Raw genomic sequence first — 71,213 nt, 5'->3', positions numbered from 1 at the left:
TGACCCCGTACTTGAGAGAAAGACAAAGAATGCTCCATTAATAAGGATTCAATAGCAGTTTTGAGAGTCAAAGAAGCAGTGTTTACAACATGCACAATACCAAGTAAACGCTCACACACTTCTCCCTTTCTATTAACATATCTCAAACAAAGAGCCAATTGTTCCTTGTCAGAAACATCAGCGGACTCATCAGCAAGGATAGAAAATAAACCACCATCAATATCTTCAAGCATTGCTTTAGTGGTCTCTTTTGCACATGCATTTATGATATCTTTTTGGACTTTAGGAGAAGTAAGTTGACAATTACTAGGAGCATTTTTTAAAACAACTTTAGAATATTCAGGATTACCTTTGGAAATAAGGGATAAAAGTGAAAGAAAGTTACCTCTTCTTAAGGAACTTTCTTTTTCATCATGACCACGGAAAGGCAACCCTTGGAGTAAAAGCCATTGGATAGATTCAATTGAAGCTTCAAGTCGCGTCCTATATGCATTTGTACTCTCAGCGGTTTGTTTTGTTAAGGCTTGTGTGATGCTTGAATTTTGTTTCTTGAACAAATCCATAGCTAAAACAGCATTATTATGTGCACTCAAGTGTTTACCGACATGTTTTCTTATTAAATCCGATCGATTCCATGATTTGAAACCATCACTAACAAAAGCATCACCTCCAAAGGCATTTTCATCCTTGAATAGATAACAAGGGAAACAATAGGCAGCATCCTTTTCCACACTATACTCAAGCCAAGTCCAAGTATCAAACCACTTAGCACAAAAGCGACGATTTTTGCCAAAAATAGAAGTTTGAGGAAATGTAAAGTCTTTGGGCTGACAAGGCTTTCTTTGAATGTAAATTCTTCTCACTAAATCTCTATCATATTTATGAAATTGACTCATTTTTCTCCTCTTTCCTGGATCTTGTGGAAGATTAGCAAATTCATGTTCACTTAATCTTTCTCCAAAGATTGGGGCATTAGGAGAACATTGGCCTTGTTCATTTTGAGGGGAATTTTGAGTTGAATAATGAGATGGAGATGAAAGTTGCTCACTTTGTTGAGGTGGAGTTATAGTTTGTTCATTTTGTGTTGGATGTGGAAGAGAAGTTGGAGTAGGATTTTTTTTAGCAAAGAAGCTAGTAATGTTTTGCATTTCATTTGGAGTATGTTTTCTCTTCATTCTGAAATTTGAATAGATATTGAACTAAATCAAGCAATATTCCCCAGAAAAATTATTTGAATAAATATTCAACTAAATGGTCTAAATCAAGCAATTTCACATAATGACATAATCACATAAACATATTACACAAAACACAATTACACAAAACAGATTTCACATAAGTAATAACTAATAAGTTTAAGAGATTTCAATTACACAAAACACAATTACACAAAACACAATTACACAAAACAGATTTCACATAAGTAATAACTAATAAGTTCAAGAGATTTCAATTACACAAAACACAATTACACAAAACACAATTACACAAAACAGATTTCACAAAAAAAATCAATTGATGATTAGTTGATTACCTACCTTGCTTGGGAGTAAGTACCGGGCAACTTTCTTGGCTTTCTCAATGGCACAAACTTTGCTCCGATAGCCAAGGCAATAGGGGGACCAAAGATAAAACCTCTTGCTTCAATGCCTAGCAAAACAAAACTTCCAGTTGAGCAACACAAGACAAAAAAGTTAACTCTAAGGTTTGTGGATAGTTGTAATAACTGTTCTGAGAAAAGACCAATTTACAGTATATATGATAAAATATGATGTAAAAAGTGCAAACATGAATCAAGACTTTACTTAAAAACCTACATACTTAAGGTCACCATCCACAAACATATTACCAGTGATATTCTAGCTATCCTGAAGCTAAATTGGTTGGGGAATCTAGATAGTAAACATTAAACTCTCTTCCCCTTTATCTCTAAAATGAATAGCATGATTTATGGCAGCTTAAATTGGCTCGAATAAGAGAAATCTCGTACAAAAATGTGGATACCAGATAATAGCAAGATCTAACCAAGAAGGCTGATAAATTGATAATTTATGATTATTTGATAAGATGATACCCACTGAGTTCTGCAGTGACATCCTCAAAGCATAAAATACAAATATGAGCAAGTAGATTGTAGATAGAAACAGGCAACATGGTTTCTCTTGATCACAGGAGCAGGACTGCAGGAGTGTAATTAACAGATAAGCAAAGAAAGAGACAGAAACTGCTGTTTATGCACATGCGACAGCAATAACCACATCAGACAACCACATTTCATCATCCAGCTTAGCAAATCAGTTGTTACAACAATAACAAAGATCAATAGTCTTTAATAGCTCGATTATGAACGGGCCGATGCAATAAAAGACAGCATAATGAATAGGAAAGAATAAAAGCAGCTAAGCCACTGAAAGATATTCAAAATAGGAGTAAGTAGATCACTCGACTTTAAGCAATTCGCCAATTCAGCATTCAGCAATCAGCAGCACAGCCAACAGTAAAATAACAAATCAACCAAATTACCAAAGTTTAAACCAAAGTTTAATAAAATTAACAAATTAGACTGAATTAATTTGAAGATTAGAAATTAAAAATAAAAATTAGAAATCAACTTACTAGCACCGACGTTTCGAGTAGCGATTTCACGAAGAGGACGGAGTCCACGAGTCACGACCACCGAGTCACCGACGTCCGACTACCAGGCGATTAGGCGAAGAGAACGGTGGCTGCCTGGCGAAGCGAAGAGGCGAAGTCACGAAGAGAAGAATGGAGATGAGCGAAGAGGCGAAGTCACGCGAAGTCACGAACAGAAGAATGGAGATGAGGCGATTAACAATGGAGGCGATTAGGCGGAGAAGGCGAAGTCACGACTCACGATTCACGAAGAGAAGAATGGAGGCGATTAGGCGGAGAAGGAGAAGTCACAATTCACGAAGAGAAGAATGAAGAGCACGAAGAGGCTAGGGCTTGAAAGCCTTGAAGTCTCCTGTAACTGATTTTAATTTTTTTTTTTTTTTTTTTTTAAATAACTTAAAATTTTTTTTTGGGCCTGGTGAGTCACTTGACCCACCAGGTCTAAGCCCAAGTCCGCCACTGATTACGGTGTACTACTTATTTTAAATCATAAAAAAGCTGTAATGACTAATGAGAGTGTTATAGTCTGTAGAAAATATTGGTAACATGGTATTTTATTTTCTTATATAATTTCTACAAATTATTTGCAATAATTATGTATAATTGCTTTGATTGAATGATAAATTTGTTTCTAATTATCAAACAAACATTTCATTATTGCCTGTAGTTTTAGGTATCACTGCGCCAGAATGCTGATTGCAGATTTTAGTATTAGGCCGTGTCAAGACACTACCAAAAAATAGATTCATAATGAATATGATCCATAAAACATGCATCAAATGACAGAATAATGATTGCAGATTTTAGTATTAGGCCCTCTAGCAATCCCTTTGATAGCATGACCGTCTGGATACAGTTTCCTGAATTACCTGTGAAATATTATGACAAGGAAGCTTTGTTTGACATTGCTAAAATGGCTGGAAGACCATTACGGGTTGATTATGCTACTGATCGCTTAACTAGGGCACGATATGCTAGGGTTTTCTTAGATATTGATCTAACAATCCCTTTGATCACAAGTGTTTGGGTGGGAAATAGTTGGCAATCCATTGAATATGAAAACATTAAATGTCTCTGTTTTTTGTGTGGAAAAATTGGTCACACGAGAGAAAAATGTAACCAAAAGAAAGTTGTTGTTGATAATGGAAAAAGCATTGTGGAAAATTCTTCACTTTCTAAAGTGGATAAAGGTTTGTTAGATACTCCATCATCCTCCACTAACCACAATTTGGGGGTTTTGGTTCCCCATACAGATTCTCAATTTGGGTCGTGGACTATAGTCACGAACAAGAAAAAGCACAACCAGAATAACTTGCAAAAAAAAATATATAATAGTGGCCTTCTACCAAAGCCCAAACAAGGCCCAGCCCACACCTCTACCACTTCTAAACCCAATCTAATAGCCAAAAAACTAAAAAATCTTCTACTCTTCCAAAAGCAAATAAACTCATCTTCCTCTTCTAATGCTTTTGCTATATTGGACTCCACTGAAAATTTACCAGCCAATGAAACAATATCCCCTAATAAAATAATCAAAAGCAATGATAAGATCCTTCTTGAAAATTACAAACAAAAACCCCCAATTTCATCTTCCCCTATTCTCCCACACGCTTCATCTTCCCCTTCCATTACCTTCTCCTCAGACCTTTCTTGCCACCTGGCAAATAGCAACTCGCCTTAAACAATGGCGGAAGCCAAACCCTCTCATAATTTAAACTCACAGCAAAAACCAAACACATAAAATTTAACCTTGAAACCTCTTACCCATGGAAAATCAACACCCAACTCCACCTCATGACCTGTCAACTCCCCATAACCGACCTCTCCACGGACTTCCCATCACCCAAGCTCAACCACTATCCATGAGAATGTCATTCTCTCCTTACCCCAATCACCACCACCATCCCATAATTTTCCATTCAACAACTCATTGACACCGTCACAAATCAGGGAGATAGTCCGGATTCCGCCACCACGATCTCCTCTTCTATGGTCATCGATCGATTCCCAGCCAACTCCGGCGAAGATCGAGATGATGTACAACACTCTCCTTTAAATAACAGATCTTATGAACAAGCAATTCACTCAATCTCCGCCTCCTCCACCACCAACAACTCCACAACCAACCCTTCGACCATGGTATCAGCAACAAGTTGCATGGCCGAATTACCAGAACCATCCCCTTACCCCTCCACCTTTCAACCCCCAAATAATCACTCTCTCTTCGGAAAACAGCGAGCAAGACCTAGAAAACCCAAAACACCTTATGAAAATCTTCAGAATCGGAAAGGGAGTGGTGGGTTTACAAATAGAAGTCAACTTTTGGGAAACAACGAACACAAATAGGGAACTACACTCCATGGTGATTCCCTTGAAGATGCACGACACTGTTCTGATGGATCGAACAATGTCATGGAAGGAATGGGATAAATTGATCCCCTGTTCTGCAATGGTAAGCCAATTCCCCCTTTTCCTGATCTTGATATGAAGATTGTTTTGTGGAATGTCTGTGGAGCTACTAGGAATGAGTTTATACCTCATGCATGGGAGGTAATCGCAGCTCACAAGCTGAGCATTTTCATCATACTTGAAACTAAAAGTGATGGATGTCGTGCAACTCAAGTTTCTAAGTTACTTGGTTTTGATGCTTTCGAGTTTGTCAAGCCTAATGGCCTTCGTGGTGAAATTTGGCTAATGTATAAGAACAGTGTTGAACTCATCCAATATCAGGAGGGTATTACCAGAAACTTTTTTCATGCTTTATTCAAGTTCACTCCTGACAGTAAGGAAGTGTTGCTTACTGTAGTGCATGCACCTTCTTCCCGTTCTGAAAGGCATAAGTTGTGGAATGATTTAAAATCTTCCCTTCCGCCAAATGACACTCCATGGTTATTCTTGGGTGACTTGAATGAAGTAACAAGTCCATCCGAAAAATTTTGAGGCCTCAAATTCAGACAATCTCAGTGTTCGGATTTGAACAAGCTTGCTGATGCTACTTGTTTGGTTGACTTGGGGTTTTCTGGAAACCCTTTCACATGGCACAATGCTAGAGAGGGCCTTAATTTAATTCAGGAACTCTTGGACAGGGAAATGGGGAATCCGAGCTGGCTAAACACTTATACAAACACTCAGGTAACTCATCTTACTCGAACTCATTCTGATCATTGCCCCCATTTCAATTTCTTTATTTGATAAATGTAAAGGGGGTCCTTACCCTTTAGATGTAAAGCTGCTTGGTTAGAACATCCTGATTTTAAAAGCTTCTTTGTGCATAATTGGGATCTTCATAATTTTGACTTTGTTAAAGGAAGAGATGAATTTTTATTAAATATTAAGCCTTGGAATCATGACATATTTGGTAATATTTACTAATAAAAAAAAAAAGAGATTGGTTGCTAGAATTGATGATATCCAAATAGCCCTAGCTAAAAAGTATTCTGCTTTTCTTTTTAATCTGAAAAAGGAACTGCTTTTTGAACTCAAACATATTTACAAAATTGAAAGAATAATTTGGGCTCAAAAATTTGGTTTAGATTGGAGGAAAAATGCTGATTGCAACACTAGGTATTTTCATTTCATTGCTAATATTAAAAAAAACTACGGGGAAAGTTTTAACTCTTCAAAACAATGAAGGCATTTGGATTACTGATTTAGATGAGTTGAAATCTATGGCTAGGGATTATTATATAAATGTTTTCAAAAGTACTTCTGTTAATTTATCCATGCTTGCTTCTTATTCTTACCCTAAGGTTCTTCCTGCTTGCTCTTACCCTAGTTTTAGTCTGCCTCCTACTATAGATGAGATCAAGTCTCTTCTTTTTCAAATGGATCCCATCAAATCCCCAGGACCTAATGGAATTCAGCCTATCTTTTTTGCAAAAACACTGGTCCTCTCTTAGCACTTCAATAACTAGTTTTATTTCTGATTGCTTTGTTAAAAGGACTATTCCTTCCTCTATTAATGATTCTTACATTTCTCTCATTCTCAAATTTGACAGTCCTTTAACTATGAAGGATTTTAGACCTATTGGTCTATGCAATTCTATTTACAAATTAATTGCTAAGTGTATCTCTAATAGGTTAAAACCTATAATGGATTATCTCATTAGTCCCTTTCAATCTAGTTTTATTCCTAATAGCTCTATAGAGGAAAATGTTATCATTATTAAAGAAGTTGCTCATCATTTTAATAAAGCTTCTAAAAAAGCCAACTTGATGTCTTTGAAGATCGATTTATCAAAAGCTTTTGATAGTTTGGAATGGAGCTTTATTAAAGACACTCTTCTTAGTACTAATATTCCTTCCAATATTATTAACCTCATCCTTAGTTGTATTTGCGCTCCTATATCTCTCCTTTGGAATGGTGAGATAACTAATTCTTTTACCCCTTCTAGAGGTATCCGACAAGGAGATCCCCTCTCTCCTTACATTTTCGTTCTTTGTTTGGAGCGATTATCTAATATGATTCAAGATAAGGTTAATATAGGATCTTGGAAACCTATGAAGATTGCCAAAGATATTAATATTTCTCATCTTCTATATGCCGATGATGTTTTTCTCTTTGGCAAAGCTACTTCTTCTAATATCCAAGTTATGATGGATGTTTTAGATCACTTTAAGGAAATTTCAGGTCCTTCTATTAACATCCTTAAATCTTCTGTCTTCTTTCCTAGGAAAATGGATTATAATGTTCGGAAATCTATTTATGAAATTTGCAATATTACCATTACCACTAACTTTGGGAAGTATCTTGGTATTATTATCTCTCATAAACGTTTGAGCAATCTTGATTATTTTCCTTTGTTAGATAAAACTTGTTCTAAGATTAGAGGTTGGTAGGCTAAGCTTTGAAATATGGCCGGAAGATGTACTCTTATTAAATCTGTCTTAAATTCTTACCCGGTCTATGCCATGCAAATTAACATTTTACCTAATAATGTCATAAATGATCTTCAGAAAAGTGTAAGCAATTTCTTTGGAATAGAGTCAATCATTCCAAATATATTCCCAGGACTAATTGGAATGTTGTTTGTTACCCTATGGCTAAAGGTGGTCTAGGAATTAGGGATTTGAAAAGATGGAACTTGTCTTTTATGGCCAAGCTAGGTTGGAAAATTTTAACTTATCCTAACAAGCTTTGGGTAAAAATCATGAAGAACAAGTACTTAAAATACTCAAACTTCTTAGACTAAAATGTTAAACAGACTGATTCTATCATTTGGAAGGATACCTTAAGTGGTAGAGATACTCTAAGGAAAGGTATTACAATAATATAAGGGATGGAAAGAATACTTCCCTTTGGTACCATCATTAGATTAGTGAATCCCCCTTATATCTTATTCCAAATATAAAAGTTTCAGACTGGCATTGGAGGGTTTTGGATATAATTCGAAATAATGATTGGTATTTAGATAGTGTTATACATATCATCCCTCCTTCTATATGTTCTTTAGTCTTAGCTTTACCCCTCCCCAAGCTTGTTCAGATTTCTGATCGTTTAAAATGGACCCTAGACAAAAGTGGCAAGTTCACTATAGAATTAGCTTACAATTCCACCATTCCTCACTTCATTATGTACACTTCCTTCCTCTCTAGTTTCTGTTGGGAAAATGTGGAAAATAAAAGTTCCATACAAGTATAAAATACTTCTATGGAATTTGATCAGAGATATCTTGCCTTGTGGTGTTGTGCTTAAAAGAAAAATGAATTTTTTTTGACCCTATACGCATGAGATGTGAGGCCCCTGTAGAAGACAATTCATATTTTTAGAGATTGCCCTAACTCTTGTGCCTTTTGGTCTTTGATTTTCAGCCATCTTAACATTGATCTTCAAAAGTTTTATAACACTGATCTCTCTGATTGGTTGCATTTTAACCTGACTAATACTTCCACTGGAAAACTTTATTTGCTGTGGCTATATGGCATATTTGAAATACCAGAAATGTTGCAATTTTTGAACAAAAAATGGTCTTTCTTCAATCTACCTATAATAAGTTCTTTGTGGATTACAATTATACCTTGGCTTTAACTCAGGGAAGGATGGATAGACCTTCATCATCTTCAGTCAACTCAGTCCCAAGGACCTGGGCTCCACCTCAGAAAGGCTTTTACAAGCTTAACACCGATGGTTCCTGGATGGACATTGATAATGCAGGTGGAGGAGGTGTCATCAGGTGTGACAAGGGATGTGGGTTGTTGGCTTTGCAATAAGGTTCAATGCCATGTCTGCAGCAACTGCTGAGCTTCTTGCCATTAGGGAGGGCCTGATAACTGCTTGGAGCAAAGAAATCAAACAGCTGGAGTTAGAAACAAATGCTGAGGCTCTTTCTAAGATGCTCAAAGACCCTAAATCATGTGAAGATCATGACCTTGGAAATGTTATCAGGGATGTTGCCTCCTTGCTGGAAAGGAACTGGACAGTTTCGATCTTCCATGCTAACAGGTCTTGTAATTTTGTTGCTGACATATTAGCAACCATTGGCAGGACCAAGATCAAGGTTGGTGAGAGGGTTCCTTATAACTACCCTCCAGCTGCAACCTTCGAAGCTTATGCATCCGAGATCCCTAATATGCTAGCAGCCTAGCTTGGTGTTTAGTTCTCTTCCAGCAGCACCTTTTGATCAGCTTGTGTTGTTTGCTATTAGTTATGCTTGCTTAGTATATATTACTAGTGCTTTTACTTTTTATTTTCAAACTCTAAACTATGCCTATAAGGTAATTTTAGGTAATTCTGGGTTGCTACACATGTGCTCGAATTATCTTTCTTTTGCTAGATGGCTTCATGCCATCCTTATCTAATATAGTTTCCCTTTTGTGTTAAAAAAAAATTGATTCATAGTTAAATTTATATTAAACAAAATAAGAATTACAAACCTACGTAATATGAAGCCAGCCATCCCCAACCCTCTTTCTACTGCCCTGCAAGCCTGCCTGCCTGCATCACAACCACCTGATCCACCGGCCACCACATTCTCTCACCGCATTCATTTTCTCTCTTCCCCATCCCAAACCTAACAATGTACCTCAAATGTCTCTTCATTCTCAGTATGATATGGGGTTTCAGACAACCAGCTTCACTTAAAAAAAATTAAAAAAAAAAAAAAAAAAAAAAAAAAAAGAGAGAGAGAGAGAGAGAATTGAATGATGATTCCTTTGTATTAAAGAACTATTCTCTCAATCACAAATCTCAAGATTCAGCATGGGACTTGAATTGCTTCATAAACATAGATTCCTAAACTAACATGAATCAACTAACAAAACTTGTAGCCGAAACAAATGCCAAAAACCTAAAAGATGTTATTCACTAGAAATCATTTTAATGAACATAATTTTTATACTTCTTTCTTGGCATTTCAGGTTCAGAATATTTTCCAAATAAAGTGAGATTCATAGTCATGTACAAGTGCTGAAGATGTGCCTGGTAGCTTAAAGATAATAATTGCTACAAAAAATTTCAATCTTAACCTGGTAGCTTAATTAAAGATACACTGATAGTTGAGAACATTTGTTTGAGCATGTTCGATTTACATAGTAAACTTGCACTCTCCACAAAGCACTAAACTGACACAGGCAAACATTTGAATACCTGTAGAAGCTCATATTCTACTCAAGTTGCTCTTGATTTTTGAAAATGTGCCTGTTTCAGAAAAATATGTACTCTGAGTTCCACTACCAAGTTGATGTGCATGAGCCTGTGGATTTGAAAGTTCAATGCCCTGCAAGAAAAACGTACAACAGAAATTCAACATCAGCGGCAAAATTTTAATCAAATCGCACAAGGGGCGTTTTCCATGAGAATTTCCCAATGGTAGATAAAACGTCACAACAAAAATAATTTTTACACTGTAGGTAAAACTGAAGCTGTAAAACAATCTCTGCATAGACTACAGTAAGGGAAAGACAAAGTTCAGTATTATGGGTCTACAATACATGAACGTTCTATGTTGCCCAGAGAAGCAGACACTGAAGTGGAAGAAAATACCAGCTGCACACAATTTATTGCCTGAATAAGTGCCAAAACCTACAAAACAAATAGACTAACCTCTTCCTTTCCACATACAAAGTATAACTCAAGGGTGCTATGGATTTTTGTGGAGTGTCATAGTATGGGAGCATTGCATTAGCAATTTCCAGTTACAGTGCTACTAAAATCTATAAATAGCACCCAAAGAAAAGCAGATGGGAGGTGATCTGGAATTATCCCTATCACATCATCCAACAATTCGTTTTAACCATGTAAGCACATAGGAACACCCCTCTTGCATTAGAAAACATAGGAATACCCCTCTTAAAAAGTAAAAGATTTTAGTATGTGTTGACACGAGACAAGACCAGTGTCTATAATCAATTTCATCCTAGGGTGTGCCCAATGCCAGTCATGTTAATTTACAATAATCACAAGGGAGATTCCAAAAACAATTCACCCCCCCTCCTCTCTTGCGAGACAGATATATTATAACAAATCTAGAATGGCAGTTGGACAACAAGAGCTATTGTTCATATAAAAGGGGCTATTAGGCCTATTACAGGCAACGCGTACATATCCCCAATATAAGTACCAATAAAGTCTTAAGTTGAGCCCCATTCGCTTGACTAAAGAGAAACACCTATCACTTCAAGCAAAACCAAATAAAGATAGCACAGCAACCAATACGAGATGTGAAGCACAAAAACTATTAGATAAGTCTTTATGCTAAACTAACTCCAACCAGGAAAAGCATAGTGATTCCCCTATAATGGAAAAATTCTAAAGTCATATAATTGTCACTGTTCCTAACGTTCCCAGCATCATCTTGCAAACTTGAAATTATGGAGACCTAGATTAGGATAAAACAACACAAAACCATAATCCGCATTTTGATTAGCCTCCAAATTGGAGGACATCCAACAGTAAAGATGTACGTGTAGTTGAGGAGTAGAAAAATAATTATAATAATAAAAAGGCCGCTCATGCCATATATAAAATAGTACTATAGTGCCAGAGGACTCATGCAAAGGCTATCTACAAAGAATCAGAAGCCTAAAAGAAAGACTAAGCAAATTATCAAATATTCAGAGTATCTAGAAACAACCTACAAAATGGTCCATTATCAAAGAAAATATTGAATGTCAGATGAAAGATGCTATTAGCAAACTTCGACTATTGAAACAGTAGAGTGACTGGGCAAGACTAGGAAATTAAGGAATCTAAGATGTTGCAGTGCAGAATAACCCAAACTCTAGTGTTCCTCGCTTATTTAAGATGTTACAGTGCAGAAAATAACCCAAACATTACAGATGTACTAGATATAAGGGCAAGTGCACAATATTTTATGGCTAAAGGAATAGAAACAATGTGCAATCACCAGAATACTTGCAACTATTGAGCAACCAAGTTCACAAAAACCGAATCATTGGCATTACTTTCTATTCCCTTCATCCCATAGTGTCCCGTGCTATTTGACTTTTGAACAAATATTAAGGAGTCTATATAACTTCTAGGGAATAGAGTGCAGGGAATTTTACTTCGACCAAGATTTTAGTAAACAGGGGAAGATGGAATCAGGCTAAGGTCGACTAGAAAAACTCTAGCACACTAGAATAAGATTAAGTAGAATAAGAGAAAGGGAGTTGCATGAATAAACAATATACGTAATGTTGGGCTTCTAAGAAGTAGTACATTAAAAAGATAGAGGTTACGGAAATGCGCATGTTAAGATGGATGTGCGGGAATACTCTCAGAGATAGAATCAAAAATGAAGTTATTCGCAAAATAGAATCAAAAATGAAGTTATTCGCAAAAAAGTGGATGTTGCAGGCATTGCAGACAAAGTAAGGGAAAATTGTCTGCGTTGGTTTGGGCATGTAAGACGGAGACCCCAGGTGCACCGGTACAAAGAGTGAAATAGTGGGATCATGGAGAACTTAAACGAGGTAGAGGGAGACTGAAAATGACTTTGTTGGAAGGAGTTAGGAAGGATATGAAACATATGGATTTGCATGAAAATAAGGTATTTGATCGTAAAGGATGGAGGAGGAAGATTTTTGTGGATAACTATACGGAAAAAAATTACTTTTGGTTTATGTAGCCGACCCCACTTATGGGATTAAAGCTTTGACTGATTCATTAAATAATATCCAGTGAGACAAACTAAAACAAGGACAATAATTGTGAGACAAAGGGAATTCTTGTAGTTATAAATCAGATGAAAGAGAAACTCAAGCACGCGTTAAACGCGGGAAAAACATACACACACACACCAAGGACAATAATTGTGGAGAAAGAGATTATTTTAAGTTATAAATCAAACAAAAGGTCAAATAAGTTACAGACCTGCACAGGGGTAAATGCCAAACTTGAAGTTAACCCTGAGGTAGCACCACTGCTTCCGTAGCGCTTTTCCTTGAATCTGGTTTCAAAAAAGCAACAATGAGATGTCAGAACAGGATATGTCAACCACCCCAACACAATCTCAAAAACCAACCTCCAAGCAAAAATTAACTAGAAGAAAACTTACTTCTTAGCAACTTTTGCTGCAAGCTTGCTTGGACCAGCAGACATACGTAGCTTCCCACTTCCAGCTTGACCAAGCATACCATATCCTTCTCCCAGACCATCACCTTAGCAAAAACAAATTGAATTGTAAGATATGCTATGATTCTAAGAAAGGAAACTACTTGACTGACTAAAAAGATAAATTAATAATAATAACAAACTCACATCAGAATATTAAATTTCAAACTTGATTTGCAACAGAATAAAGTGACAAAGGTAACTTTAGAGATTCTTATCTAATATGAATATGTACCCTCATTAGCTTGCCTAGATTATCAGCATTCTATTCAAATTATATACCTGGATTTCCTGAATTCTACACAAGAATGCAAATCAAAAAGATTTAGGCTTTGTTACACTAAAGTGAAGAATTTTACCTAGAGAACTCTCTTCAGGCACACCGAACTGCATCCTGTTAGCCAATTTCCTCATATCTGTGACAGCATATCTGCAAAACAGGACAAAAACACACTAAGAAAATAAAGTATGGAAAGAAAACACCCTGATACTTTAAGCCAATGACAGGTCTACCTTTCCTTCATCTTCCTTAGCCTTCGCCCACCTCTTTTCTTTTTAGGTTCTGAATCAGGCACAGGAAGAGGTTTTGGGATCTTAGGCGGTGGAGGCTCTTGCCACTTCTCAATCTTTTTACGGATATCTTCTCGTAATGTCCTACCAGTCTTTCCAGTTGAATCTCCTCTCGTTGAATCTACTCGAGCTGCAAGGGTTGACTTTGCAGCCAAAAGACGACATGCACGCATTCTCAAAGGAGGGGGCGTACTCTGAAATACCTCTGTCTGCTCAATATAGCCAACACGAAACTGAGATGTCGCAGTCGAAAATCCCGCCAAATTCTTCCTTTTGGCCCCAAGAAGCTGAACATTACAAGCTGGCATCTTAGCTAATGCAGCCAAACCTCCAGCAGTCCCCATAAGTTTTGCTGCAACAGCACTTCCAACAATAGCTGAAAGATTAGGTGCAATATATAACATCCTACTTTCAACAAAATCAAGGACTTTTTTCCTTGCTGAATCAAGCTCAATTGCACGATCACATGCCTCAACAGTCTTCTGTAAAACATCCTCTGGAAGTGGCTTACCACTGGTGGTTGAAGCAGTGACTGAAACAACCATAATGATGGCAGAAGGAAGCAGCCCTTCCAGATCAACTAGGGTCAAATCCACTTCATTGCCAATCTTCTTCACAACACGAGCATAGTCAACAGGGTGATGTACGAGAGATTCAAGCTCAGGAAACTTTAGACGGTACTTGTCACGGATAAAATTATGGATAATAATAATCTCATTCTCAATATCCACTGACAAAGCATTGCAGTCAACAATCAGCTGATATTCGGGATCATCTTCCAAAACTATTCCATGTTCAGGAATCTCTGAACCTTTTAGCAATGCATCTTCAACTTTCTGCAATTTCAAGAACAAGTAATTGATGACCATACAGCCAAATAAAGCTCAGAAATCAGTACATTTGAACATCCAATTGGCAACACCTCCCCCCCCCCCCCACCTCCCTCTTTCTCACCCTGGAAAAATTATTAAGCATCGAAACAAGATAAGCAGACAAGGGGCCCAGCGCAATAAGGGAGAATGAAGGAGAGCCCTCAGCAGTAAGGGTCAGCACTTTCAACAAACCAAACAAGAGGCACAAGATGAAAATCATGCAAATGAAGAGAAAGCCGTCTTTCACAACAGAGAAAAAAAACTATGATTGCATCTGGAGATATAATAAGACCTATATACATAACTGCTGAAAAATTCTTAATAATTTGGAAACTGATTAGCATAATGACGTCAAAAGAACTCCTACAGCGAGTCAAAAACCAATTGTAACATGTAATGTTCATCATCTTACCTGCATTATGTCAGTGTAACGTTGAGATTTCAGTAGTTTGGAAACGCTATCAAGATCATCATAATTCAGAGATTCTATGTCAGCTAACTCTCCGTCTATATCCTCCTCCATGTTATCAGCATCAGCATCTTCTTCCACCTGCAAAAGAAACAAACAAAAGCTATTTAAGACGTACAAACTATCAACATAATTTCTCCCTGTAATTACTCTCATTACAACCTTGACATCAAAATTCAATTATTTAACATACACGACCAATTATTTGACATACTCTTCACACACTGAACTTAAACATCAAAAACAGAAAGATAAGATTAAGACTAAAAGTAATGAACTCACCACGACATCAGCTTCATTGTCTGATAAATCATCCAGATCGGCCAAGAAAGAATCGGCAAGTGTTGCCTGGAACAAAAGTTTAAAATTCAGCCAATACACAAAAGAGGCAATATGAATATGCAGTTGAGAAGGTTCATAAGAGCAAACTAAAATGTTCAATAAATTGATTTAATATATCATCATATAACTAAAATATACTATATTGAGGCAATCAACATCCTAAACAATCATCAATAATCCTAAAACCTCCAGCATATCCAAATTCCAGAAATAAACCTCCTGATACAAACTCTTGAAATCAAATTGTTTTAAGTGCACGAGAGAGTTGAACACAAACCAATTCAGCTAGTCAAATCATCATCTTGGGTTATATCGAATATAAAATTTCCAAGAAGTAAAATATGGATATTCATTACTTCAAAATAGCCCCTAATTGCAGAGAATAAAGGCAACGACTAACCGTGTCGCCGTGCCTAAGATCTATTTGCTTCCATGTACAGGGTAGGCCACATTCCCATATTTGCACACTAAAAGATAGCTAAATTTTCAAATTCTTTGGACTTTTTCCTTCCTTAGTACTATTCCTCGATTGTTTAAACTATACCTTTTGCCTCAATCATGCTAAAAAACTCCTCTTTAATCCAGAAGAACGCAAAAAATACAACTATGAACAAGAAAGACGCAGTAAACATATGAACAACATACAATAGTACTCAACAACAAACTACATTCAGAATAGTGATTAGGGAAATTAGGTTTCCCAACAACGAATTGAAAATATTATGAATTCACAATAAAAATTGAATGTTGTATGCGAATACAAAAATCAACACAGAAATTCGAAAGAGAGAAATTGCAGAAGACTTACCATTATGATATATTTGGGGCAAATTAGCGAATAATTCGACGTCAGAAACTGGATGTGTAGTTGAAACCCTAAATTGCGAAAAGTGATTCAATTAATCAGAACTTGAATCCCCAAATTGAAAGAAAAATAAAAGTTGGGAATAATAATCCAATTGATATAAGAATTAGAAGTGTTGCCGACTGGAAAAATTGGCTCGGACACGGTGCACATGGTGACAGGGGCAATTTAGTCAATGCGTTCAAAAAATTGGCTCGGATTGGAAAATAAATCAAACATACCAAACGGGATTAAAGGGGACTAGTTAGGTCTCCATATTAAAATACTACTTTTGTTTTATATTATTTGTAATGATTTGACATAAAGTGTAGGTAAAATATGTCTAATCATTGTGAATAATTTGAAACGGAAGTGTTATATTAATTCTCACCCTGTTTCAAATTTCATTGAACTTAATTTTAATACACTTTAATAATCCCAATTAAAGGCAATTTACTTTTAATAATTCCAATTAAGGTTTAGATCACCGGTGCACATGGTGACAGGGGCAATTTAGTCAATGCGGTCAAAAAATTGGCTCGGCCTAGAAAAACAATTCAGACAGACCAAGCGGGATCAAAGGGGACTAGTTAGGTCTCCAGGTTAAAATACTACTTTTGTTTTATATTATTTGTAACGATTTGACATAAAGTGTAGGTAGAATATGTCTAATCATTGCAAATAATTTGAAACGGCAATGTTATATTAATTCTCACCCTGGTTCAAATTTCTTTGAACTTAATTTTAAGTTGCATTGCATTAACTATTGGAAAAATACACTTTAATAATCCCAACTAAGGTTTATTATCTAATAATCCCAACTATGTTATGTGTTTGCCTCCAATGGTCCCAATGACCAGTAACCAGCTGAAAGAGTTTTTTTTCCCCCCTTTTTTATTTCGCTGCGTGTTAACACATAAATGGTCCAAAATTAATTTTTTTTTTAAAAAAAAACATGTAACATAAATTAAAAAAAAATAAAAAAATAAAAAAAAACCCAAAATTTCAGCCACCCTTTCCCACCCCCTAACCCTAACTCGCCAGAGCCCTAACCCCATGCCCTAACCTCGCTGGCAACCAGCCGGCCAACCCACTATAACCACCGAAAATGGTCAGTCGACCCCTGCCACCTATCCCCGACCCCCGAAACTAACCACCCAGCCCACCCCGACCCTTAAAACCACCAAATTCCAGTGAAGCTCCCACCGACAATAACGATTTCAATTTCGATTTTGGCTGCCATCGAGTTCGTTTTCTGTGCAATCGAATCCACAAAATGCGCCCTAAAATCCGCTACAACGACGATGAAGAACATAGATCGGAAATCGCAGCAATGGCGGAAGAGGAAGAGAGAGAAAATAGAGGCTTTGGGGGTCGGGCTAGGCTGGGTGGATGGTTTGGAGGTCGGAAATGGGTGGTAGAGGACAGCCAGCCATTTTCGGTAGATTACAAGGGGTTGGCCGGCCGTTTCTCGGCGAGGTTAAGGGGTGGGGTTTTGGATCCGGCGAGATTAAAGCAGGTGTGGTGGAGGAAGTAAGTGTGGTGATGTTGGTGGGAGATTAGCAAAATTACAGGCGATGTTGATGTTGATGTTGATGTTGGATAGTTGGTGCGGTGTAGGTTAAGAGTTGGAGTGGTGGAGATTAAGGTGGGCAGCAGTCATGGTTTTTTTTAAAAATTTTGGAGCAATTACGTGTTGACACGTGTCATGGTAACCTGTTATAACAAGTCGTTGACTTGGTGTTGACCAGTTGAGACTATTGAAGGCAAACACATTGCATAGTTGGGATTATTAGATAATAAACCTTAGTTGGAATTATTAAAAGTAAATCGTCCATAGTTAGGATTATTAAAGTGTATTTTTCCTTAACTACTTTCAACCATATAGACTTTTTTGATTTTGTATGATCTTACCTATAATTTTCTAAACTCTTGTAAATTAAACTTGGTACGGAGTAACTCTTTTCAAAAGTTATTTGAGCTTAATTTCTTGGATTTATTTTATCTAAACTTCAGGCCCGGCCCGGCCCTTAATATGTGTAGGATGAGCTACTACACAGGGCTCATATGCTAATGAGGCCTCAAATCAGTTTTATAATATAAACCAGTTATATGTATTTTAAAAATATTGTGATTTGTTAAAAGATTTTATCGATAGAATGTTTTGATCATTAAAAAGGAGAAGTGAAAAAAGATGGGTGAATTGTAGTAGTATGCTACTATGTAAACTCTCATTATATAGCCGAAGTTTTACAATAAAAATATATACATGATTGTCCTCTTATTGTACATGTGCATATAATTGATGTCCTAGGAAAATATACACGTGAACTTCATTTGGTATTTTCTTCAACATGATTTTTATTTTGGAGGAAAAAAACCTTATCCTTCTCTCTCCTATACTCTAGCCTCCATTGTTAATTTTGAAGGGCCAACCTTAGTTTTTTTTTTTTTTTTTTTTTTTTTTTTTTTTTTTTTTTTTTTTATTTAATAATAATGTCTCTTTCGAAAGAAAGGGTTTATTTCCTTCGAAAGACAAGGTTTTTCGAACTCCTTCGAAAGACAAGGTTTTATTTGCGCTTAATATGGTCTCTTGTTGTGCGGGGTTAAGATTGATTATCGTTCGAATTCGGGTTTCAAAATCAATACAAGAATTTTCATTCTCACAAAATTATGAAGCGACGACGTATCCACTCAAAAAATTGTACGAGACAACGAATCGAGAATGTGCTGAAGTGTTATATCTATGTATTTGGATTCTTAGCCCTTCTCCAATCAATTCTTGTTTGATTTTGTTAAATTTGTTTTCATTATCATTAATTGTCAATTGTAGATGTCGTATGACTTTCATTAATGAAATATAATATCTTTTAGGACTTATTTCAAAAAATAAATAAATAAAAATTGGAGGGTAGCTCAATGGTCAAATGCTTTAGCATGTTTATAAGCAGCGTGGGTTTGATCTTATTTTTTGGTTATCAACCTTTAAAAACTTTTAATAGACTTGATAAATCATCCACAATTTGCTAGCAATTGTGATTTTTTTATTTATTTTTTTTTACGGGAGCAATTGTGATTGTTGAAAAGTTGCATGTAATTAATTAATTTTATAATATAAATTGAAAGAGGGCGCAATTTATACTTAATCACACAGGGCCTCCATATACATTGGGACGGCCCTGCTAAACTTATCAACCTCAATAAAAAGTACATGAATAAATTTATCTAATTTTATTTTTCCTAAAATAATTGGAAATAAACTAAATATAACTAGACCTTAAATTAGATTGAATAATATTCTGTTTGAAATATATACAACCCTTTAAGATGATTAATTTTAACATTTAATATGTTATGAAGATTTTTTTGTAACAAGTATTACTTATTTTATACAATGGATAAAGCATTAAATAATTAAAAAAAAAATCCAATTTATAATAAAATATCAAAAAATATAGGAAATTTTTTAAATTGGTTCATTTTGAGTTTTGAACCTGTTATATTAGCAGTATTCGAGTCTTATATTGTTAGAAACGATATGATCTTCAATTATAGATTTCTAGTCTTCAATTTGATTTTTGAACGATGAACAACCCTACATGCACAAGCTAGACCCCATATGATGCTAGGATTGTATATCCAAAATTCCACACATAAGGGCATGCTGATTATTCCCCGTATGAGCATAGCTCAGACTCTACCGAACATTGTGGTAGAGATTGTTTATCCACTCATAAGGGGGGGCATGTTCGTTGTTTCAAAATTTCAGTTGTCAAATAAGATGTCGTTGTATTTGTATCAATGTAAACTTTTCATATGTGTAATTTTTATAACTTTTTTTTTATGTGAAAATGAAATATATTTTGTAACACTCTAGAAACTCCTTTCCTTTAAAATACTTGTTTTACCCTTTTAAAATACGAAATAGGAAAATGTAAGACATTACTGCCAACGTGATAACAACTAAGGCATTTATTAAAGACACACAGCGGAATACATTTTCAAAACCTTTCAAAATAAAGACAAAGTCTAGCAGTCCAACCAAATGAAAGTAAATTCAAATCAAAGTCAAACGAAGACAAACCTACAACTTGGAACCATTGTACCTTTCAAAACCAAACAAATATTAAAACTAATGTGTAGTCTCATTAAACAATAATAATAAACCAATATTCAATGATAAACACATATTCAAGATAAAACTAGAACAAGATTCGCTCTTCACTCAAACCCCAACATGAATATGTCGCATCACCTGAAAAACTTCTCTTTAACTGTCCTTACTACTCAGCATAAGAAATGGGTCGTCGTAGGGCCAAGATAAAGACAAGACCAACATAAACACAAAACACAACAATCAACAATGCTGAGTACATAAGCCTAACATGATAGCATCCTAGCAATAACAACAAATCTTACCTTTCCTCAGAGTTCAACCAACAGACAATAGACACAACATGGACTCATTACTTTATTTACTTTGATTACGCATCGAACGGGTTGCCAACCAAATCCCTGCCCCAAAGAATTGGGGTAAACTCCTCCGAGAGCTAACCGGGTAGGCATAGATGTCACATGAAAGTGACGGACGTCTTGCGCATAATAATAATAAAAAGGAAAGTCAACATCTTGTACCCCCAGTAGAAGTCATGGTTAAATATAAAACCCCATAACTCCCCCCATATGTTCATACTCAAGGTATATACGTTCCAAGAGTTTTGGTGTGTAACCTCTTTCACTTTACGTTGTTTACACATTTTAAACTTGGTGATGACTCTCAATCAATCAACACAATTAACCAACATGAATCATTCAAGTAATCAAACATTCCAATTTAATTCTTGAATAATTAGTTACCACATTTGATTTAAAGTTGAATTCTTTTAAAACTACCTCGGTGTAGAAACACCTTAAGCGCATAAAGCACAGCAAATCCTATCCCTTAGAAACACCTTAAGCGCATAAAGCATTGCAAATCCTATCCCTCGGTGTATAAACACCTTAAGTGCACGTAGGCACCACAATATAATTTATCCCTATGTACTAAGACACTTAATAGCTCAATTCTTATGCTTAAAATCACCAATAAAAATTATATGAACCATGATAAAATTCCATTTTAATATTCCCAACTTAATTAAATATGCTCTCAATCATTCCAATAATAACAGTGTGGCCCATATACAATATTTCAACATCACAAATTCCAATCATAATTCATTTCAAATAATCATGTATCATAAACCAACCATCAATTCCAATTCAATTCCATAACACCAATTTCAATCCAAATTTCCAACCAATTCCTAGCATGATACTAGCTAACTTAAAATTAATTAATTCAAAATAAATCCTAGCATGCTTCTACACGCTTAATAAATTCCGAGTACGCGTATATAAATTACCCTTGTATACACAATTTCCAGCAACTTTTATACTACTTAAAATAATCTGAATTTTATTTCAAAACCCTTAATTTATCTCTCTTTTAATGGGTAGTCAAAGCCTTTTATAAAAATCACAATACCACTACTTTAAATATAATTCCAGCAATATTACTTTATTAAAAACCCCTTAAAACATAATTGAAAATATACTTTTATGCTTAAATAATCCATAGAATCACGATATATATAAAAGCCTCAAATCAATTTACATAAGAACCTTAAAAATCATGTCTTTTATAAAATTGAAACCCCAACTTACAATTTGTGAAAATATGAAAATAAACCAAACTAATAAATTTGAAATTAATAACTTTAACCATAAAACATTAATATAAACTTGCTTAATCATACTTTAGGATAATTAAAATAAATATGGACTAATATAAGTATATTTAGATAAATAATGGATTAAAGAGGAGAGAGGTAAAACAAAGCCTTGTGGGAAGCATGGTTGGCCACGGACGGCGGTGGTTCGACTGGTGCAGTTGGCCGGAAGGTGGGGCGCCGGAGTTTGATAGTTGGGGATGTGTGAAGACATGGCAGCAATCCATGGAAACCCACGCACATTCATCTCACGAAAGAGGAAAGGAGGAATAAAAAAAGGGGGGGGGGGAAACAAAAAAAAGAAAAGAAAGGAGTAGTACTCCTACGTGAATCCCTACTTTTTCAAAAGTATCACTCAACTCTTATGATTAGTGTTGAGACTAATATATCCCTTAAAAAGTGAATTTACGTACATATTTATCCTTATATTTTTGCTTTTACATTTTTAATAAGCATGATGTAATAGTTAAGGAAGTCCAAAAGACTTGGTTTAATTGCTTGATAAAATTAGCATTTAAATTACCTTTGTTAATTTGTTTGATTTTTTTTTTCTTAAATATAATTATAATGCTTGATTATGTAGGCTAGGGTGGCCAACCCTTTTGTATACCAAGAGGTAATTTAGACGTTTGAATATGCTACATATGCACCTTTAAATTGTTAGAATTTCTTGCAGAAAGTTTTTGTACATCCTTCTATTTGATTCACATGATTGTATTCTATAATTAAATTTTTAACCATAACTATTTTTTGTTATAGACTAAAGCCAATTAATTTGTATAGTTAGATCTCTCAGCCAACCTTGACCGCATGATAAATTGAATAATATTACTAAAAGTAATTATACAAATTTTGTTTTGTATATTAGTAAAAGTAAGAGAGAATGATCTAGTATAGAGAGAATGGTGTCACAGTGAATTTTTTTTTTTTTTTTTTTTTTTTTTTTATCATTGGTGGGATAAAAGTATGATTATCAAAATGCTAATGAGCAAGAGAAGTGAGTAGAGAGAGAATAAAAAGGGTTTTTTTTTTTTCTTTTTTTTTTTTTTAATCATTGTTGACAATGTTCTTTAGTATGTGTTTAAAAGCATACCTAATAAGCTTCCAGTATTAGGGCAAGCTTTTACAATACAACCATAACAACTAAACATTTGCGCGCAATGCACGCGTAGGCTCCCCTAGTTCAAAGAAAAGGAGGAAAGAAACAAAAGAAAGGAAAAAGAATAGAGAAAAGAAATAAATTTACCTCTTTGATTTTTGTGTGACAAATTTTTGGGATAAATGGAGTATTTATAGTGTACAGTAGATTAGGGTAGGGTTTGGGCTTTATAAAGTTTATTGACTTGAATAATAAAATAGTTGGCCCAAATAGAAAAACAGGATTATTGGGTTTATTATGAAGATGAGCTACATTTAGATAAAATATTTATTGATCCGAAAGTTAAAACTTGTTTTATTTATATCCAATAATTAAAATAATTTGACCTAAAATATACATGATAAATAATTAAATAATTTATAAAATACATTAAAAAATACGAGGTATTACATATTTAGTGATAAGCAAACACAAATAAAATAATCTAATTCAACCACTTTTAAAATAACCAAATATTCACTTTTAAAAATACGAGGTATTACATATTTAGTGATATGCAGTAAAAGAAGCGATTTTTCCCGCTACCTGTTTTCCCCAATACCGCTATAGTTCACGGGAATCGAAATATCTGCAAGATCTAGTACTTCAATGTAACACCCTAGAAATTCTTTTTCTTTAAATTACATGTTTTGTCCTTTTTAAAATATGAATCAGGAAATTCTAAGATATTACTGCCACCGTGATAACGGCTGAGGCAATTATCAAAGACACACAACGGAAGACTCGTTTAAAAAATCATTCAAAGTAAAACTATTTTCAAAAGTCAAACCAAACGAAAGTAAATTCAATCCAAAGTCAAACAAAGTCAACCTATAATTTGGAACTATTGTAGGCCCTTTCAAAATTATCCAAATTAAATAATTAAAATCATTGCGTTAGTCCCACAAGCAAATAAATAATATTCAAAGCAAATAAACACATCATATCCTCATAAAAACTAAACAAGATTCGCTCTTCACTCATTCCCAACATGAATATGCCGCATCACTTGAAAAGCTTCTCTTTACTTTGTCCCCACTACTCGCCATTAGAAATGGGTCGTCATAGGGCCAAGATAAAGACAAGGCCAAACAAACATATAAACACACAATCAGCAATGCTGAATACATAAGTGTAAACGAAACACACTAACATGCTTACAACCTAGCATCACACAACATACCTTCTTACACCTGTTTTCAATCATACAACATACAACACTTTAATTTCTTATTTATTTGATTACGCATCGAACGAGTTTCCCCCCAACCTGCTCTAATAAAGGGGTACTAACACGGCTAATCGTGCCAGTATAAAAAGAACCACTCGTAAGTGGCGTCCTGCGCATAATAAAAAGGAAAATACAGCGTCCTGTACTCCCAATAGAAGTTATGATTAAATATAAAACCCCATAACTCCTCCCATATGTTCATACTCTAGGTGTATACGTTCCAAGAGTTTTGATGTGTAATCTCTTTCACTTTACGTTATTTACAGATTTTTAAACTAAGTGATGACTCTAAATCCATAGAACAATCCATCAACACAATTCATTCAATCAACCAAACATTCTAATTTAATTCTTGAATAATTAGTGAGCACAAATAATTTATTGTTAAACCCTTTTTAAACTAGCTCGGTGTAGAAACACCTTAAGCGCATAATGCACCGAAATCCTATCCCTCGGTGTTTGAAACACCTTAAGTGCACTTAGGCACCAAAATATAATTTAATCCTCGTGTTCATAGACACTTAAATAGCTCAATCCCCATGCTTATAACATCAATAAAAATTATATGAACCATAATAAAATCCCCTTTTTATATTCTAGCTAAACCAATTTGAACCTTTAGTTTAATCAAATATGTCTTCAATCATGCCAATAATAAAAGTATTGTCCATATACAACATGCCAACATAATTAATTTCAATCAATAATTCATTCCAAACAATCATGCTTCATAAATCAATCATCAAATCCAATTCAATTCCATAAAACCAATTCAATCCAACAATTCCAACCAATTACTAACTTGGAACTAATTAAAATAAACCCTAGCATGCTTCTACACGCTATATAAAATTTCGAGTACGCATACATACCTCGAATATGATCTCAAAATCGCCTCGACTACACGAAATCACTCACTTGTAAGTCTCCTACAATCCAGAAACCTCAAAAGACATTAATACCTATTCTTATTGAATTTCAAGCAATATAAACACACTTTAAAACACTTTTAAACCTTCTAAATCTGCTGAAAATTATTTAGAACAACTTAGTTTTATTCCCAATTAATGGGTAATTAAAATCCTATCAAGAAAACCTTGATTTAGTCTATGTATAAAAATTCCAGCAATATAAAAACCTTAAAATTGCTATAATTTGGTTTTTTTAAAAAAATCAATTTCAATATTACAAACCAACCACAATTAATTCCTTTCAATAAACATTAATTTAGAAACCTAGGGTTTAATCAATTTGGGGCTTTTTCATATAAAATCAAATTTGAAAGCATCATTAAAAACATCATAATTCCTTCATATAATACCCAAAATCATCAAAGCTTAATTAAGAGACCAAAGCAAGAACAAATTTTTTTTAAACACCCAATCGCACGCACAAAAGGGGTGGCTGCAGCCGCCCCCTCCTACTGGTGATTGTTGGTGGTGGTGGCCGGTGGGAAGTGGTGGTGGTGGGCAGCCACCGCGTGGTGTGTGTGTGGGTGGTGCGTGTGAAGTGAGGGAGAGGAGGAAATTAAGGGGAAAAAAATAAGAGGAGAGAGAGAGTTTACCTTTGGTATTCTCCGGCCACCTTGGGCAAAATCTAATTTTGCTCTTAGGTGAGTATTTATACTCCCTCTCAAAAACCCTCCTACCTTAACTTTCCCTATTTACCTTTAATGATTCCTACTCCTACTCAAAGTAGTCATTTGACTTTATTTAAAGTTCCCTTGAATTTAAAATTCTTTTATAATTTAAATATGCTCCAAAGTTTGTAAATATAAAAATAAAATATTTTCAAAACCATATAAATAAATAATAAATGGATTTTTTTTTATTTAAATACACCTTTTAAAATATTAAAATACCATAAATAATTCATTTCAAATTATTTAAATACGTTCATAAAACAATACTTTAATTTATAAACCGTATAAAAATACGGGGTATAACATTCAAGTAGCGATTTCCCCCAAAACCGCTATATTTTGGTCCATGATATACGAAACTTGTTTACCATGGAAATTAAATGGGGTGGCCTCTTAAAAAATCGACTTTTGTGTTTCTTGAAGGTGGAATAATTTAAAAAAAAAAATTCCTATGAAAATTGAATTGATGAAACTCCGCAATAACTCGATCTCTACAAGTTCATACTCAAATAAAGATTTATGGTTTGATTTAAATATAAATTTAATTTTTTACAATCATCCTAACAATGATCATATTTGAATTTGACCACGAAGGACTCTATTTGAAATTTACAACTCATTAATTATCCGATCAAAATCTTCGCGATAAAAATAGCCCGCTACAAAATTTCAAGCTCGATCAAGCACAATACGGACCCAAATTTGGCTTACATTTTATCTAATCTATACCCGAAAAAATAAATAGTGTATTATAATTCAATATTTATTCAATTCGAGATCTTGACGACTCATATACTCAATCCGAGTAACCGAATTAGGGCAATTATTTAAGAACGGAGGGAGGATGAGTGATGATCAATCCGATTAGCTAAAAATGATCACTTTCTCCGGTCCTCTCTCACAGTCTCACTCTCTGTATCTTCCGTAGCTTCTCTATATTAATCAATCACGGGAAGCCGGGAACGAATTAGCAATCCACAATCTCTTCTTCCTAATCAATTTATATATAGGTAATCTCTTCTCCTTTACTTTAAACTTTTTTTGACTGGTTGTTCATCAATTTTACACAATGATTGAAATCGTTTGTATAATCTATGGGCAATTTTGAACCTTTAATGTCAATTTTCTGTTTCAATTTTGCGTTTCTTTATTTCTTCCAATTTAGAAGCTTTAATCAGAATAAATAATCCCAATTCAATTTGCAATCTAGGTTATTATGTCACTCCTTCCAGTAGATGTTATCATTGATATTCTGCTTAAATTGCCGGCAAAATCTTTGCTACGCTTTAAGAGTGTGTTTCATTGGATCTCATTTCAAGCAATCCAATATTCTGCATATAGTTTATTGGAACACTGTTTGTAAGTTGAGTGATTTCGACACATTTGATAATACCATTGAACTTGATTACCCTTTTAAGAATCTGGGTGATGTTCATGTCAAGGGATCATGCCGCGGCTTGCTTTGCTTCACCATGTACTCTTACCCCTTCACGGTTTTCTTGTTCAACCCCACTACACATACCCTTTAATTGTAAGATTTTGTGGGGAATAATGGGTAAAATTACTAACATACTCTTTAATAGCGGTTATATGGTAAAATGGTTTTACCTAAAACAGAAAAAAATCACTGTTTTTTCTTCTATTCATCAGTCATCATACAATGATACAAGTATGATATTGCTTCAGCCTCTCTCTGTTTTTTTGACAACCAGAAAAGTTGCCGGAATCTCTACATCCTAATCATTTTGCATTTTTGGTAATCTCTTTCTTATTTTAATTCATGATTTCCCACTTAATTTGGTTATTCTTTACTCCACTCAATTGATTGTATGATTTTTGGGCAATTTCAATTTACCCTAATTTTTAGCTTATTGGGTTATCTATCTTATTCAAATCATCAATAGATAAAAATACTTAATTCAATTTGCAACCTAGGTTATCATGTCATCCATTCCCGTGGATGTTATTACTGATATTCTGCTTAGATTGCTGGCAAAATCTTTGTTGCGCTTCAAATGTGTGTGCAAATTATGGTTTAATATAATTAATTCTTCTGATTTTATCAACCCTCATGTTGAACAATCCAATCTGCATATAATCGTCACGAACCCTGCTGTTTATATATGTGATTTCGACAAATTTGATAATCCCACTAAGTTGAATTACCCTTTGAAGAATCTAGAATATGGGGGTCTTTATATTGTGGGATCGAGCCGCGGTTTGCTTTGTTTCTCTATGCATTCGTATCCCTACACCACCTTCATGTATAACCCAACCACACAAACCCACAAATCCCTTCCATATTTGCCAGTATTATCCACCTTTCAGACCCCCAATGGAGATCCATTTCACGGCCTTCTTGGGTTTGGTTATGATCATGTGTCTGAGGATTACAAGTGTGTGAAGATTCATCAATGTGATGCGGATGATGGATCGGGTTCTTTCAAGAGTCAGGTGATGGTTTATAGCTTGAGGGAGGATTCTTGGAAGCGGGGGGTTCACGATGTTCCATATTATTTTGACAGCCATTTGGGTTATTCTATCTTGCTCAATGGGATTCTGCATTGGTCAACTGAAGATGATCATAGGGAGCCCCTCCCTTTAGTTGGCTTCAATCTCAATGATGAAACTTTTAGCTCCGTGCCATTGCCTGACTATCATACAGAAGAGGAATCGCGTATGCGTGCTCACATAGGAGTGGTTGATGCATGCTTGTGTCTTATGTACAATTATTGGTGTTATTGTGAAGTATGGATTATGAAGGAGTACGGTGTTCCTGCATCTTGGACTAAATTGTGTATGGTTGCGAAACAAGGGAATTATAATGATTTGAGGCCTCTTTCTTTCTCAAAGAGTAAAAAGGAATTGTTTGTGATTCTAACCAAAGCTAATGTTGCTTCTTTGGACTTGGAAACTTTGGAGATAAAAAATATTCAACCTCCTGGTCTTCATAGACTTTGGAAAGCATATGTATGCTCGGAGAATCTTCTTATGCTCAAAGATGCAGAATATATACGCAAGGGTACACAACAACTGCAAAACAGAAGCACTAAAATGCGGAAGTTATTAATGAGAAAAACTGAGAGGTATAGCTTCATTTTTTGGTCAACCCTTCACATTGTTAATTATGTTTGTTTTCCTCAGGAAATATTTGCTAAGTAATTATCTTTTACTGAATTGAAGATATTTTTGATGAGTTGAACTATTTTTGTCCAACCTTATGCACTTTTGCTCAACATTTCTATTGTTGAATTTAACACTAAATATTTTTATAAACTTAGACTTTGCTAAATTTGACTAAGTTTTTGCTTAGTAAGGAGGTGATAAAAAAAACTGAATCCGTGTTGCTTATGAAATTTTGGCTTTGACATATACTCATATAGTTTATCCGTTTTGGAATAATGGTAACACAGTACACTTGCATTTTCACAATCACTTTTGACCATTAATATCCTTAATTATGTACTCCGAATTAATAGAAATTTGATATTTTCAAAACATTCAGCAAGATGAAATAAACAAGAACCCACATTATACTCCGTATTATTTTGAAGTTTGTATGAGCGACAGTATTCAGCCAAAGATTCCAAACTTGTCTCTTAAAAAGTAAAGTGTAACCAATTTTCCAAAACAGAGGGAGTAGTTGTTAAAATTCTGATCTAAATTCCCAGATTTAACTATCCTTCAATCTAAGCTAATATCAATCTCAACTTGTAAGTAAAATTTTTATGTTCAATTTGTATAATTTTTTGTCCCACTTTGATAAAAACTTTGAAAGTCAGGATCTTGAGACAATTTTACAGCTTTAACTCACATTATTTAATCCTACAACACACAAGTAAATTTATAAATAAATCCTACGGTATTAAAGTTAATTAATGTTCAAATTATTATTATTATTATTATTATTATTATTATTATTATTTTTTTTTTTAACTAGTAGTCTAGTACCATGTACATGTAATGATGAACCATATTTTAACAAAAAAGGGAATTTTTTTTATAGTGACATTACTATTTTGTCAATGTTGTCCTCTCTCTCTCTCTCTCTCTCTCTCTCTCTCTCTCTCTCTCTCTTATTTAATCACAAATTCTATAATTTAATCAATCAACATTTATTTGGATTCACCATCTAAAATTGATCCTACATAGAATCTGTAATAGATTGGGATTATTGCTAACTTACTCTTGCAAAGACCTAGAAAATAGAGAGAAAAAGATTGATTCTTTGATTAAACTAGATAATTTGATTTTTTGCAAATTAAGTAAATAAGAAGAACTAACAAATAATGACAATAGCACAAAAGTTTACAAATGATAGGTTCAATAGCTTTAGGCTATTAGCTTGAGGCTATTACTCTCAAGCAATGGCTTTAGGCCATAACTCTCTAAGGTTTCCCCAATACAAATGTTTGCCTACTCTTTCCTATCCCCCTCTCTCTCTATTTATACTAAAACTAAAGACTATGCCCCTCTGTAGGTTAGTCTATTACAAAATCCCAATTAAACAACCTTGCATAGAAATTTGGATATCTAGAATTACAAAGCTAAAGTTTTAATTCTTAGTATTCATGAATATCAATTATGATTCTTATTTTATTGGAGTGTCACTAATCACTATCTTTTGTTCCTTGTATCTAGAATCATGCGATTCCTTGACGAAGGTCTACGAAATGATTTCGGGATTCCACGCCCATCCAATGAACAATCTTGATCATGTCACCATTGCATTCCTGTGGAGGTACAACCATATAACTTTGAAATAATGACTTGTCTCTTACCAAGTTTACAGCTTTAGAGGATGGATGTATATTTTATCCAACTTGTTTAATTTGGTTTTCATATCATGTATGACTGTGTTTGACTGTTTATTCAGAAATGAGAATCTCATGGTTGCTTTGTTTGTTTCATACCTATATTCATGGCTTGGTCTATTGTTGAGAATCAGGAAGATGCAACAATTAACTTATATTGCTTTTCTGCATCCTTACATTTCTTTTTTAACCCTTGCAACTACTATCACTGTTTTTGTGTAGTGTGATGGTGTGTTAAGTTTGTTAGCTTTATATTTTACATAAGGAAATAAAATTTGGGTTAGGCAAGGAGATAAATACTACTACGTACCTCATAATTTATACTTAATCTGCTCTTTTGATGGAGAATTAATTCAATGGGTGTGGAAAAGTATGTGCAAGGTGGGGGATAGAATTAAAGACGGGTTGTTGAAATCAGCGGGGCACGTGTGGGAAACCATATACTATTTTACCTGGGTTTGAAATAGATTTAATGTTCCAAAGAACACTTCTATTGCTTGATATGTGGCTCTTGACAAACTCAGAACTAAGGTGAAACTCCAGCAGGTGGGAGTTTATGAGGATAATCTATAAATGTTTTGTGGGCAACTGGAAGAAAGGACTTATCATTTATCTTTCAGATGTGACTATAGCTGTATTATTCACAAGCATGATGCTAAGTGGGTTGGAAACATGGAATTCAGGTTAATGGCCTTGATTGTGTGCCTATTATTTTGAATAAATGGAGTAGAAGATATAAAGCTGTAAAAGTCAATAAACATATTTTTCTAGCTGTCTTCACTGCTGCTGTGTATCATATATGGAGAGCAAGAAACCGGGATTTTTGGAGGCTGTTGAGTGAAGATGGAATTCAGGTTTATGGTCTTAGTCAGAAAAATGGTTGAGTGAAGATGTTGTATGGTTTATGACCTTTATGCTCTAAAGGTGAATGTTTGATTCTTTGTTGTTCAACTGAGGGCATAAGTTGAAGGAGCCTTCCTAGAAGGTTTTGTTTACATTCAGTTGAATTCGGCTTGAGTTGTATGATTTGGCTGTATATCTTGATTAATTAATGGAAAGCTCTTACTTGCTTACCAATAAAAATGTAGTTTTACAAAGATAAAAATAAATAGAAATTGACTTGATTACATTCTTACCATTACGTATCTGAAATTGGCAACATTATAGTGCATTTCTATTTGTAGAAACCAATCAACCATGGAATAATGACATAGAATGTGATGGATATTTATAGTGCTTAAGCTGACATTATTACTTGCTAGGATCTAACCCTCTTTAATGGTGACACCATCTCATGTAATCTCCTTTCTTTTCACTTGTCCTCGTTATGTAGCAATACTTGCATCACGGAACACTGTTGGTGTTTTTGTATTTCGATTGGATCATGTCAAGGCTTGTGGCTGTTGTTGGTGTTTCCACTTATAGTCTAGCATAGCTTCTACTCAAAAATAAATTTACAATCTAGCATAGGCGCGTAACTTCACTTTTTTCAAAAAAACTCTTGTGTGGATCCATGAGATGAACGCTTAAAGTACTTCTCATTCTTCTTTATTTTGCCTTTAGTTATCTCAGATGATCCACCTCCATTATTCGTTACCTATTTCTACTGAACCTAAGCTTGATTATGGACTAAGATTGAAATTTGATGATTAAAATTGATGATACTAATGAAAATCTATTTTGATTCTGCAATTTTTTTTCTCGTCTGCATTAGCTGAATTACTGATTAAAAGTGACTCTTCCTGATTAGAACCAATTTACTGATTTTATTAAAGATGAAGTATCATAGTCTTAGTTGTAGTGATACTTAAGAAACTAGATTCATTGGGATTGCAAGAAATTTTAATTTTTCTAATAAGAAAAGTTAAGCTTTACATTTTGCAAACAGACTAACCTGTTAAGGTATTTGATGATTATCTCACTCTTTTTTTTTTTTTTTTTTTCTAACTTCTTGTTGTGGAGATAATACCTCTATACAGGGGTTTACATTAGGTTTTTTATATGGAGCTCTTCAAGATCTCTGTTTGATTAATGTATTACTGTAAATTACAGAAGTTAGCTTGAATTTTCGCCACATTTTATAAGTGAGTGAATCATATGTACGTAGTATTTATGTCTTGCTGTACTCTAAGCATCTAAAAGCTCTCAAAGAGATCTTGTGGATGAATAATGTGAAGTTTATGCTGCTAAATTTCCTGGTCAGTGTTGGGAAGAGAGCAGGACTTGTTTGTTGCTTTATGAGTAGGCAGGAATTCCTGGCGCAACTATAGCTAATACGATTATTTTTTACTCACCATGGTTATGACTAGATTATGATACCTTGGGAAAAAGAGTAGGTTACGAGGGAATTTTGTTTTACTTGTGGATCATATACATATGGTAGTAGCTAGCCCTGCATTTGGAGGTCTTCGTTGAGTATTAAATTTTGCTGAATTTCTGTTTTACTTGTGTATTAAATTTTGCTGAATTTCTTTGACCTCTGAGCTCTGTATTCTGAAATATAATATTGGTGTTTTGGATCCAAGGAAAACGGTATGTTCACTTTTCTATGTTTTGGAATTGGTGGTGCAACTTTGCATGATAGAGAAATATTTCTGTAATCGTGTTGGCTTAGAAGTCGGAAATTATGATGATTGAGGTTGTTATTGAGACTTGAGAAGAAGCCAAATTATTGTATACAGAACTGAAAAAAAAATAAATTATTAATTAAACTGCTTAATTAAGATGCCCCACGTCATGTTGATTATTACCTTTAGCAAATAGCAAGACCTTTATTATATTACTATATGTTGGCTCCTAAAAACCCTTGGTTCAATGAGCATTTTCTCAACTTATCCATCACCCATCCTTAACCATTGCAGAATGTGTACGATAGGGTTTTTCTTTCATTATCTACCGATGCTTCCATTGCAAAGACGATATAGACTTGTGCTTGAAGAAGTCTGTAACATTGACTTGTTGACACTTAACATGAGCTGCAGAAGTGTAACTATGTAATAGACAACACTCTATATGTTAGACCTTTTTGGCCACTTCTTAGGATGTGAGCAACCAGAAGGAAAAAGATGGAATGTAGGATAAAGTGAGGAAGAATTACTTCATATTTCTAATTTTATGGATTTTGAAATTATGTGATTAACAACCTGTGCTTTTTTTGGGTTTCATGCTGTATTGTACTTAAAAAACTTTATTGTACAAAGTTGTTTAGAACAAAGAGATTTGACATTGAAAGCATTTTTCTTTGTTTTCCAGAAATCAAATGATGTTTCTGGATGGTGAAATTCTATGGGAATACTTTTTAGCGGGACAGTCTGGATAAGTTACAACTTCTCCACTGCTTGGAATCTCGGCCACCACTTGTCAGTTGTTACAGACATTAGCCACTGCATTTGGGGGCATCCGGAATATTTTAGCTGCGTAGTTTAGAAGATGCTCTTAGCTACTAATTAAGTGGCTTGAGTGGTAAGAAGGTGGTGCACTGCTGAACTGCTGATTTTATAGAATGAGCTTCTGAAATTTCAACTTCTGTTAATTTTTCAAATCTGAAATGCCCTCGTAGGTTCTATGGTTTTGATAGAGATTGTCATCAACTAATGTCATACTCTGGTAGTTTCAGCTATATACGGAGTATGTTTCTAAATCAATTGGCTTCTTGGTTGGCTCGTGTTTTTGAACACTTTTGAAGTTTTGAGGTGGGTGTAGGGGAGGATAGTATGTAATTTTTATGTTTTAGTATGTTCGGAAATTTGGTCATGTAGAATGAGTTCTATTCAACAAAAAACCATCTCAATACATAAGTTATATTTGGTTGTGGTATTGTCGATGAGAATCAAGCCTAGCCCCACTGTTTGAAGTTGCGGAATCACTAACTCGGTACATCGCTTGGTCTCCCCAACCTCCGAGACCCTTAAAATATGTTTTATTTGCAATGGTTTGGATTGATTGTGTTGTTGTTAAGGATTATCTTGGAAACTACATATCAAGTCGCTATTTCAACATAATTCCACCTCTTCGTTAATTGCAAACGCCATGGTTATTCACTTATTCATAACGGTTTTCTTTTAGGCGATGTAAATAACAATTCTCTCGTCTTCATTGAAGGTGAATACTTATCACTAATATACAAAGTACTACCAAGTATGTATTTTGTATTGTCAAGTTTAATGTTCGTCAGTTGAAGATTCATTTACAGTACTTATGAATGATGTCAAAACAACTTTAGGTCACTATACGCAAATTCAATCCTCTATGGTACTATTAGAGTTCTCTCTCTCTCTCTCTCTCTTTTTTTTATTTTTTATTTTTTTTTATTTTTTATTTTTTTTTATATTTTATATCTAATAAATGTTTTTAATAGCATTTTTTTGATAATTTAAGTTACACAATTCTTATGTGGCTTGCCGGAGCAAAATCATAGGATACTCAAGTACCTACTAGCCTACAATATATCAAAAGCAGACTTTAACTTAAAAAAAAAACAGCTAGCAGCATAAAGATAAAAAGTACTCATATTCCCAAATCTCAGCCTAATTCAGAAATCCTATCATTTTAAAATCATATGCTCTGCCTTTAACTTTATAAAATCAATCTTTCATAAAAAATAAATCTTTAAAAAATCAATTTGTTGTCCAAAAAAAAAAAAAAAATCACTCCGTATTATTTTTATTTATCTTAATTCCAGCTGCTACCCTTCTCCTTAGTTTCGGCAAATTGCACAATTTGTCAAGCATCACACATTCACATTATTCACACACATATAATCATATATATATTCACACCAAAATTGTGTGCCCTATTTCATTTTGGCCCCTCTGCCCCTTATTGTCTTCATTTTTGGCCCCTTTTTTCTGCTTTTTCTTCAAGATTTCAAGGGTTTTACAAGAAAAGAGTGTGAAAGGGGGATAAGAAAAAATCCCAAAAAAAAGATTTTTATTTTTTAATATTTATAACTAATTAATTTTTCTATAAATTGACTGATGGCTGGAGAGGGTATAGTTATTTCTTCTGGTACAGATTTACCAGTGAAGAGACCTAGAGAAGAAGAAGAAAACATGAGTGAGAAAATTGTTAATGGAGCTTCTTCTGTTTCAATGGAGGCTGAAGATGATAAAAAACCCAATTCTATTTCTTCAATTATTCCTGGGTGGTTTTCTGAGATTAGCCCAATGTGGCCTGGTTTGTTTCTTTTATCTAAATCTTCATTTTTTTAATTTTGATTTTTTGATTTTTTTTTTTTTTTTTTTTTTTTTTTTTGGCATTTGATTATCTGATTAGATGCTAATTTTTGTTGGGTTTTAGATTTAATATTTGATTCGTTGTTGTAATAGTGAAAAAAATTCTGGGTTTTGTATATTTTGTTTTAATAATTTAATTACAAAAGTTTCTGGGTTTTGCATGTGTTCTTGTAATTGTAAGCTTTTCTGGGTTTTTGATGGGTTTTAAGTAGTTTTTAATTTGTAAATCTTTCTGGGTTTTTGATGTTATAGTTTCTAAGTGTTTGTTTAACAAAAAACTTTTTTTGGGTGTTTTTTGCGCTATACATGTGATATGTTTTTGCTAATATTAGTTAATTGTTCTAGGGTTTTGGGCAATTTTTTAAATTAAATTGGATATCCACTGTTAGCAATCATTGTACCATGTGTGATGGTGCTCTGGATGAAGTTGCCATGATAGTAAGCTACATTGATTGTGCTAATTATATTGTCAATCATATCATATGTTTAAAGCACATATACTAATAATTGCACCTTTTTTTTTGAAAGGTGCTTTATTTTTTACTATAAGTATTGATAACTAGTAATTCCTGCAACCTGGCAAGTTGCTGTTGTTGGATTGACTGTGCTTACTTTCATGGTCTGGTATTGTTTGGCTGGTATTTGATTCAAGAAATGCCGTTTCGTTGTGTTTGAGTTCGAATACGGTATTGCTGTCAGTTACTTCGCCATTATTTAAGTTCTGTTAGTCAATTGCTTCAATTGCATAGTGTTCTGGTTGTGTTTGATGTGCGTAATTTCTTTGATGCTTAATATATGAGTATGTGCTTTGATTATATTGGTGGCTGTGTTTTAGTCATTTGTTAAAATGTCATTTTTTATTAAATGGTACTTTGACCTTAGGAATATGATATGAGCTTCTAGTTGTCGACTTGTCGTAAACTTGATCCAAAATAACATTAGTAGCAAGTAGCAACAATATGATACGTATAGATGTACTGGTCTAGATAGCTAAAATGTTGCTTTGTTAATTGTGTTTGAAGTAATTGTTGAGTGTTGGAAGGAAAATGTGGTTTGAAAGCTTGTTGACGCTTACTGTTATAAGGAATTGAACAAATGGAACAAAATTATATCAGCCGAGTCCTTTAAAATATATTTGTTTTCAAATAATTCTCAAGCCAAATCAAATAGTTGGTTTCAGTAGAGTCATTGTTTGTGAAAAATTGACTCCAATTAGTAATGCTGTTTTGTGCTCATCCTTTCCTGATTTCCTACACATTGCTGATGATGAACCCTTAAATCTGAAATAGGTGAAGCACATTCTTTGAAAGTGGAGAAAATTCTGTTTCAGGAAAAGTCAAAGTATCAGGATGTCATAGTCTTTCAGGTATTCTAACTTTCTAAGTATATGACCTAATATAAATACTTAGTTTATTGAATTTTCAAGTTATTTTTTGATTAACTTAATTGTGTCTTTGTTATAGTCATCAACCTATGGGAAAGTTCTTGTATTAGATGGAGTAATTCAGCTCACTGAGAGGGATGAGTGTGCTTACCAAGAGATGATCAGTCATCTCCCACTCTGCTCTATTTCCAATCCCAAAAAGGTTTATTTCTTTCTCTACCTCTGTCCTGATTCCTGAAGAAGAAACAATAATTGTGTTCATCTTCATTGTTTTCCAATTCATTTTCCTATTATCTAATTGGTGGATCTTATCTCCCATCAAGATATCGATGGTTATGAACCCAATAGAAAAAAAAACATTTTTTTTTTGTTATATGTAAGTTTTATTGGCATATAATAAGGCAAATCGAAAGCATATTCTTCGGAGCTTTAAGCTCATTTGGATTTGTTTGGTGTCTGAAAAAGCCTTTCAGTTCTTCTTTTCCCTGTATTCCACATGCCTTTTTCTATGGGGGAACAATTTGACGAGTTGTTTTAAATCTCTAGGTAATTATGGGGGCTTATTAATGCCTAAGTTTCCTCTGTTTTCATCTTTCTTTGTATGCATGGGTGTCAATGTTCTTGAGTAGAATTGTTGGAACCTGGATATGCTGAAAACAAGGATTTCCTTGTCTTGTGACGATCAATGTCTTCTTCCTTTATATTTAATTATTAAGACTAAAACCTATTGACACAAAGTCAGTGGCCATGGCATGATTTCATGTTGTTGCTTGTAACAGATTTAATTTGTTAGTTTGTTTAATTTTCAATGTTTTAATCTAGAGGCTACCTTATGGCTTGCCAGTTTTCCTGTGTGGAGGGATCTTGTTGAGGCTAACATGTTTTCCCTTCTTGGTGAAAGCCTAATATACTGATTCTGTGTTTATCTCGTAGGTTCTGGTCATTGGAGGAGGAGATGGAGGCGTCTTGCGAGAAGTAGCTCGCCATTCATCAGTTGAGCTTATAGATATTTGTGAAATTGATGAGATGGTAGTAACGGTGAGCAGTTGAGGGTGATTTGTTGTTTCCTTGTTTTTTCTTAACAATGAAGATAAAATTCAATCCCTTGGAATTTAAAAAGTTATTCAACTTGATCTCTATATCCTCATCCATGTTTGTTATTATGGTATTACTCCTTGGAAATGGAGGCATCATAATAAAGTGTATACTCAATTATGGCTTCTGTTGGTCCTATTATAGCTTGACTCAGTTTCCGCTTAGATTGACTTTTTTGAAATTCCAGGTTTCTAAGCAGTTTTTCCCTGAGGTAGCTGTTGGATATGATGATCCTCGAGTAAAATTGCATATTGGTGATGGTATGGCTCTTCAATCCTTTCCTTCTCATCCAAATTGTTTTACTGTTAACTCCTTTTTGCATATTCTTTATGTGGTTCTGTGGGTGTGTGTGGTGTGTGTTAGGGGGTATCTCTGTCAAGATTTATCTTTTCTTTCTCATTGTATCTTTTATCCTTGCGCTCCAATGGTATTGACTAATGAGAAATGACTTTTAGGAGTTGCATTTTTGAAGGCGGCTGCGGAGGGGACTTATGATGCAGTCATCGTGGATTCATCTGATCCGATAGGTTTCCTCTTTAAGCTCTTTCTCTGTTCCAGATTTCCACTATATTAGATGTGGTTTAGTGTCTTTCATTTTAATACTTAATTCTTGCTTCGGACGTTGACCAGGTCCAGCACAAGAGCTCTTTGAGAAGCCCTTTTTTGAGTCAGTCGCAAAGGCACTGCGACCCGGAGGGGTTGTGTGCACCCAGGCCGAAAGTATATGGCTTCACATGCATATTATTGAAGATATTGTCTCAAACTGCCGTCAGATTTTCAAGGGCTCCGTGAACTATGCATGGACTACTGTTCCTACATATCCTAGGCATGTTCTCTCACCCTTGTTTCTCTTTTTCCCCTTGCACCCCTAAACATACACAAAGTAATTAAGGGAATGTTTGGTAGGCTAGTTTACTCGAATGAAACATGTGACACCATACTTCTGTTTTCCTCCAGTTATGTACTCATACATTGTTTACCAGCATTTGTTATTGAATCTTAACATATATATTAAATTTCAGTGGGGTGATTGGCTTCATGCTTTGTTCTACTGAGGGGCCAGAAGTTGATTTTAAGCATCCAGTGAACCCTATTGATAAAGTTGAAGATCATGGAAAGACAGAGAGACCTTTGAAATTTTACAACTCAGAGGTAGATTTACTCTTTTTGTTCTTTTGTCCTACCATTGGTCTTTTATCCACCATCAAGATCTTACTTTTCTTGTTTGTTTGCAGCTTCATTCGGCCGCTTTCTGCTTGCCCTCTTTTGCAAAGAGAGTTATTGAGGCAAAATCCAAGTAATCTTGGTCTGCTATGGATACCGTGTTTCCATTAAAAGGAAAATTTCATATGGGCTCAAGCAGAGAATAAAGATTTATTTTTCTCTTTCTGTTTTTTTTTTCCCGACATTTCAAGCAGACAAGCTTTCTAGTCATTAGGGATGTCATAACAGTATTTGTTGAAATTTCTTTCCCCTTTAACAAAACTGAGAGAAATCATGATAACAAATTTGTTAGCTTGTTTCACCTGTAGTTTTATAATGATAAAGGAAGGGTGTCATGACTCATGAGGATTTAATCAGCAATATTGTCTCGAGTTTGGAGAAGAGTATCTGAATTCTATGCCTGTTTTATTGCTGCTTGCACAAGTATTCAGTTGTGCTGTAGTTGGATACATGCTGCGTCAATATAGCAACTATATGGAGGGTAATTCCTCAATTTCATCATCAGCAGTATTGGCATCTGCTCATGATGTCTCTAGCTCGTCACCCGAAGCCATAATTGTAGCTAGCATAGCTGCTTCAGAGGATGATGTTAGTCAAAGTGTAGATTTAACCGATAAGTGATTTTTTTTTTATTTCTTTTTAAAGAAATTATCCATTTCAGGAATTAAGTTTATGAGTTTGGGGATTTAAAGATCACAATTTTATCAATTTGAGACTGAATTAGGGTTTATACGATTGGGTGATTTGGGTCTTTAAATTTTAAATTTGGTTTACTGAATTTGTAAATTAATGGGGTTTATATATTTGGTGAATTAGAGTGTCCAAACTTTTTTTTATTTTTTAGGTTAGTATAAAAAATTAGTTTTGAAGTTAGTAATTTCGAAAGTAATGCCTTGATTTCCTCGAAAAAAATAGTAACTCTTTAATCGATAATATTAGTTTTGATAAAATAATTCGTTGAACTATGTTCTTCAATATATTGCACTAAAAAGGATGCAAAGATACTATCAATTGTAAAAAAATACGAATACGAAGTATGTATATTCAAAATTCACGAGGTTAAAGCAGGAAATTTACTCATTTTTATCTCAGCCTTGTGCTGCTGATAAAATATATACACTAAGAATATCAAACCACTATTGTCAAGCTGAAACTAATTTGACATTGTCTATACACATTTTTAAGTAAGAAGAACTACTTTGAGGTCATGGTTCCATGTTGTTTCTGGTTTTAACGGCATAGCAACAAACAACGCAACCATCTGAAACAACGGAAAAACATTCCATCATCAAAACAAATATAACAAAATGAAAAAAGCAATACGAGAACAAGAGGGTGATTGGAGAGGGATTTACCATTACGAAGGCTGCACAAATCAGGCTGAAACCTTTACAATCAAACGGTGCTTTGTTTGATAGGAACCACTCTGCATGTCCAAAATATTAATCAGTATTTAACAATGATTTAGTTGTTGAATTAATTTGACTTGATATGATATTGTGTAAAACTTACGAGTTAATGGTGTCATAATAAGTGGTGATACGAAACCTGCTATTGAATCTACTGCAGCAAGAAAACCTTGTGCTCTTCCCTGCAGATTCAGAGATATCCTTAAAGCAGTTGGTCAAGAAAAACCGAGGTTAGTAGTGAATTGTTAAAATCCATAGTACTGACCTGATCATTTGAACTTGATGCTCTTGAAATAATAGCACATATCTGAAGATCAAGGAACCAACATACATAAGACAGAATTCACAAATATCGATGTTAGTGAAGCACAAGTAATACTTCTATATACAGACAGCACACATGAAAAAGCAGTAGCTTACTGAAGGTTTGACAAATCCATATGCCAATCCAAGTGAAACACTAATGTATGGAAGCTGCAGAACAACCAAAATATTACAAAATTTTATTGAGTCTGATATGAATTATAAAGTCACACAACTATAAGAAAAATTAGTTAATTGTTTCCAATGTTACACACCCAAGTTGCCCATGCCATGCTGTAGAAAAATGCCTGTAAATCAAATTCACAAACATACTAAGATCATAACATTGTTTGAAAGATGTGATAGTAACAAACAAATTAAAGCAAATATATGATGGGAACCAGAGTATTGGAAACTTACATATGTCACGGATGCCAGTAATCCCATGGAAAGTATCGCCTTTTCCCCAGTCAGTGTATTAATTACGGGCACTATCAACATCTGAAGCCAAAAGCAAAAAAAACACAGGATATCAGCAAAGTATTTTAGATGCTAATCAGTGGACATGGAAATACTCTGTAATAGGTTACACTAGGGGATAAATTAGTGTAGTGCTTCACTCATTTTCTACATATTCTATGTATCAGATACTTTATACTAGTACTTAGCTTCTAGTTCTATTAAGTATTTTCAATCACAAATTTCACGTCTTTTCCCCATTCTAAAATCCATGCATTGTATTATGTATTGCAGAATGATCTTTATTCATCAGGGAATCTACAAACATTCCAAAAACAACTGCACAATTCTGGTCAAAGCAATTTGTACAAATTTCTTCACTTAACAAGGATGAATCCCAATTAATGAATATAAATAACGAAAAGGCAACTGAAGTTATAATACAAGGAAAAGCTTTAGTACCTGTGAGCAAACTGATCCGACTTGGACAATCATCAACGTTTCTGAAACTTTACTTCCATTTAATTTCAATGCATCCTTCATATAAAACTGCAAAGGAGGTTATCTACATGTCAAATTATTTCCCCATAATAACTCTTAAACAATAAGATAGAACATGATAAACTGCTTGGATAAAGAAAAAAAAGGCAATGTTTAATGCTCCGGCAAAGCAAAACCAGTCCATGCGCAATTTAAACAAAACTTGTAATTTCTGATTGGAAGTTTGTATAGGCTGTAGCGTTTCTTAAAGTAAGTAGTTATATTTCATATTAACGAATTACATTCATTCCAAATCAAGCAGCTAAACAAGAAGCCTGCAGCATTTACCGAGACTGCTTATAGCCTAATAGTAGGGAAAAACTCAATTTTGTGCAATATCTAATATACTATCTGTACATTCAAGGTCAATTAGTGGCTCTTCAAGTGGAAGGGAACAGATCATTGATTTTGTGCAAATTATTTTGAGCTGTATAAACAATGATAGCCAGGATTACGAAACATCACTTTTATAACTTATAAATGCTAAAACACCATAGTTTTACCAATATGAAAAGGACCTTTTCTACCGAAGAAACATAGTAACATACCAATAAGACACTACTGATGCCAGACATGCCGAACTCATAAAAGAAGGAAACCAGATAAATGCCCCTGAGATTAGGTCTGAAACAAAAGAATTTCATCAGGATGAAATATTAATAAGATCCTCGTTGTAAAATATTAAGGGGTAGTGAAATGCTGAATAACCTTCTTTACCCAACAAACAATAAGAACATACTTGGTAAAAATTACAGCAGCAGCACATTTAATAGAACTGTAACGCTCTCTGATGGACTTAAAAAAGATGGACCAGAGTGATTGCTTTGTCATAGGTGCCCGCCTAGCAGTCTCAGCCACGAATAGTTGAATAAAGAGTGGAGACATGATCAAGAGAGGAATTGACAGCTGAAATTAATGTAACCCTATCAGTAAGAGAAACGCTAACAACCAAGATAACTCACAGTAAACAGCAACATCTTAAGAGGTAAAAACATGCCTCAAATATGTACTTTCCCGGAATAAACTTTGCTAGCAAACTCCCCAAGACATATGAAGCAGACATTACACCTGTGATCCAACTGAATGCTGCAACTTTTTTGTCATCCTCAACTACATCTGCCTATCAGAGAGTAACTTTTATTCTTAGTCATTTCCATTTACAAATTCCAAATGACAACTTGAGTAATATCTTACCGCATAGGCAATAGCAATGCAGAATACACTCCGGAGACTTAGAATGTAGGAAAGACAACGAAGAGCGAAGTATGCATATATGAATGCCCTGGACTTGTTAATGGCAAGAAGAACTGAATGGAAAAAAAAACCAGGAAAGATGTTGAGCAACACAAATCATCAAGGAAAACAGGTCATAAAGTTGTACATAAGAGACACTGATTTGCAATTTAAGGAAGCTGGTAAAGGGTGCAACTACTACAAGTCTTTTACCACTGAAAAAGAGAACACACTACAGGAATGGAGGCACCCTATATATGTACCGATGATGTATATCTATTTCAGAGTGCAATTGACCAAAAACAGAGTTATACAAAACAATTCATTATCTTTCAAGCTTATAGAAGTTCCAACAAAGGGAAATAAGAGATAGGTAGAGTGGGATGCTGATCAAATTACATACCTATAGGGAATATGGAAGTAGACATAGTCAAAAGGAGAAGTGGTTTCCTTCCATACTCATCCGAAAGTTCACACAATATTGGAAGTACAGGAATCATTAGAAGCCCAGCTAACTGCAAAATGAAATGCTATGTCAAAACATAGAAATTATTCCATTCCGAAACTGCTTAAAGAACAACTGAAACGTTGCAAAACCATCCACTTGATATACACCACATGTAGAATCTTATAAGATGACAAACACACCAATACTTATAACCGATACAAAATATGGATCATCCTAAGAAAACTTCCATGCTAGCCTAGGCAGAAATATTCACAGAATCAGAATATAAAACCTATCTTAAACATGATTTTTGTGCTCATAAACCTGAATTGCCTGATTTCCAAAAGAATCTGTTACCTTCTAGTCCTCTACCAATTTAGCTAAGCTAAACTGTTCTTTAAGTGATGCTACATGTCATATGCGAATATATAGCAAAAATAAGATGCATTAATCTCCTCATTGCGATCATCAGGCATCTAAAAGATAGATATTAACCATTATGAAGAAAAGTCGTAACATATGTAGGTCAGATCAACAACCCCGACATCCCTTAAAATGAACAAGAGAAGAATAGTCAACAAACAAAGATCAGCATGATAAAAGAGGAAAACAATGAGATAGGATTACAGTTTTTTGAAGACTATTCAGGTAAAGCGCGTAAGAACAGATAGACTCTCCAGGACACAAAACGTGACTGATCACTTCCATCAGAAATGGACTAGACATTTCATGAGCAATGCCATGAACAAACAGCGGCACCAACAAATGTAATAAAAGCTTTATATTTCGGAACATTATTAAATCTCTCATGCCTTGCAAACTCTCCATCAATTTACTTTCCATTATATCTCCTTGCTTGCAGAAAACTCAGATTGTACAATATCTATTATTCCTTATGCAATGCGGAGAAGAGGATTCGAGTTGGCAACAAACATACAGATATAGAAGCATCATCCAGGTTTCTTATTCTGATGAATTCAAACATAGATAAAATAGTATACCACCTACAGAAATGTTCATGTCTTGAAATAATCAAGTGAGTTGACATAGGAATTGTTTCCTAAATATTTTACTATAAATTGAATATTAAATATCTTAAAAAGCCTAAACAGTCTTAAAGACAAACAAATTTGGAAATGACTTCTAAATTTATTTATTTTCATATGATGTTACTTTATAATTTAAATTGTTTTCCTTCAGCCAGAATTTTTATAGATAATGTTGCATATATCTTGACCTCCCCGAACACCCTGTAAGTAAACAACAAGATCAGCAACAAAAGACGGTATAGTTGTCTGCGTCGTCTTGATGTTTAATGCTCACACACATATGAATGGTAAAACAATTACCAAGTCACATAACATAATTATTTGCATTTTTCACAAAATCAATATGAAAATAATAATATCATTTTCATTTGCTCATTTTTATATATTTCTCAGTCCCCGTCAAAATGCAGGATACCAGACTTGTTTAAATTTCATTCACTCCATTAATATAATTTACAATTAAGTGCACAATAAATTATGAAATGTATTACTACAATAAAGAACATTCTAATGCCAAAGACAACAAAAATAACTAGTGCCTCTATCGGCTAGCCAAGTAGCTCTTGTACACAACGGGTGTATCGTACGAGTAGGCTTAGTCAACCATTACACACAGAAAAAAAACAGACTTTTTATGTGATTAGAGTTGTTTAAACTTGTTTTGTTTTATACAAGAGTGTTGGCATACAAGATCCTTATGTCTTGTGTACCACTCAACTAAGTTAATTGACATCTATATCGTCGGCATTAACAATATTATACACCATGCAACAAATTTAAAAAGAGACAAAGAAAGCGTAAACAAGCCTGTTTAGTGTTTACTTGCCAGAGACAAATGAATCCTACTAATTAGACATAACATGTCCTGATGAGGCGAATTAAGTAACTAATTCTCTTCAAAACCAATAAATTCATAAACAAATAAATAAATCAGGAAAATTCGCATCAATTTTTAGGAATATGCTATTATGCATTAAAATTAACCAAACCCAGAACACAAACGGAAGAATTGAGCCTCGAAGACGTGGCTTCTACTACATATTCAACCACCATATAATACCCAAAAATTATAAATGGAACTAAAAATGGAAATATTAAACATACATAGGCATTAATAGCTCCCATACACGTAATTTCTTACATGCATTCTTACATTCTTTCATTAATATTACTACCCGAGTATCATTTTATTATTCCCTTCGTCCCATAATATAGTGCTTATTTCATGGTTAGCTTTTAAAAACTTTAAAATTCTACATACCATTTCTTTTTTTTTTTTTTTTGAAACCATTCTACGTAGCATTTCTTGTTTGAAATAAGGATTCAATTGGGGCAGAGAGTGTAACTAAATTACATTTTGCGGTGGACAAAAACAAAACTTTGGACATCGCATATAATGCAAACGAAAAGTATTTAAAAAACAAAAAACGTGGGATTAAACCATTAATATACTATTGAGTAAACAATTTTTTTCAAATAATCACTTTGTAGTGTCTAAATTATACTCTGTAATGTCTGAATTGAATATTGTTTACAATCATAAAATAACAAAATCAACATGGGATGGGATAAATAAAGCTAGTTTCTTAGCACCATTTCTACGAGCTTCTTCAATTTCAGCAACATCTTCAGCTAGCTTAGCAGGCACATATAACTTAAATGATAAACCAAGAGTACAAATTAATGAATTTCTAAAGGGATATGACTTTCTTAACACAATATATACAATGCCAACAGAAATTCTAACTTATCATGCTTAGTAAATGCTCCAAACCATTCAAATAATCAAATTTGCGTAAGTTAGGACGGAAGGGCTGCATTACTACCCTTCTCTCATATCTGATATCTCCAACCAATGTTTCACATCTTCTATACCGAAATCCTTAGACTCGTCCTCTGAACCAGACTCATTCTTGGATCAATCTCGTCATCTGAATCAGAATCAGACTCGTCCTCTGAATCAGAAACTTTACAGTTACGACACTTCCATGTTACCTGCAAAACCCCATCAAACAAATATCCCTAAAAATTATTTTAAACTTCAAAAATAAATTGTTAGCTAGTCTATTTACAATTTACATACATACATGACAGAAACACAAGGAAAAAAGATAATAATATAAAAAAAAGAAAAAAAAAAAAGAAAAAAAAAAGCAAAAACCCATATTAATAGGTAGAAAATAAAAGTTGATTGATAAGAGTATAAGACAAGGGTTGTGGTTGCAAATGTCAATATTATTTAGAAAAAAAACGGTTAAGAGAAGGAGAAAGCAAGACACTGGACAAATCAATTTAATAAGAGAAACTACAGAAGGTCAAAACTAGAAGTGCAACTACTAGAAAAAGCTCATCACCTGTAGCTTAAATTCTTCCAATGAAGGACAGCCTCTGCGTGCAATGCACATCATCTGGAGAGGATTTCCATGCTTCTCAAACAAGATTCGCAAGTCCAAGTATCTGACATTAGGAATGGAAGGAAGGATAGATAATTCAAATTAGTATTAACCAAACAGTATGATAATGTTGGATGTTGCAGACTATGTACAAACTATGTTCATCTCAAGGGAAAGCTTAGACAGTTGTGCAGGGAAGCATTTGATTTGCATCGTTTTTGTATTCAAGCTATATATCCCCATGAAAGCGCATCAAGAAAAATGCTTTCAACAAGTGATGGAACGCTAGCATATACCACATTTTCCATTCCGTTCATACTTGTTAATTCAAAAGACTGAAGATTCAAGGCATGTATCTCAGCTTCCTTCAACCAAAAGCAATAGTGCAAACTGCAAAGCCAAACACTTCCAACTTTCCAGACAATTAAGTTTATGATCTTCGCATTTGATAAGTTGACCACTAGGCGAAAGTAGTTCTAGTACCACTGTTGATATTCCAACTTCCTTTATACATATGGATGGCAGGTAGCTAAACCCATTCTCACATGGAGAAGTTGTAAACCCTTGAAAAAAAAATAGATGACAAACAAAAATGAAGTTATATGTGTTTTAAAACATGTGCTAGAGACCGTAAAAAGTTAAATGGGACAAAAAAAAAAAAAAAGGACAGAGAGAGTTGCTTGTTTTGTTAATATAACTATAATCATTATATTGGTTCTAAAATTCAGAACAAATTATAGACCTCCAATTGTCCAATTGCTACGCAAATTACATGTTAATTATCCTTATATCTTAACTTAAAGCAATGAAGTGCCAAAGATACACTTTAGGGTAATTAATCTAGAACATCAAACTGTTTCTTTGAAAATTACTTGTTTCAAACAGTACAAACATCACCATCTTTCACAGCTTGGCCTACATCCTCATCATCAAACTTCTTCAACATCGCTTGCGCCTTACAATCATAGAAATACAATACCATAGTAACCCACTTCACCAAACTACCCAAGCAAACCAATACAACAACAATTGCAGTCACTGCAACTCTAACAGTCACAAAGCTACACATTCTGGCAAGCAGAATGGGCAGCCTCAGAGCAACAATATATACAAAGAATATAAGCATTAACTGGAACCCGGTTCGCTTGCAGTGCTTTCGATAGTAAGCTGATATCTCTAGTGCATCGAGCCCGGTTTCTCCCTCTAACACAGATATCACTATGGCCATGTTCCACAAAGCACTCCAATCAAGATACTTGTACAGCAGAGCCAAAGAAATAAGTGTATGAAACAATATTGACAGTATGTTTACATAAACATTATTCGGTAAGACAGATTCATATCTGTAATTCCAAAAGGAATAGTCGAATCTAGCTGTAATCATAGAGTGATTTGCTACTGCCCAAATTAGACCAAAAAGATTAGAAGCTGAAAATAACTGAACCCAAAGAGAGGTAATAAAAGGACCTTTGAAGTTGTTTTTCTGGTATAAAGTTTCCTTCAAATTAGTTGATTTCATATTTCCTGCATCTACAACTTTTGCAGAAATATTTATGACTATGGTCAAGCTAAAGAGCTCAAGCAGAGGAAGAAGAATCAAATATAAGGGTACGAGCTCGAAAACAATACGAAATGTTTCCCTTTTTGAATCATTTTTATCAGTGGTGCTGAAAAGGCTAATGTTTTCATCACTATCAAAGCCGATATCATAGGACATGGAAGTTGGTACTAGGAATCTTAATATAGCATCAGTTGCTTCAGAAATCTGAATCTCATAGAAAACTATGAAAGCAAAGAAAGGTAAAATAGATAGAATCACGAAGGACAAAAATTTAGTGTTACTTGTAAAGTTTTTGACAGCAGAGTTCAGAATCTCAAAGGACTTCAGCTGCTTGACATTCGGAAACTTCAATCTGTGCCTTTCATTACGAAGCTCGAGTTGTTGTTTTTCTTCTCCTTCCTCCTGGGGTTGTAGTAAAGCTTGATCGAATCGGGGATCCATGGATGCTTCTTTAGAACTTAAAAATTTTTAGTCTTCAACACACACTAGTTCCTCAGGAAATTAAGGAACTACATCTTAATAAAGTATTATTGTGTCAGCAAGTTGATCTAAAACTAATTTGTGGGCTGTTGACTTCGAAAAAACAGAAGTCAGAAGTCGTCCACTATACTATGGAAAAATCAAATTAAAGTTATAATAAGAAATAGTTCTAGAAAAAAGATATGTATCACTTTACAAGAAATGTCTTTTTTATAGCAGTCAAAATTGCATTTAATCGCGGTTTCACAATAATAATCTGTAACAATATAAGTTATGTAACAAATATTTATTTCGATTTGAAAATTAAAGCATATCAGCAGCATTTACAGATTTATCTAGCTTATTATGATCATCAACCTTCTTTCCCATAATTTGCTGCTTGCAATAATAAAAATACAGCAAAAATGCAACCCACTTCACTAAATTCCCCACTTAAACCAACATTATAACTATACAAGTGATCCAAACATCAGCAAGTTTTTCATCATATGATCTGGCATACAAACAGAGAAGCCTCAGGACATGACTAAACACAAAAAATTCGAGCATCAATTGGAACCCGATTTTCTTGCAATGCTTGCCATAGTAATCTGACATTCCAAATGCCACGATCCCAGTTTGTTCTTCCATGACCGAAATCACTATACTCATGTTCCAAAATGCGCTCCAGTCTAAGTACTTGTAGAGCAAACCAAAGAATATCACTGAATGAATTATTATAGACAGTATATGTAAGTTCAACCTTGAGTTTATAAAATCGAAATAATTGGAACTGCTTAACACGAGAAACTGATTCGAAAAAAAGTTTTCACAACATACTACTCAAAACATTTAAAAAAGTTTTCACAACATACTAAAACACTTTATTTTTACTACTTAAAGTGAGCGTTAAGACTTAAGAGTTAGAGAGGAGATTAGAACAGCACCACAATTATAACATATCTTTTGTAAATCATATCGAATCTCTATAAGAATATGATCTCTATGTAAGTTCAATTATTGAATAATAAAATGCATTTGCTAGTATGACCAACTGATTTGTGTTGCTTATTTTAACACTCTTACTTCAATTCTTTAATGATGGATCATGAACCTTAAAGAGATGTAGTGAAAAAATGTACCATTCCTTTATGAGAAAAATACAGTCACGTTGTATCTTGTTTGAATCATCTCGATACATATTTAAATTAAAAATATTAGTGTTTCTTTATTTTTAATAACAAAATTAAAGACATTGTTAGTAAGAAAAAATAAAATAAAAATTGTGCATTGAAATCAGGCAGAATATAAATGGGACATTTACATTGGGGGGGGGGGGGGTGTGGAGGGGGGTAGAGTAACTATTTGATGTTTACAATCATCGAAATATTACAAACTTGAGCAAGGGGATGAGCAAGGACATCATATATGCTGTTTCGAAATTAAACATTAGACTTGATTTTGCCATCAACTACGATTTCCATGTCTTTTCCATCCTCTTAATTTACATTCTTTTCTATTAAAGTTGTTAACAATCATAACACTTTCCAATCATGAGGTTGAAGGTTCAATTCCCACCGGTGACAATTTGGTTGGGGGGGTGAAATTCCCTTACCTTCCCCCACTCTTCCAAATTATCTAACCTGCTAACCCGGGCTGGATTGACCCATGAGGGGTTCTGGCCCGGTAGGGCCTTTCATCTTACCTACCCAAAAAAAAAAAAAAAAATTAACACTATAAAAAATTGGCTATTATCATTAGAATTTACAGTGTTCCCAACCTCTTGATCATCAACCTTCTTTTCTATAATTTGCTGTTTGCAATGATTGAAATACAGGGAAAAAAGCAACCCACTTCACCAAATTTCCCAATGAAATCATCATAATAACAATAGAAGTGATCAAAATACCAAAAACGCTTCCATCACATAATCTGGCATACAAACAAGGAAGCCACATGACATTACTAAGCACGAAAAAAAATGAGCATCAGTTGCAACCCTGTTTTTCTGCAGTGCTTGCCATAGTAATCTGACATTCCAAATGCCGCGATCCCAGTTTGTTCTTCCATAACAGAAATCACCATACCCATGTTCCCAGATGCATTCCACTCTAGGTATTTGTAAAGCAAACCAAGAAATATTACTGAATGAACTGTAGTTGACAACAAATTCAACATAATATTTAATGATTCAAAAATCCGAATTTACAACCAAATTTTCGGATTTTTCATGATTTGAGAATTTTGGGTATTTTTTATTTTGGCTAAAAAACTTGCAATTGAGTGTTCAACTTACTTGATTTCCACTATTAATTCACTTTACAAGGGTTTTCTACTCATTTGAGGTATGACTTCTCTTTCTTTGTTCTACTTCATAAATATGAAACCCTAGGTTGTGCTTCAATAGTGAACTCTCTCTTTGCTTGTTATTTTTACCTATATTTTATGTTTTGTGATAATGTTTGTTGTTCATATAAAGCTTTATTATCATGAAATTACTTGATTGTTTGAATTTTTGGTACTTCCATTGTTATTCATCATCTTCTTCCATGGGTTTGGGTAGTAGCATTTTTCCATTATTTATATGTTCTGTATTTTATATGTAACGTTCTTTTATGTACTCTATGTTCGTTTGTAATGTATAATAAATTATTATAACTACGATTTTTTATTTATTTATAAGTAATTTTCGTTTATTTATAGGTAATGTTCTTTTATTCATAGGGTGATGTTCTTCCGGGTGTACCATGCGCATGGTACACACGGGTGTACGATAAAGTCACCTTGCTAACCTTATAGCAACTGATCTTTTTTTAAAAGTACAGTAAATTTCTTCTCTAATTATTGTCAATGAGCATACATGCTTTCTTTATCCAAATTAGCGATCCACCACTAATCTATGTAGGTTGAGATACTTTAAAATCAGAAAATAAAGATTGGAATGTGGATCGAATTTCTTAATGTATGTATAACGTTGTGACGTGTTAGAAACACTGTCTTATAAGCAAAATTCGCCCCGATTATAGTGCAATTGGAGATGGCGTTGCCTCCCAAGATTTAACACAGCGATCTCCCTTAATGTGCACTCAAAAAGAGAGATTAGGAACTCACAATATGCTCAGAACAACTTTAGAGGAAAACTGAAAATAATGGAGGAAGAAGAAGAAAAGAGTTTTTTGTGTATTTCAAAAGCCACGAAAAGATCAATTTATAAGGATGAAGAAAACCGTAAGTGTTGGAGAGAATCAAGCCACAAAATAATAGTGGAGAAAAACCGAGTCAAACGCTGTTGTGGGCTTCGTAACTGAATAATCTCATAAAAGCTGGAACGTCAATTACGACTTAGCCCAAAAAGGTAGACAAACCACACCACGTGCCACGAATCGAAAGCACTGCTAGAAATAGGCCTAATTTCGACGGAATTGCTCCGTCGGACTGTAATTCCCTCGGAAAATTTGAAATTTCCGGTGAAAATTGGAGTTGTTGGAAAAATCCGTCGGAATTGTCCCCTTCCGACGGAAAAATCTGTTGGAATTGTTCTGACGGATATAAATTCTCTCGGAATTGTCCCCTTCCGAGGGAATTAATTCCGTCGGAACGTTAAAGGAAATTAAAAAAAAAAACTGGAGTTTAATTCTTGTTTTGCGACAGAAAAGAAAGAATAGAGACAGGAAGAGAGGGAAAGGGAGAAAGAGGAAGAGAGAGAAAGGGAGAAAGAGAAAGAGAGAAGGAGAAAGGGAGAAGGAGAACGCGCCTCCACCACCAGCCGCCGCTTGGACGTCGCCGTGTAGGTAAGTCTCGTATTTTTTTTTTTTTTTTTTTTTTTTTTTTTTTTTTTTTTTTGCGGAAAACCCTAACCACCACCACCACCTAGGCTTCACCGGAATTCACCATTAGCAGCGCCGATTTTCACCACAACCACTTAGGCTTCACCGGAATTCACCATAGTGGTAAGTGTTGACCTTTTTTTTTTAGCAAACTGTTTTCGGGTTTTTTATGTGTTTTTTTTTATTTTTTTTTTGGAATTGCTACTAACAGCCACGACACCAGCCGGCCGCCGGTCTGCAACCAGAACGACGCCCAGCCACCGCCGACAGCAGGTTGTCTTTCCTTTTTCTTTTTCTTTTTTTCATTATAACTTGATAGCATTTATTTATTTTTTTATATAAATAGGCAGCACAAACTTAGTTACTAAGTTTTGAATTTGAATTATTTGTAGGATTTGTAGATTTATTTGGTTCTTTGGCGATAACAACTTCAGATTTACAGGTTAGAGAGTATATAAAAGCTATAATTATAAGTTTAGTTTATACTTGGCATGTTAGTGACTAATGATATGTAGATATATGTTAGTTTATTATTGTTTTAAGTGTAGTGTATACAATTTGTTGTATTTATATTTTAATATGTTGAAATATATGAAATGAATGTGTTTGTGTACTGTTATGATATGTTAGTTTAGTTTATTTAAGTTTAGTTTTTAGTTGTTGTATTATAACATGTTAGTTTAGTTTGGTTTAGTCTAATATAATAATGTATGTTTTTTATTTTAGTTTAGTGACAGGCGGTCGCACACCTAACAAAAATAACCTAACTAATCCTCCTAACTATGTAGTAGGGTAAGTCAGGGTTGATCCCACAGAGACTATGGTTCACCTAAAATTATCTAGACTCAAGTTATTACTAAGCAAAGATCAACAATGGTGGAATAATCTGAAACTAAAGTATGGAAAACTAGAACAAATTGAACGAGTATGATAAATCAAATAACTAAAACATCCAAGATCAAGTATCACCACAATTACGATCGATGCAATTATATTTCTACCCCTAAGATACGATTCCAATCAAATGGGGACAAGTAAACCCTAATCAATACCAAGGACCTCTCTCGAGTATCAATGGCTTCCCTAACATAAAATCAAGTCTATTCTCATGGTATCATGCAAATTAGAGACATTAAACACAATACTCTAACTTCCCAATTATCAACCCAAATATTCTCATGTTGAATCTCAAACCCTAAATTGATCTACCCAATTCCGTTTAAACCCAACTCTCGTTGTGATAGAAACAATGGAATAATAACAATACTAATTATCTCTAATCTAGTATTGGCATAATCACAATCAATCTAGCATAAGCAATTGCAAAAGTCATTAGAGAATTTAAAGAATCATGCTTCAATCATAATTGGGCTACCCTAGATCTTGGAATAAAGAAAATACTCACTCATAATGAAATAAACAATAACAAAAATAATTAAGGAAAACATAATTAAGAAAATTAAAGATGAGAAGAAAATACCGAATCTTAAATTGAATGGAAAACGGAAAGTAGAAATCTTGAATCTTGAATTACAAAAGCTAAAGCAAAATAATGGAGAGTACTAGGTCTTAACAATGTAAAACTAGACTAATAAAAACTTAATGATGAAATAAAACAATACTTAGTGTATTTATAACCCTAGAAAGATAAGAAAACATATAAATTTCTTAGCGCATAATCCTTCCAGGAGACACGGACGTGCCTACAAGAGGCACGGACGTGCCTCTGATCGAGTGCAAACTTCCTTGGCTTCTGACTTTTAGGCACGGACGTGCCTGTGCTGGGCACGGACGTGCCTCCCTTGCTCCTTGATAGCGGCAGCAGGCACGGACGTGCCTAGGTGAGGCACGGACGTGCCTCTTGACGAGTGTAATTCTGCAGTCTTGGGCACGGACGTGCCCCTGCTAGGCACGGACGTGCCTAATGTCGAAGCTCATAGCTGTGTAAACTGACTTGGAGGCACGGACGTGCCTCACTCCAAAAGTCCCTAAATAGCTCGTTCTTCAATCAACAAGCCTCATGAAGGTTCGTGGGCCTCGGTTTAGCTTCGTGACTTCGTAAAATATCCAAATTAGCTCCGTTAATCCTGAAATACATCAAAAACAACGAAACTACCCATAAAAGCATCGAATCATCGAAACTAAACCAAATTACACCAAAATAGACTAAATCACTCTGCTAATAAAACCAACTAAAAATAAGCTAACAAATATGCACAAAACACGACTTATCATTTAGTTTTGTGTAATATAGTGTATCTTAGTTTATTTAGTTTAATATTTTTGTTTGATATAATGTTTAATATAATGTTTAATAATTGTGCTTATTTATTTGCTTATTTTAGTTTAATTATGATATATCTCTGTTTAGTGTAATGCATGTGTCCTTCACTTTATATATATATAATAAATGAATCATTTGCATAATCATATGCCCAGATACCCGTTCAAGGCATACACATTAGGAGTATGACTTGAATAGTCCCCGGATGGGACTGTCCTTGTACGCTTATTCTCACTTAAGTGGTGAATGTAAGCCTTGTTTTTTTATTCTAGGGAAAATCCTGCCTTTTCATCTCTCTATAGTGTTCTCTGGGTACATATGTAGGTGTGTTTAATCGCCTACATCGTGTACTTGGAGAACTGTAGGGAAATGCTGGCGGATTTTCCATAGAATTGAAAACCTGGCTTACATTCACTAGTGAGATTAAAAGTACAAGGATGGGTTAGGTTGGAGTGATAAGGACCCTTTGGAAGCATTTCGAATCTCATTTGCATTTCCATAACGCTTTGGTGGATAATGACTACGAAATACGGTTTATGACTAATGTGATTGTACATATGCGTGAGTTGTGTAGAAGTTGTAATCATGAAACGAAGAGAACGTAGTTGGATGTATGAAAGGAAGGTTGGGAAAAGTATTAATCCGGAGTTCGTGAAAGGGGTTGATGAATTCATTGAGTACGTCACAGATCATCCCGAGAGTAGTAACCCAAATGAAGTTAGGTTTCCATGTGTTAAATGTAAGAACAAACGACTTTGGAATGCGGATACGGTTAAAATTCATATGTACTGCAAGGGTTTCATACCTAACTACTATAAGTGGATGTGTCACGAGGAAGGGTTTCCGCGAGCTCCTGAACGACGGTCCAACGAATATCGTGAATTGGTTTTCGATGCTTTTGGTCATAACCAAGATCAGTGGCACTCCGAGCAGGCTAGTGTTTCATCGGATGAGGAGCCTAATGCAACAGCTAAGCATTTTCTGGATTTGTTACAGGCTTCTAAAAGGCCATTATATAAAGGGAGTTCTTTGTCTATGTTAGAGATGGCTGCTAGAATCACTAGCCTAAAGTGTGAGTATAATTTGCCTTACAAATGTGCTGATGGGTTTGCTTCTTTGCTAAGTGAAGCGATTCCGAACAACGGCCATATGGCCGACATATTCTATGAGGTGAAGAAGATTGTGAAGGGGTTGGAACTGTTTCATCAAAAGATTCATGCATGCTCGAAAGGGTGTATGTTGTTTTGGAAGGATGATGCTCATCTGTCTGCATGTAGGGTGTGTGGCAACGACCGATACAAGCAGACTTCCAAAGGTAGCCTAATGCCTTTGAATGTTCTGTTTTATTTCCCGATCACACCCAGGTTGCAAAGACTGTTTGCAACTAAGAACATCTCGAAGGAAATGACATGGCATTCGAAAAATCCCCGAGTTTAAGGCACAATGGCACACCCTAGTGATAGTGAAGCTTGGAAACACCTCGACAGTCGCATTCTAGAGTTTGCCTCTGAGCCTCGTAATGTGAGACTTGGCTTTTGCACAGATGGTTTTGCTCCTCATGGTAAGTTTGGGGGACAATATTCTTGTTGGCCTGTCATTTTGACCCCTTATAACCTGCCTCCCTCAATGTGTATGAAAAGAAAATTCATGTTCCTTTTGTTGCTCGTGCCTGGTTTTAAAAACCCTAAGGGACACTTGGATGTGTACATGTAACCGTTGATATAGGAGTTGAAACTGTTGTGGGAAGTTGGCGCGGCTACGTACGATATTTCGATGAAACATAATTTTAATTTTCGAGCAGTCATCCTATGGACCGTTAGTAACTTCCCGGCTTATGGTATGTTGTCCGGGTGGGCCACAGCTGGTAAGAAAGCTTGTCCACATTGCATGGAGAAGAGCAAAACATTTTGGCTCGAACATGGTGGTAAAGTTTCTTGGTTTGATTGCCACCGCCAATTCCTTCCGACAGATCACCCTTTTCGGACTAGTAAAACTGCATTCTGCAAAAACAAAGTCAAAAAAGGTGCCCCTCCACACATCATGTCAGGAGAGGAGCTGTGGGAATGTGTGAAGGACCTTCCAAAGGCGGCAGATGGGCCCAATTCACTTAAACGGCTAAAAAAGGAAAAGAAGGGGTGGTTCAAGCAAAGCACACTGTGGGAGCTCCCATATTGGAAGCATTTGCTGATTAGTCACAACTTAGATGTCATGCACATTGAAAAGAACTTCTTTGATCAATTAATTCACACTATAATGGATGTGAAAAAGCATACGTGTGACACGCCATCAGCTTGGAATGACATTGCCAGATATTGTAAACGTCCGCAGCTTCATCTTCAGGAGGATGATAGAGGAAAAGAGGTCATGCCAAAGGCTCCATTCGCTCTTGACAAGACTCAGAGAAAAGTTTTGTGTGAGTGGGTTAAATAGCTGCGATTTCCTGATGGTTACGCCTCCAATTTGAGCAGATGCTTAGATTTGCAAGCATGTAAGCTCCACAGAATGAAAAGCCATGACTGTCACGTGTTCATGGAGAGGTTGTTGCCCACTGCTTTGAGGGAATTGCTCCCTTGCTATATTTGGAATGCAATTACAAAGATCAGCCAATTCTTCTGCGACTTGTGTTGCTATACAACATAAGTTAGTGACATGGAGCGATTGGAGAAAAACATACCTGGGATCCTTTGCAAGCTTGAGAAGGTCTTCCCTCCTGCATTCTTTAATTCCATTGAGCATTTACCTATACATTTGCCATACGAGGGGAAGTTATGTGGTCCTGTTCAATACAGATGGATGTATCCCTTCGAAAGGTAAATCAAAGATCCTTTCACATCCTATGTTTTACATCCTATTCACTGGCATGACTTGTTCAAAAATTTTACATGACTATAATTGCAGGTTCCTCAATCATTTGAAACGGAAAATTAGAAACAAGGCTCGAGTTGAAGGGTCCATATGCAATGCTTATCTCACTGAAGAGATAGCAAACTTCTGCTCCAATTACTTTCAGTCGACAGTTGACACTAAGACACGAGATCTCGATCGAAATGTGAATCCCGACGTCGACTCTACATTGGACGACGCTGATATTCCAGAGTTGTTCAAGGAGGATAGCAGTTGTGTGTCAAATGAGGGTAAAACTCGGTTCTTAGATGACAAAGAACTCGAGTGTGCACATTTGTTCGTGTTACGAAACACCGGCATTCTTGGCGAATACGAAAGGTATATTTGGTTTAGGTATGCAGTGTATTCATATTTACGAACAACTACAATGATTACAATGTTGATCTACATTGTGTCTTTGGCCTCGTAGGAAGTTTGAGGATTACATTCTTAGAGCTCGTCCTTATCTGCTTAGAGAAGAAGTCATGGAGAAATGCAAAGCTGAATTCTCTGATTGGTTTCATCACAAGGTGATATCCATGGCCTAACATTGACATAATTATGAATTTTACTTAATGCACTTCAATTTATTCAATTCATGAACTGTGAGGTTGATAATCAAAACGTTCATAGGTGGTTGAAGAGAATCCAAATTCAGATGTCCTGCGTGAGTTGTGCATGCGTCCTTTCAAGTGAGTTCGAACTTGGAGGCAGATTTTTGTTGGTGGATTTAATTTCCATACACATGCCCATGGCAAGCACAAATCTACAATGAATTATGGTGTGTGTATCCAGTGAGGATGGTGGAGAGTACTTCGACATTTTAGACGACATAATCGAACTTGTCTACACTGGTCCCTAAAAACAATACAAGACAATTTTGTTTAAGTGTAATTGGATGGATTGTGGTAGGGGAATGAACATACATGAACAATACAAGCTTGTCGAAGTAAATCATACCCCAAGTATGATCCATTTGTCTTATCTTACCAAGTGACTTAAGTGTATTACGCATCATACCTTAGCCTGAAATGGGACCAAGTTCAATGGTGGTCTGTGTTTAAAACACATGCAAGGTCAGTGGTTGATGCTCCGGTGGACTTAGAGTTTTTGCAAGCACCATCCCCACAAGTACATGCAACGCTATGCCCACCGAATGACATTCCAGACTACGCCAGAGATGATGATAAAGAAGATGATGACGATGGCTTTATTATCTCAAGCGATGAAGATGATGAATCTAGTATCGACTCCAGTGATAGTGACGAGGATGATGACATGGATGTATAATTAGATTATAGTAGTGATGACTGTAGTAGTGATAGCAGTGATGAGATTACTGAGTAGGAGAATATGTTAATTTCTGTTAAGGGACACTTATTATTGTAAAATATAAATGAATTGGTCTTATGTTAAGTTTTTACTGTTTGTATAAAAGACATATTACATTGCACTACACTTGTCATTTATAGTATCATGTCATGTTACTAACGTGTATTTCAAGTGGTCATGGCCAGAAAAGAAACTGGAGAATCGTCGAGGAAAAGAAAGGCGAAAAAGAAAGCTCCCGCTAGTGTCATCGACAACTATGATGAGGAAATGGTTGATGCAGAGACGCATGATTTGGGAGCCGACGAGTCGCCCCCCTCCACCCCTAGCGATGATCAGTCACAAGATGAGTCAGAGCTACCGGTTTTGGACCCTACTACGCTCTGGTACGTACATATCATGACATGGAGGATCAGACACAAGACTTATGTTATTATTTTCAAAATTGTAACCTATTTATTACTTCTAACTAGTATATATCATGTTGTTTCTTGTTTCATGTAGGTTTGATGATCACAAGGTGAGGAGTGGAGTATTCGGTACGATTACTGGATACTACCGAGCCCCTTGGAGGAACTTTGGAGAAGTAGATGAAGCTACGAAAAAACACTGGTGGACCTTGTTCAGCGTATGCTTTTTGTAACTTAGTTAATACATGTTTTATTAATTGTATTGATTTAGTTGAGTTTATAACTTTTATATGTTATCATTTGCAGGCACAATTCAGATGGGCACCTCAGTTGAACGAGCAAGTGAAGCTCACATATCGGAGGAGGGCAGCAACACGCCTGCGTGACATGTTCCACAAAGTCACGCACAAGATGAATGGCGCCAAGCCAAGTTGGCTGAGTGAGGAGGTCCACAAGAAGATGATGGACATTGTTGCCACTGATTCAACTTACAAGGCGAGGTCGGCGCAAAACAAAAAGAACAAAAGGGACGGTTCTATGGAAAATCCCGTCCAAGGAACCCACTTTCAGGGTTCGTTGTCGGCTGTACAACATGCAAAAAGGATGGTAAGTTTGTTTATAAAGCAAGTATATAGAAGGCATTTGTGTGTATTACAATGTAACAGGGGTGTGACATGTTTAACGTGTGTTCCTATTTTTTTCTGTAAAAGGCGGCGAAGAACAAGGGGAAGCTACTAACAGCTCCTGCGTTGTTTCTGAAGACACACTTCAAGGAGCTGCCTGGGAAAGGCACAGTGCCAGTAAACCCCAAAGCTAAGGAAATTGCGATAACAAATTCCCGAAACTTAGTTCCTTGGTTCATTTTTCATGAATATGGTACCCAACACTTAGTTAATTTGGGTTTTTTTTATCATTTCAAGCACTATACACCTAAAACTATCAATAATTGACATGTAATGAAAAAAATGGAGCTCATTTGCTAAGACATGAAGAAAATAGGCAACATAGAAGTCGCCTAGGCCGATTTTGGTTCATTTCTCATGAATATGGACCCAAAACTTAGTTTGTTTGTTTTTTTGGGTCATTTCAAGGCCAACACACCTAAAATATTTATAATTGACATGTTAGGAGGAGAAATGAGAACATTAGCTTAGAAATGGAGAAATGGAAAACATAGAAGTCACCTAGGCCAGTTTTGGTTCATGTCTCATGAATATGGACCCAAAACTTAGGTTCTTTATTTTTTTGGTCATTTCAAGCCCTACACTCCTAAAACTATGTATAATTGACATGTTAGGAGGAGAAATGAGAACATTAGCTTGAAATGGAGAAAATGGGCAACATAAAAGTCACCTAGGCCAGTTTTGGTTCATTTCTCATGAATATGGACCCAAAACTTAGTTTGTTTGTCTTTTTGGGGTCATTTCAAGGCCAACACACCTAAAACTATTTATAATTGACATGTTAGGATGAGAAATGAGAACATTAGCTTAGAAATGGAGAAATTGAGCTAAGTAGAAGTCACCTATGCCACACTTGGTTCATTTTTCATGAATATGGTACCCAAAGCTTATTTATATAACTTACTAACTCGTTTGCTCCTTTTCATATGTATATCTTATAGGAGTTCTACCAAAAGAGGGTTGAGCAGGCTAGCACTCAAAGGACTCAGAAGAGTCCAAATGAGCTGTACTGGGAGACCGTGGGTGGTCAGAACAAAAAGGGGCGTGTGAAGGGACTTGGAGAAAGTGCAGACCTTTACTACAGCAGCCAAATGGGTCGACTTTCCACATTTTCCCAGCAGTACACGCCCTCCCTTGTTTTTCAGATGCAGGATCAGATCGAAAACAGGGTGTAGGCTCTTCGGAGTGATATGCGGAGTGAAATGGAAGCCGAGATGGAAGCCCGGATTCAAGCCCAAATGGAAGCCATGGAGAGGAGAAACCAGAAAAGGTGGGAACAGTGGATGATGAGTCGTTTCCCTAATGACACATGTTCCACCTTGCAACCTCCTCATCGAGACCCTAGGGACGACGACCCGGGTAGTGGCGGAGCAGGGTAGGGTACTTCGGCAGTTGCTTAGCTTTATTTTATGTAGTGTTTATATGACTTCAAATTTGGATTACGTTTTATGGCTGTATACAACGGAATTATTATTATATATATATATAAATGTTTTTGTAAAAAATCAATAATTTAATTTTGTCGTGATATTAAGTGCAGGAGGTTTAGGTATTAAATGGTAGCAATTTCCCGCCAAAATAACACAATTACATTGTCTTATTCCGTCGGAACTTTCTTACGAAAATTGTTTATGTCGCAATGCACATAAGTTTCTGACGGACAATTCCGTCGTAATGTACCTACGGATTTTTTTCCCGTCGCAAAGTTCTGACATAATTAATCCGTCGCAAGGTTCCCAAGTTTTCGAGGGAAAAATCCGTCGCAAGGTGCAAAACATTCCGACGGAATATTCCGTCGGAAGCATGGCTTGTTGCGACGGAATTTTCCGTCGGAAGGTAACTCACACCGACGGAAAATGTCTTCCAACGGAAAATGTTCCATCGGAACATTGTGATGGACTTCCCAATTAAGTCAAACATGACTCCGACAGACCAAAATCCGTCGGAAATTCCGTCGGAATGCACCTTTCCGACGGATTTTCCCTCGGAATATCGCGAAATTCCTACAAAATGAAATGCGACGGTGCCTTCCGACGGAATTCCGTCGGAAATGGGCATTTCCGACGGAATTTCAGGGTTTTCCGTCGTTGATTGGCTATTTTTTAGTAGTGAAGGAAAACTGAAAATAATCGAGGAAGAAGAAGAAAAGAGTTTTTTGTGTATTTTAAAAGCCACGAAAAGATCAGTTTATAAGGATGAAGAAAACCGTAAGTGTTGGAGAGAATCAAGCCACGAAATAATAGTGGAGAAAAACCGAATCAAACGCTGTTGTGGGCTTCGTAACTGAACAAACTCATAAAAGCTGGAACTTAGTTACGACTTAGCCCAAAAAGTTAGACACACCACATGCCACAAATCGAACCGGTCGGACAGCGGTGTGCGCATGGGGATGCCCCCTTCTAGCACACAACAATAGGGAAAGCACTTCAAACATAAAAGTATAAACACACATATTTAAACCAAGTAAAATTTACTTCTCCTTCCAATGTGGGACAAATCCCCTTTTCTTCCAATATATAAATCAAGTAAAGCCTTCCTTATCCCACCAATGTGGGACAAAGAGTTTTCCTCCAAAACAAATAAAAACTTCCTTAGCATTATTTCCAACAATCCCCCACAAATGTGAAGGAAAAAGATTATAAGACAAATAAAAGCACCAGTTTTGAGCATTTTAATAGGTTTGATACTTAAGTACTGGTATCTTTCGATTGAACTAATATATAGTGAAGATTAGGCAACTCCTTTGTTAAGTGAGTGAACGAATCTGGAACTCACTCAACTTAGAAATTAAATCCTAATAACACATATCTTACCTTAAAACATTGTGAGTTCCGCAATAAAAATCAACCACCAAGATTGGCCATCAAACTTGGGATGCTCATGAGTGCCTTAGAAAGACTGCCCATGTCTTTCATAGAAGGTGGCCAAACCTTCACACCCACGTAGGTGATTTCATCAAGTCTATCACATAGACCACCCAGACCCTGGGATATGAAATCATTAAGAGCCTTTGCTCAACCTCACATTATCAAAGCGGTGAATTCATCAAGTCCGTCTCATTAGGACCACCCAAATTATGGGCTATGAATTCATTAAAAGCTAAAAGCTTAACCTCACCAAATGTACAAGTCATAGGAATGGAAAGTGTACAACTATGAGTCTTTCCATGGCTTCGTTAGTCCACATGAATCCTTGTGTGAACAAGGTCAGATATCCACCATGAATTCCTCAATTAACGGGCTTAAGCCCCATTCCCCTCGACGTATCAAGGACAAGTCTCCTATTTAGTCCTTTGGTCAATGGATCTGCTAGATTCTTCTCAAATCTTACATATTCCATAGTGATAACACAGACTCATGTCTCACATGAATGTGCCTCTTTTTGCCATTGTAAGCACTGTTTTTGGCAACACAAATAACAGCATGTGAATCACAATGTAAAGATATAGGTGGAGTAGGTCGCCCCCACAATGGAATATCTGCTAATAAGTTTCTTAACCACTCCGCCTCTTGCCCGGCCAAGTCCAAAGCAATGAATTCAGACTCCATAGTTGACCGGGCAATACAAGTCTGCTTTGAAGACTTCCAAGACATAGCTGCTCCACAAAAAGTGAAAATATATCCACCAGTGGAGCTTACCTCATCATTGTCAAACACCTAGTTTGCATCACAATATCCTTCTAACATAGCAGGAAAACCAACATAATGCACACCCCAATCGATAGTGCCTCGAAGATACCTTAATAGTTTTGGTAACTTTAACACCCAATCCATTGTGACACACTATTGCCATTGTTCTTTTTCAAATGAATGCTAGCATCATAAGGAGTTTTAACAAGCACAACATCATAATTGTTAAATTTCTTTAACACTTTTCCCACAAAATGAGATTGAGACAAAGAGAAACCATTACTAGTTTTGGTACTTTAACACCCAAAATCACATCAGTTTCACCTAAATTTTTCATCTCAAAATAAGAGGAAAGAAATTCTTTTGTTTCATTAATAACATCAATATGTGTACCAAAAAACAACATATCATCTACATATAAGCAGACAATTACACAATCAGATCCAAACATTTTTTAGTACACACAAGTATCAGCACGGTTTGCTACAAACCCAAAACTAAGTATTGTTTTATGAAACTTTTCATACCACTGTTTTGGAGCTTATTTTAACCCATACAAGGATTTCTTTAACTTACACACTTTTTGTTCCTGTCCAGGAACCACAAAACTTAGAGGTTGAACCATATAAATTTCCTCCTCTAAGTCGCCATTTAAAAAAGCAGTTTTTACATCCATTTGATGCACAATCAGATTATAGCTAGAAGCTAATGCAAGTAAAGTACGTAAAGTGGCGATCTTAGTCATTGGTGAGTAAGTGTAAAAGAAATCAACACCAAATTTATGAGTGGAGCCTTTAATTACTAGTCTTGCCTTATACCTTTCAACAGTACCATCAGTTCTAAGTTTTATTTTAAAAATCAATTTTCAACCAATGGCTTTACTACCTTTAGGCCAATCAACTAGTTTCCATGTATGATTAGACATGATGGACTCTATTTCACTATTAACAGCTTCCTTCCAAAAACTTGCATCAATTGAACAAATGGCCTCTTCAAATGTTTTAGGATCATCATCAAACAAATGATAACATACAACAAGTTCATCTATTTCATCAACATCATTGAGTTCAGTTAAGAAAGTAGTAAAAAAAATCAGGACCAAAGCTAGTCTCAGTTCTACATCTCTTACTTTTCCAAGGTTGTACAACATCATCATTACAACAGGAGAAGGAATAGGCATAGAAGAGGATGAAGGAGCAGATAAAGTCACATCATGTGATACATTAATTTTCTTCAAAGGGAAAACACGCTCAAAGAATTCAACATTTCTAGATTCACACATAGATTTACCATTTAAGCACATGAACCCATAGGCTGCACTATTTGCAGCATAACCAACAAATATAACATCAAAGGTTTTACGTCCAATATTTTCCCGTTTAAAGGAAGGTAAAGAAACTTTAGCAAGACACCCCCACACTTTCAAATATTTAAGGATAGACACATGGTCTTTCCATAATTTATAGGGAGTTATATCGAGTTTTTTATGAGGTACTTTGTTCAACACATAAGTAGATGAGTGAATGGCCTCCCCCCCCCCCCAACATAATAGCAGGAAAACCAGAACTAATCAACATGGCATTCATCATTTCCTTAAGGGTTCCATTTTTCCTTTCAGCAATGCCATTTTGTTAGGGAGTATAGGGAGCAGAAAGTTCATGGATGATTCCATTTTTCTCACAAAGTCCTTTTAAAAAAATGGTTCCATACTCTCCCCCCCCTCTGACCTAAGTCTTTTAATCTTACGGTCCAATTGATTCTCAACTTCTGTCTTATAAATTAAAAACATGTTTTCCGCCTCATCTTTGGTTCTTAACAGATACACTTTGGTATATCTAGAATGGTCATCAACAAAGGTAATATAATACCGTTTTCCGCCTTTGCTTACAGTATTCTTAAAGTCAGCTAAGTCCGTATGAACCAATTCAAGCAATTCAGTTTGTCTACTAATAACAGGTTTGAATAATTTCTTGGAATGTTTAGCTTCAACACAGATTCCACATTTATGACCATTACAGACTAGACTAGGACTTAAAGACATGTTTTGCAAGCGTTTCATGGAACCATAATTTACATGTCCTAATCTAGCATGCCAAAGATCAAAAGTCTCAAAAATAGAAGTAGAAGTAAAAACTTTATTAATAGAATCAGCAACAAATACAGTTTCTAAAATAAATAGTCCACCCGACAGATATCCTTTCCCCACAAATTCCCTATTACGAGATAACACTAACTTATCGCCTTCAAAAACAAGTTTCACACCAGCCTTGTTTAGAAGTGCACCAGAAATTAAATTTCTACGAAGGGAAGGGACATACAACACATTTTGCAAAGACAAAGATTTTCCAGAATTTAATTTAAGGAGAATTTTTCCTTTACCGAGAACTTCGGAACTGCTGGAATTGCCCATGTACACCTGATCAGCTTTGGCAAACTCATGGAACTCGATAAAAAGGTCTTTGTCCGAACAAAATTGTTTGGTGGCTCCGGTGCCAACGACCCATTCTGTTTTGTTGTCGACGAGGTTGATTTCAGAAACTACGGCAGCAATGACATCATCAGATTCTGCAACAATATGGGCTTGGTTCTTGTTCTGGTCTAATTTCTACCCATTGTTAGATGCATCTTTGCGGTTGTAGCATTGCCATGCCTTGTGGCCTTGCTTTCCACAGACATAACAGCCACCATTACCCTTCTTAGATTTGTGGTTTTTCTTGAAGTTATTGCTCCTTTTGTTTTGAACTCCAATCGATTTCTGATTTTGGTTCTTCTTGGAATTTGCAGCAGCTTTGTTTTGTTTGTTAAACCTGTCATGTTTTGGAACAGAAGATTCCACAATGTTAGCTTTAACAGAAAGTTCATAAGGAGATGAATATTTATCCTTAAGGCGGTTGGCTTCTTCAATCTTCATATGACCGACTAGCTCCTCAAGTGACATATCCTTCTTCTTGTGTTTGAGATGGTTGCGGTTGTTGGACCACGAATCAGGGAGCTTCTCGATCAGAACGTTGGCTTGAAACACCTCGCACATCTTCATACCCTTGGCCAAAATGTCAGCTACCAGGTTCTCGTACTCATGAACTTGCTCCATGATCGGCTTGTCATCAACAATTTGGAATTTTAGCCACTTTCCCGTTGCATACTTCTTCTTTCTCGCATCATCATTCCCATATTTCTTCTCAAGAGTCTCCCAAATAGATTTGGAAGATTTGTTGTTGATGAAGAAATTGAACAGCGAGTTGGACATGTGACTCAGAAGATGACCTCGAACGAACTTGTTATGCTTCTCATATTTAGCGATCTGTTCGTCTATGGCAAAAGATGAAGCAACAGAGGTATCTCCGGCTTGAGGGCGAACCGGACAGTCACGAACAAGAACATAATCGACCTCCAATTGTTCGAAGAAGAGTAACAGTTTTTGAGACCAACGTTTGTAGTTAGTCCCATCAAGGGGTTCAAGTTTAGAGAGATCAGGTAGGGTTTTTGTGATTGAAAAATCCATGATCTGAAATTACAGTAGAAAATTATGCTTCTAAATTGTAGGTTGAGATACTATAAAATCAGAAAATAAAGATTGGAATGTGGACCGAATTTCGTAATGTATGTATAACGCTGTGACGTGTTAGAAACACTGTCTTAGAAGCAAAATTCTCCCCGACTATGGTGCAATCGGAGATGGCGTTGCCCCTTAAGATTTAACACATCGATCTCCCTTAATGTGCACTAAAAAAGAGAGATTAAGAACTCACAATATGCTTAGAACAACTTTAGAGGAAAACTGAAAATAATAGAGGAAGAAGAAGAAAAGAGTTTTTTTGTGTATTTCAAAAGCCACGAAAAGATCAGGTTATAAGGATGAAGAAAACCGTAACTGTTGGAGAGAATCAAGCCACGAAATAATAGATCTGTTGGAGAAAAGCCGAGTCAAACTCTGTCGTGGGCTTCGTAACTGAACAATCTCATAAAAGCTGTAACGTCAATTACGACTTTGCCCAAAAAAGTAGACATACCACGCATGTGCCATGAACCAAATGCCAACAACGTGTGCATGAGGATGCCCCATTCTAGCCCACAACAATAGAGAAAACACTTCAAATATCAAAGTATAAACACACATATTTAAACCAAATAAAATTTACTTCTTTCACCAATGTGGGACAAAACCCCTTTTCTTCCAATATATAAATCAAGTAAAGCCTTCCTTATCCCACCAATGTGGGACAAAGAGTTTTCCTCCAAAACAAATAAAAACTTCCTTAGCATTATTTGCAACAATCTGAGTCTCTAAGGGGTTCAATAAGCAACTGGAGAGGCTCCGCTGCTAACAAGTCCTGTTTCCTGGTTGATGTGCAACTTTTTTTCCACTCCGCGATCAGTTGCTTGTTTATTTGCTAGCTTCGTAAACTTTTGCAGAAATCAGCATGGTTAGATTCACGCTACAGAACTCTAGATAGAAGAGGGACATTCTGACAAGGGTAACAGTAATAACTGCAGATATTACCATAGTACTGCAGGGTCTGAGAATTTTCTGCTGACTTTGATACAAGTTTTATATCAGGAGAAACAATTGTTAAAGGAAGCATTACAGGTAATTTCTATAGAAACAACACATCAAGGGAAGACAAAGTAGTAATGCTCCAATATTCTAAATTTCATTTCACTTTGGCCAGTAAAAAAAGTCGGCATTATTATGCCATCCTTAGAACAGATTTTCATTTATGTTACTACATCAAAGTACTAATTCCGGATGGAGGGAGTACTGGAGTAGCTAATATTAGATAGACGTGTTATTCAAATTGCATACTTTATGCTATAATTTGCCAACTTTGGTATTCCAGCTATCCCACTAACACCCCCACATATCAAAATCAAGATAGCTCACTAGCCTTCAAGTATTCTGACCTAACAAAACTCTATACAATTAGAGTGTCAAAAGTAAACTTGGACAATTAAGCTTTATACGAAGTACATAGCAGTAGTATATGAAAATGCGATATATATCTCCTAACAAAGATCATCAGCTTCCACAGCTTTGTGCACCTCCTCTTGAGCCTTCTTCGACGATACTTGAGCCTTACAATCATAAAAGTACGCCACAAGAGCAACCCACTTCACCAAGCTCCCAAAGAAAACCAACCCAAAACCAATTACAGTGACAGCAACTGTAACAACAATCACATAGTTACACATTCTTGCAAGTAAAAAGGGCAGCCTCAGAACAAAACTGTATGACAACACCATAAGCATCAATTTGAACCCGGTTCGCTTACAATGTTTTCCATAGTAAGCTGATAACTCTAATGCATAGAGGCTGGCTTCGATTTGCAACATAGAAATCACCATAGCCATGTTCCACAAAACAATCCATTCTAGATACTTGTAAAGGATACCATAAAAAATCAGTGCATGAAACCCTATTGACAGGATTTTCACGAAATCTTCCCTTAAGAAAAGGTATTGCATGATAAAATGGTGGCTTAAAACTGTCCAAAATAAACCAGCAAATGTACAAATTGAGAGTAGTTGAACCCAAAACAAGGTAATAAAAGCACCTTTAAGGATAACATTCTTGTAGATACCTTCTTTTGTAATCTCCTTGACAGTTAATGATGATGACCTTTCCCCTGCATATATTTTCACCCCAAGATTTACAGTTAAGGGCAAACTAAAAATTTTGAGAAGAGGGAGAAGTACCAGATAGAACGGGAAGAGCTATAGAACGACACGAAAGTGTTTCCTTCTGAGATCATTTTCATCATATTCAAACTCTTCACCAGTAAAATGGTAGGTGTACGGAAAGGAAGGTGGTAGTAGAAACTTTGATACATCATCCATTACTTCGGAGATTTTGATCTCATATAAAACCATGAAAACAAACAAAGGTAAAACAGACATAATAGTTAAGACCATGAACATGGTGTTACTCTTCAGGATTTTTGTAGCACATTTCAGAATCTCCAACGACGTCAGATGCTTGAGATCGTCTTCATTGCGTAGGAAAGATTGATCAAAACCTGAACTCATAACTGTCTTATCTACCTGCTTATTATTTTATTTTTTTCCGAGGGTACACTAATGATTTTCTACTAAACTTTTCCGAATTCTGATTTAGCTAACATTATATGTGGAAATAGCTAAAAGGTAAAAAAAAAATGCACGCAAATGCGTGCATGATGATGATACTTGGTGATATAAGACTTAGAATGCCTACACAATATATTCTCAATGTTAATCAAATATGGTATTTGAATAAATAATACAAAACGAATGAATTATTACTCCATAATTTAGGAGTGGTTATAAAATCCTTGATAGGCTTTAGATCGAAGTGGTTTTTTATAGAAAATTTCAGGTGCATCAGTATTCTTGTAATACACTAATACTCCTTAGCTTAGTAAACATTTAGGCTTAACATGCATTTAATTGATTTTAAAATAATTGACCATTGACTTTGAAGTAAGTGACCATTGACCTTTGACTTTGAAATAATCCTACTTG

The 71,213-nt window shown here is 35.3% G+C and overlaps 7 protein-coding genes and 1 long non-coding RNA gene across 9 annotated transcripts; 4 read left to right on the top strand and 4 right to left on the bottom strand.

Moving 5' to 3' along the window:
- The first annotated feature begins 3,357 nt into the window (after positions 1-3,357).
- Positions 3,358-9,432, top strand: LOC110708483. The gene is made up of 2 exons (XR_002508746.1): positions 3,358-5,766; positions 8,668-9,432. It is a non-coding gene; the product is annotated as an uncharacterized LOC110708483 (long non-coding RNA).
- A 515-nt stretch (positions 9,433-9,947) lies between these two features.
- LOC110708473 (U4/U6 small nuclear ribonucleoprotein Prp31 homolog) lies at positions 9,948-16,426 on the bottom strand. Its single transcript, XM_021886610.1, has 8 exons — positions 16,248-16,426; positions 15,380-15,445; positions 15,041-15,178; positions 13,700-14,592; positions 13,546-13,616; positions 13,131-13,233; positions 12,947-13,022; positions 9,948-10,349 (listed from the first exon to the last, which is right to left on the bottom strand). The coding sequence occupies exons 1-8, from the start codon at positions 16,248-16,250 to the stop codon at positions 10,230-10,232; spliced, it is 1,470 nt and encodes a 489-aa protein (XP_021742302.1). The 5' UTR covers positions 16,251-16,426; the 3' UTR covers positions 9,948-10,229.
- Positions 16,427-26,858: 10,432 nt separating this feature from the next.
- LOC110708456 (F-box protein CPR30-like) lies at positions 26,859-34,712 on the top strand. Its single transcript, XM_021886587.1, has 3 exons — positions 26,859-29,151; positions 30,707-30,806; positions 34,132-34,712. The coding sequence occupies exons 1-2, from the start codon at positions 28,007-28,009 to the stop codon at positions 30,777-30,779; spliced, it is 1,218 nt and encodes a 405-aa protein (XP_021742279.1). The 5' UTR covers positions 26,859-28,006; the 3' UTR covers positions 30,780-30,806; positions 34,132-34,712.
- An 802-nt stretch (positions 34,713-35,514) lies between these two features.
- On the top strand, positions 35,515-40,211 carry LOC110708466 (spermidine synthase 1-like). The gene is made up of 9 exons (XM_021886598.1): positions 35,515-36,054; positions 37,403-37,479; positions 37,577-37,699; positions 38,431-38,535; positions 38,780-38,852; positions 39,048-39,119; positions 39,223-39,418; positions 39,615-39,744; positions 39,828-40,211. Exons 1-9 carry the CDS (start codon positions 35,856-35,858, stop codon positions 39,891-39,893), a joined length of 1,041 nt encoding a protein of 346 aa, XP_021742290.1. The 5' UTR covers positions 35,515-35,855; the 3' UTR covers positions 39,894-40,211.
- Positions 40,212-40,846: 635 nt separating this feature from the next.
- Positions 40,847-45,178, bottom strand: LOC110707043 (hippocampus abundant transcript-like protein 1). Of its 2 annotated transcripts, none has more exons than XM_021885072.1 (14): positions 44,836-45,178; positions 44,164-44,275; positions 43,722-43,834; positions 43,525-43,647; positions 43,267-43,433; positions 43,076-43,151; positions 42,450-42,536; positions 41,949-42,029; positions 41,804-41,836; positions 41,646-41,699; positions 41,491-41,532; positions 41,329-41,407; positions 41,172-41,242; positions 40,847-41,077 (listed from the first exon to the last, which is right to left on the bottom strand). In XM_021885072.1, exons 1-14 carry the CDS (start codon positions 45,049-45,051, stop codon positions 40,997-40,999), a joined length of 1,335 nt encoding a protein of 444 aa, XP_021740764.1. In that variant the 5' UTR covers positions 45,052-45,178; the 3' UTR covers positions 40,847-40,996. The 2 variants fall into 2 exon arrangements, with proteins under 2 accessions (XP_021740764.1, XP_021740774.1); XM_021885082.1 differs by lacking the exon at positions 44,836-45,178 and adding an exon at positions 44,566-44,752.
- A 1,346-nt stretch (positions 45,179-46,524) lies between these two features.
- On the bottom strand, positions 46,525-49,818 carry LOC110708446. Its single transcript, XM_021886576.1, has 2 exons — positions 47,612-49,818; positions 46,525-47,252 (listed from the first exon to the last, which is right to left on the bottom strand). Exon 1 carries the CDS (start codon positions 49,650-49,652, stop codon positions 48,528-48,530), a length of 1,125 nt encoding a protein of 374 aa, XP_021742268.1. The 5' UTR covers positions 49,653-49,818; the 3' UTR covers positions 46,525-47,252; positions 47,612-48,527.
- A 6,548-nt stretch (positions 49,819-56,366) lies between these two features.
- LOC110707672 lies at positions 56,367-57,218 on the top strand. Its single transcript, XM_021885698.1, has one exon. The coding sequence runs from the start codon at positions 56,367-56,369 to the stop codon at positions 57,216-57,218; it is 852 nt and encodes a 283-aa protein (XP_021741390.1).
- A 12,493-nt stretch (positions 57,219-69,711) lies between these two features.
- On the bottom strand, positions 69,712-70,739 carry LOC110707666. The gene is made up of 2 exons (XM_021885688.1): positions 70,490-70,739; positions 69,712-70,339 (listed from the first exon to the last, which is right to left on the bottom strand). Exons 1-2 carry the CDS (start codon positions 70,737-70,739, stop codon positions 69,720-69,722), a joined length of 870 nt encoding a protein of 289 aa, XP_021741380.1. The 3' UTR covers positions 69,712-69,719.
- Between the last annotated feature and the right edge of the window lie 474 nt (positions 70,740-71,213).

The sequence above is a fragment of the Chenopodium quinoa genome, unplaced genomic scaffold, assembly GCF_001683475.1.
Source record: "Chenopodium quinoa cultivar QQ74 unplaced genomic scaffold, ASM168347v1, whole genome shotgun sequence".
Classification (NCBI taxonomy): Eukaryota; Viridiplantae; Streptophyta; class Magnoliopsida; order Caryophyllales; family Amaranthaceae; genus Chenopodium; species Chenopodium quinoa.
Note: the sequence above shows the minus strand (reverse complement) of the source record. Positions and strands in the feature narration are given on the sequence as shown.

What these genes read in the sequence shown, in the direction of transcription:
- LOC110708473 (XM_021886610.1), bottom strand. An exon ending in GCCTGAAGAGAGTTCTCTAG is followed by an intron (nt 13,234 to 13,545) that starts GTAAAATTCTTC and finishes GTTTTTGCTAAG; the next exon opens with GTGATGGTCTGGGAGAAGGA. An exon ending in TGGCATTTACCCCTGTGCAG is followed by an intron (nt 10,350 to 12,946) that starts GTCTGTAACTTA and finishes TTTTTCTTGCAG; the next exon opens with GGCATTGAACTTTCAAATCC.
- LOC110708456 (XM_021886587.1), top strand. Translation starts at nt 28,007, where the DNA reads ATGTCATCCATTCCCGTGGATGTTATTACTGATATTCTGCTTAGATTG. An exon ending in TTAATGAGAAAAACTGAGAG is followed by an intron (nt 29,152 to 30,706) that starts GTATAGCTTCAT and finishes CCTTGTATCTAG; the next exon opens with AATCATGCGATTCCTTGACG.
- LOC110708466 (XM_021886598.1), top strand. Translation starts at nt 35,856, where the DNA reads ATGGCTGGAGAGGGTATAGTTATTTCTTCTGGTACAGATTTACCAGTG. An exon ending in AAAATTGCATATTGGTGATG is followed by an intron (nt 38,853 to 39,047) that starts GTATGGCTCTTC and finishes AATGACTTTTAG; the next exon opens with GAGTTGCATTTTTGAAGGCG. An exon ending in TGAAATTTTACAACTCAGAG is followed by an intron (nt 39,745 to 39,827) that starts GTAGATTTACTC and finishes GTTTGTTTGCAG; the next exon opens with CTTCATTCGGCCGCTTTCTG.
- LOC110707043 (XM_021885072.1), bottom strand. Translation starts at nt 45,051, where the DNA reads ATGGAAAGTAAATTGATGGAGAGTTTGCAAGGCATGAGAGATTTAATA. An exon ending in TCGGATCAGTTTGCTCACAG is followed by an intron (nt 42,030 to 42,449) that starts GTACTAAAGCTT and finishes TTTTGGCTTCAG; the next exon opens with ATGTTGATAGTGCCCGTAAT. An exon ending in CATCAAGTTCAAATGATCAG is followed by an intron (nt 41,408 to 41,490) that starts GTCAGTACTATG and finishes CTGAATCTGCAG; the next exon opens with GGAAGAGCACAAGGTTTTCT.
- LOC110708446 (XM_021886576.1), bottom strand. Translation starts at nt 49,652, where the DNA reads ATGGATCCCCGATTCGATCAAGCTTTACTACAACCCCAGGAGGAAGGA.
- LOC110707672 (XM_021885698.1), top strand. Translation starts at nt 56,367, where the DNA reads ATGAAACGAAGAGAACGTAGTTGGATGTATGAAAGGAAGGTTGGGAAA.
- LOC110707666 (XM_021885688.1), bottom strand. Translation starts at nt 70,739, where the DNA reads ATGAGTTCAGGTTTTGATCAATCTTTCCTACGCAATGAAGACGATCTC. An exon ending in GTACACCTACCATTTTACTG is followed by an intron (nt 70,340 to 70,489) that starts GTGAAGAGTTTG and finishes AAATATATGCAG; the next exon opens with GGGAAAGGTCATCATCATTA.